General features: G+C 38.5%; 1 protein-coding gene across 1 annotated transcript; it reads right to left on the bottom strand.

Annotated features, from left to right (window-relative positions):
- Nucleotides 1-30,115: 30,115 nt before the first annotated feature.
- COL1A2 (collagen type I alpha 2 chain) lies at nucleotides 30,116-66,776 on the bottom strand. The gene is made up of 52 exons (XM_010587258.3): nucleotides 66,546-66,776; nucleotides 63,986-63,996; nucleotides 63,410-63,424; nucleotides 62,704-62,739; nucleotides 61,254-61,346; nucleotides 59,947-60,000; nucleotides 56,759-56,803; nucleotides 56,600-56,653; nucleotides 56,432-56,485; nucleotides 56,071-56,124; nucleotides 55,586-55,639; nucleotides 55,008-55,061; nucleotides 53,284-53,328; nucleotides 52,940-52,993; nucleotides 52,804-52,848; nucleotides 52,341-52,394; nucleotides 51,724-51,822; nucleotides 51,552-51,596; nucleotides 51,343-51,441; nucleotides 50,855-50,908; nucleotides 50,615-50,722; nucleotides 50,187-50,240; nucleotides 49,992-50,090; nucleotides 49,022-49,075; nucleotides 48,463-48,561; nucleotides 47,816-47,869; nucleotides 47,277-47,330; nucleotides 47,073-47,126; nucleotides 46,767-46,820; nucleotides 45,765-45,809; nucleotides 44,292-44,390; nucleotides 42,969-43,076; nucleotides 42,262-42,315; nucleotides 41,272-41,325; nucleotides 40,481-40,534; nucleotides 40,328-40,381; nucleotides 40,124-40,231; nucleotides 39,706-39,759; nucleotides 38,812-38,865; nucleotides 37,643-37,804; nucleotides 36,843-36,950; nucleotides 36,066-36,173; nucleotides 35,628-35,681; nucleotides 35,435-35,542; nucleotides 35,235-35,288; nucleotides 34,741-34,848; nucleotides 34,204-34,257; nucleotides 33,970-34,077; nucleotides 33,382-33,640; nucleotides 32,755-32,939; nucleotides 31,815-32,057; nucleotides 30,116-31,097 (listed from the first exon to the last, which is right to left on the bottom strand). The coding sequence occupies exons 1-52, from the start codon at nucleotides 66,613-66,615 to the stop codon at nucleotides 30,951-30,953; spliced, it is 4,101 nt and encodes a 1,366-aa protein (XP_010585560.1). The 5' UTR covers nucleotides 66,616-66,776; the 3' UTR covers nucleotides 30,116-30,950.
- Nucleotides 66,777-72,089: the final 5,313 nt, after the last annotated feature.

Raw genomic sequence — 72,089 nt, 5'->3', positions numbered from 1 at the left:
CATGGTCCCACTACCTCTTCAGCTCCTGGGCCCATTACTGTGCCCTTGACCATGCTGCCACCTTAAAAAAAAAGAAGTGAAATAAAGGAAACCAACTAGACATAGGAAGTAGAAGAAGATAAGCATTTTCTCATTCTTCTTAATGTTCTGAACTTTTACTCTGACACTTCTAGATTTGGACTTTTTTTTCCAATTGAATTTCTCTTTCTGGCAGCACTTGGCGAACCCTTTTCACTAAGGAATCCTGTCAGTTTTCAGTTCTTAGAAATTCTTTGCCTTAATTTCATAGCTATTCCTTTTGTCTTTCTTTAGAAATTTTTTACGTCAGATGTTAAAACTTCTCGATCTATTTTCTATATCTCAAAATTTTTCCATAGTTTACATCTCATTGCCTTTATGTTCTTGGAGAGTTCCTCATGAATATATTAACTCACCTGTTTACAGTTAATTCAATATGAAATTCAGTCTATTTATTAAGTTAGTGTATTTTTACAAGTATTTTTTCTTTTCGAAAACCTTTAACTGATCACTTATATTACTGCCTCATCTTGTTTCATATCCACTTGTTCCTGTTTTATGTATTGATTCAATTCCCTGATTTATTTCTCTTATAGTGTTAAATATGCTTTGAAGTCTTTTCTATTAACTGTTTCTTTGGGTGTAAGTTCTTTCTTGTGTGTTGGCACACTGAATTTATTGACATCCTTCATGATATTATCACGGATTTAGTAAATCCTATTTAGACAGTTATCTTCTGTGACAGAATTCTCTTGCATATGTGCTGGGTTGTGCCTGCCATTCTTCTACTTGCGATCCACATTGTCTTCCTGAAAGAATGATATAGTTCTCCTTTTATACAAAGCATGTTATGACTATAGCAAAGACAGTATTTTCTTTCAAGATGGCTGTCTTGAAAGAGGCCACAAAGGTCCCAAGGATTTCCTGCAACTTTGTGGGTTCCCACACTAAGCAATGCCTTGTAAGTATAAGGCTGTGATTTTGGTTTACTGCTATGGTAGTTGATCTCCCTTTCAGAGACACCTCATGGTTTCAGGCCCTCCAAGAGTTTCCATTCTTATTTTAAGGAAGACCATTTTAATTAATTAATTTCCAGTACTCAGCTCGTGGTACTGTGGTGGCTTGAGTGTTGTTGTAATGCTGGAAGCTATGCCACCGGTATTTCAAATAGCAGCAGGGCTGCCCGTGGTGGACAAGTTTGAGCAGAGCTTCCAGACTAAGACAGACTGGAAAGAAGGACCTGGTGATCTACTTCTGAAAAAATAGGCCAGTGAAAATCTTGTGGATAGGAGTAAAATGTTATCTAATACAGTGCTGGAAGATGAACCCCTTGGGTTGCAAGGCACTCAAAATATGACTGGGGAAGAGCTGCTTCCTCAAAGTAGAGTTTGCCTGAATGATGTGGATGGAATTGTTTTCAAAGCCTTCATTTGCTGGTGTGGCATGACTCAAAATGAGAAGAAACAGCTGCAAACATCCATGAGTAATCGGAATGTGGAATGCACAAAATATGAATGAAGGAAAATTGGAAGTTGTCAAAAAATGAAATGAAACACTTGAAGATTAATACCCTAGGCATTAATGAGCTGAAATGGACTGGTACTGGCCATTTTGAATTGGACAATCATATGGTCTATTGTATCGGAAATGACAAATTGAAGAAAAATGACATCACATTCATCATCACAAAGAGCATTTCAAGATCTATCCTGGTGGCATAGTGGTTAAGAACTAAGGCTGCTAATCAAGGGTTGGCAGTTTGAATCTACCAGGTGCTCCTTCGAAACTCTATGGGGCAGTTCTACTCTTTCCTATAGGGTCACTATGAGTTGGAATCAACTCAACAGCAATGTATTTGGTTTGTTTTTTTGGTTATTGTGAAATAAAATGCTGTCAGTGATAGGATAATATTCATAGGCCTGCAAGGAAGACCAGTAAATATGACTATTATTCAAATTTATGTGCCAACCACTAATGCCAAAGATGAAAAAATTGAAGATTTTTACCAACTTTTGCAGTTTGAAATTGATCAAACATGCAATAAAGGTGCATTGATAATTATTGGTGATTGGAATGTAAAAGCTGGGAAAAAAGGCGAAGGATCAGTACTTGGAAAATATGCCCTTGATGATTGAAAATATGTTGGGAGATCACAAGACAGAATTTTGCAAGACTAACAGCTTATTCATTGGAAATACCTTTTTTCAACAACAAAAATGGTGACTATACACACGGACCTTGCCAGATGGAAAACACAGGAATCAAATTGACTACATCAGAGGAAAGAGACAATGGAGAAGCTCAATATGATCAGTCAGAGCAAGGCCGGGGCCAACTGTGGAAAAGACCATCAATTGCTCATATACAAGTTCAAGTTGAAGCTGAAAAAAATTCAAACATGTCCACAACAGCCAAAGTATGACCTTGAATATGTTGTTGCTGTTAGGTGCCGTTGAGTTGGTTCCAACTTATAGCAACCCCAAGTACAACTTTGAGTATATCCTAGCTGAATTTAGAGACTATCTCAAGAATAGATTTGGTGCATTGAACACTAATGATCAAAGAAAAGATGAATTGTGGGATGACATCAAGGACATCATACATGAAGAAAGCAAAAGGCCATTAAAAAGGCAGAAAAGAAGAAGAAGAAGAAGAAAAGACCAAAATGAATGTCAGAAGAGACTCTGAAACTTGTTCTTGAACATAGAGTAGCTACAGCGAATGGAAGAAATGAAGTAAAAGAGCTGAACAGAAAATTTCAAAGGGTGTCTTGAAAAGATAAAGTATTGTAATGAAATGTGAAAAGACCTGGAGTTAGAAAACCAAAAGGCATTTCTCAAGCTGAAAGACTGAAGAAAAAATTCAAGCCTGGGATTGCAATATTAGAGCATTCTATGGGGAAAAATTGAACGATACAGGAAGCATCAAAAGAAGATGGAAGGAATACAGAGAGTCAGTGTACTAAAAAGAATTGGTCGTTGTTCAACCATTTCGAGAGGTAACATATGATCAAGAACTGATGGTATTAAAGAAGGAAGTCCAAGCTGCACTGAATGCATTGGCAAAAAAACAAGGCCCCGGGAATTGACAGAATACCAACTGAGGTTTTTCAACTAACAGATGCAACACTAAAAGTACTCACTTATCTATGCCAAGAAATTTGGAAGACAGCTACCTGGTCAACCAACTGGAAGAGATCCATATTTGTGCCCATTGCAAACAAAGGAATCCAGTGGAATGCAGAAATTATCTAACAATGTCGTTAATATAGCATGCAAGTAAAATTATGCTAAAAATAATTAAAAAATGACTGCAGGAATACATCCACAGGGAACTAACAGAAATTCAAACAAGTTTCAGAAGAGGACATGGAAAGAAGGATATCATTGTTGATTCAGACAGATCTTGCCAGAAAGTCGAGAATACCAGAAGGATGTTTAACTGAGTCTTATTGACTATGTAAATACATTCGACTGTGCAGATTATAACGAATTATGGATAATGTTGTGAAGGATGGAAATCCCAGAACACTTAATTGTGCTCATGTGGAACCTGTATGTAGATCTAAAGGCAGTCATTTGAACAGAACAAGAGGATACTGCAATATTTAAAATCAGGAAAGGTTGTATGTCAGGGTTATATCCTTTCACCGTACTTATTCAATCTGTATGTTGAGCAAATAGTCTGAGAAGCTGGACCATATGAAGACGAATGAAGCATTAGGATTGGAGGAAGACTCATTAAAAACCTGCGCTATGCAGTTGACCCAACCTTGCTTGCTGAAAGTGAAGAGGACTTGGAGCACTTACTGATAAAGATGAAAAACCACAGCGTTCAGTATAGATTAAACCTCACCATAAAGAAGAGAAAAGTCCTCACAACTGGACCAATAAGCAACATCACGATAAATGAAGAAAAGATTGAAGTTGTCAAGGGTTTGATTTTACTTGGGTCTGCAATCGACACACATGGAAGCAGCAGTCAAGAAATCAAACAAAGAATTGCCTTGGGCAAATCTGCTGCAATAGACCACTTTAAAGAGTTAAAAAGCAAAGATGTCACCTTGAGGACTAAAGTAGGCCTGACCAAAGCCATGGTATTTTCAGTCACCTCATATGCATGTGAAAGCTGGACATTGAATAAGGAAGACTAAAGAAGAATTGATTCATTTGTATTATGGTGTTGAGGAAGAGTATTGAATAGATCATGTACTACCAGAAGAATGAACAAATTGTTCTTGGATAAAGTACAGCCAGAATGCTCCTTCGAAGCAAGGATGGTGGGACTTTATCTCACATACTTTGGACATGTTATCAGGGAGTACTTGTTCCTGGAGAAGGACATCATGCTTGGTAAAGCAAAGGGTCAGCAGAAAAAAGGAAGACCCTCAATGAGATGGATTGATGCAGTGGCAGAAATCTTTCTTGGACAAGTTACAGCCAGAATGCTCCTTAGAAGCAAGAATGTGAGCAAGAACATGACACTTTATCTCACGTATTTTGGATATGTTATCAGGAAGGACTTGTTCCCACAGAAGGACATCATGCTTGGTAAAGCAGAGGGTCACTGAAAAAGAGGAAGACACTTAATGAGATGGATTGACACAGTGACTGTAGCAATGGGCTCAGACGTAGTAACAATTGTGAGGATGGCACAGGACCAGGCAGTGTTTTTTCTGTTGTACATAGGGTTGCTCCGAGTTGGAAGTGACTTGATGGCAACTAACAACAAGATTTATTTACCTACTCTCTTACTTGCTTTTTATAGAGTCAGAATCTATAAGTATATTTCAGTATTATACGTTAATTAACTTATGTAAATAATAGCATTTTATGTCTTTATCATTATAAGGATTCAATCTCGCTCTGCATAGTTAGAGTCTAAAGTTTCTTCTGAATCATTCTCATCTATGGGCAGTCATTTATAGCATCATAGAATTGCTAGGTGACTAACCTCGTGAACATGTTTAGAATTGATACTATAACATGAGGAGCACTGGGATTTTGTCTGCATCTCCTGTTTGATTAAACTTCTACTTTCTTTTTTATCTTTAATTGTATTAGGTATTTCTGGAAGTTAAATAGCTTCTCTTGAAAGTTAGCCGAGTATTTTTGACAGATAACTACTGGGGGGCCTGATGGATGGTCCTACATAAGCGTGAATTCGTTTACCCACCACCACTCCTAGCTTTGAAAATTTGATGATCTTTAAAAAAAGATTTGGCAATTTCTATTGCCTTTAATTCCATTGCCTGACTTGTGCCAGGTAATCTTTATCTTCTGCTATCACAGTAACACTCCATTCAATAATGTAATCACTTTGAAAACATTTTAAATGAAAATTTGGAATATGAAATTAAGTCCATGTGCAACTGTATAGTGTGATACTAATGCAAACAATCCAAATGAAAACTCCTCCTTTACTTGGAGAAGTTTGACTATCTGTAGGCCATACCAACTACATCATAACTTACTCCTCAAAGTTTCCATTGACACAATTTCTTAAAAAAAAAGTGTCCTTAAGAATCAAGGAGATAATGTATTTTATTAAATATCCAATAGACTGAATTAGAGACTAGATATAAACAGGATATAGTAGTCATGGGGTAAGAAGAAAAAACCAGACTGCTGTCCTCTGGTTGCATGTGAAAGGGAACTTAACTCTAAATAGCTTAAGAATTAGAATATATTAGTTTATGTTACACAACATTCTAGGGGTTTGATGCAGGACTCAAGTAATATCATCAGGGCCATGTCTTTCTATTCTGCTATCCACTGTGTTGGCGTCATTCCTGGGCTCAGCTACAGGCCTAAATTCTCCAAAGTTCAAGTCTTGATGAAAAAGGGAGAAAGTTTCTTCTCTGGGAGTTTCCACACAAATCCTGGGAGCTATTGTTACGAGACCAACTTGGGTCATGTGGTCTCTGACCCATTCTGGGGGGCAGGTGTTAGAGGTTATGCCTGGTTGAACTGAGAATTGGGGGGAGAGAAGAATAGAGAATAGTTCCCCAAAGATATTTGTACAATTAATTTAAAGAAGCAGGAAATGGATACTGGGCAGTCAAGAACAACAACAAAATGTCTTACAGATGTAATCGAATATCGAAGACACAGGGAGAATAGGCTAAAAGGCTGAGTCTGATATTAGAATCTAATGGTGACTGAGTTTCTGTGTTATTAACAGAAATAATCAAATAAAGATTGTTAAGAGTATTACTTTTCTATCATTAATCTTAATTAATATTTCTGTTTCTTTACGTACAGACTAAAGAAAATTCATGAAGGATCAAACTAAAGAAACAAACACAAACAAACAACAAACAAGCAAAACAACAACAAAAAAACCCAAGAAACAAGTAAGTGTAAGAAACAGAGAAAATAAATGTTCCCTTAATTGATCCAAGCGCACTTCAGACTCGTTATTATAATGACCCAGGAACTTTAATATATTTATTGCTCCACTTGCCTCTGGTGAGTAGGGAAATAGTATGTAGTAAAATATTGTGTTTCTAGGAAACTAGGGGTAAACCAAACTGCAGTATTTGCTGTTTCTATAAATCCCAGATACAGTGCTCTGCTTCTTGTCAGAACTCAATTATTCTTGTTTACTAACCCAATATCGTAAGTATATGTAAAATATGAGTGTAGTATCGTATTCTAGCCCCCAAACTGATCTAGAACAGCTTTCTGCTGAGGTCTTAGCACAGATACAAATAGAAAAATGGAACAATAGTAAGAAAATAAGCAGCTACTCGCTTTCTTCATCAACACTCACCTTTCCCTGTCACTCGGCCCCCACACCTATCCTATATGACTAGAAAAACACTCAAAACTGAATTGTTCTTGAGATGGATCATAACTATGCTAGAGTGTTACAGGGCTTTCAGCTTCACTAAGCTTTCTGCAGTGATAAATTGAAGGTGTGGTTTCTTTTAGAGATGTTTGCATTATAAAAGAAAATTCTTGAAGACTGTAAATAAACCCTAGGGGCAGTAGCTGCCTTGTGGGAAGAAAGGTTCTTTGGGGGGATGCCCTACTCCCACATTTTCTGTGGAAACGTAACGTGGGTGCTTTTCCACAGTGTTTCTGCTTATAGATTTAACCTAGCTGCCTTAATGTGCATCAGCTTCTGAGTGTGTGTGTGTGACTTAAAGATACTCGTATTCCTCCTCTTCCAGTTCAGTGATAGGGTGAATAAATAGAGACTTGGCGGCCTTCTCACATAGGCTGCTGACACCTGCTTGGGACAAATCCCAGGGCAATGTGCTTTCTGTCTTCATTGCATGTTCTGCACGAAGGCTAAACTTTGTTTATCCTCCATCCAGCTAAAAAGATTATATTTCATGGCCAGCTGGTTCCCTTTGAGGCAGAAGTTGGATCCTTAAATATAGTACTTGTCTAGATAAATGTTTAAATTGTTTAACAAAGGACAGAAGATCATTTTTTCTTGCTAGCTTTCTCCATCGTTTATTAGTCTAATGGGAATTATTTGTATGTTTGTTGACAAAATTGTGTTTTGTTTCCCTCCCCAAATAACAGTATAAAAACACCAAATATTTTCTTTCTGTAAAAAGAATTCTTCTACTTCATTTTTATTCATAACATCCTCCTCCAGAGGTAGTGAATATTGTCACACTAGGTCTAGAGCTACTGGCTTTCTCTTATTATAAATCTTTTTAACTATTTTTTAAAATCTTTTTTCCTTTTGGTGCTATGTAGTATTTTCCGTACTACCTCTCCCACTATAGCCTTGTCTGCTTAGAATTCAAAATTTAAGTGACAAAAATCTTAAGACATATATCTGCTCCAAAAGAAACACAAACATCTCCCAGTGCCCCGCAGTGAACAGCCATAGTATCTATTGGACTGCTTTGCACACAATATGCTTGCTGCCTTGCTTGTTATTTGCATGAAAAAGATGTATGTAAATAGTTTGAATTATCTGTGTTACAATCCCCAAATCAAAAATGTGTTGTAATTGTAACTCTTTTCATAAATCTCCTATTATGGATGATTTTGATGTTTATGCTGCTCATTTTACCAAGCCCTAACCTGCCACTGTGGGCTGGATTCCATAGATGCAGTAGACTCAGATGTGACAAAGCTTCAGTCTGCTTTATTATGGCCGGTTTGGCTGGTTTCACATAAAAAGGGGAGCCCAGAAGTGCTGGTTCTTGCAGATCAGAGAGCAGCCACCCTGAACCAAGTTAAATGTAACACCTCTAATTTTGGGGGGCATAATTGGGACTGCCGGTTTCACCATTGTGAAGGGAGAAGGAATAGCAGAGTGGTGCACGGTCTTCTCTGAAGTCAGGATCTCTAGGTTCAAAACTAACATCTTACCAGTTACCTACTAGCTGTGTATACTTGGACAAGTTATTTAACTCACTTGTAAAACGGAGATAATAATAGTGTCTAACTCACAGAGTTGATGTGAGGATTAAATGAGATCATTCTACTGAAGTCCATGGGACAGGATCTGGCACCCAGTAAACACTCAGTGCATGTTAGCTGTTAAGTCCTATCTGCCGAAACTACTTCTTGACTCTGAACTACTAGATGTCTTGGAATCTGAAATACCCATTTTGGCTCTTGATTTATTTATTCATTCAACATCTATTGACATTATTTTAATCTCTTTTAAATTGCTGAATGTAATTGAAATAGTCTGTAAGAAAGTGAAATGTCTATTTTAGTGCCTTTCACATTAAACTGACCTTTAATAAGCATTTACTCAAAGCTCTAGGTCAATACTAAAAAGCTAAGGGAATATTGCGCTCTATTAATGGAGAAAAAATACCTAGTTTACACAGCCTTACCTTATTCCACATTGCTCGTATCATAGGTAGAATATTGAGTTTAATTATGGGAATCTTTATGTTAATGACAAGAGGCAAGCGAGGAGGGTAAATAGAATGAGAGGGTCTAGAAACCTTAGGTTATGTGAGAAATGGTTGAAAGAACTGGATTGTGCAGTGGAGGAGAGTGTCTCTCTTTAGTGTTAGGTGCTGTTGGAGAGGTCCTGGTGTTTGCACTTTTTAACTTTTTATTTATAGACAAATTTTTAACATGTCTCCCTGAATCTGGATTGGGGGTAGTTACTATGAAAAGTCACCACACTTTCCTTAGAAACCCATTCTCTTTCAGCTACTATGGCTTTGTTTCTTGGTCAGCTTTCTTGTCTTTGTACTTTTATTTGCCTAAGAAGTTATCCTAGAGGGAGTATTCACTCTGATGAGCTTCCTGTGGGACTGTCTCTGCATTGCTGAACCCTGAGTCAAGCTCACCTTACATTGCCCTCCCCCATGTTCAGTAGCCTCTAGCACAGTGGAAAAGAAATGGTGGGAAATGGGAAATAACAAACTGTAGGTAGCCAAGGGGTCAGGAATTCATGGTCAGCAAGAGGCAGCTGGATTGGACGGGGTGGATTCAAAGCCTTGCAGTGTCTAGGAGAGTGCATGTGGTTTGCACGTGAACAAACTATAACTTTGCTGCTAACCATACTGTTTAATATTTTAAATTTCCCTGCACTTTGAAGGTTCTTCTTCTCAGGTGACTTCGCTATTTAGTTTATTTTAAATTAACAGTACTGGAAACAGCATGGTTTACACCATCAAAAACGCCACATTTATACCATACTTGCTTTGGGGACTGAGTACGGAATGAGATCAAAACTTAATTATTAGTGAAAGCACCAAAAGCTGCTTTCATGATCAGATGAAATCACACCGAGTTTTGTGCTTAAAAAACCAATTACTTTGATTTTTATTATGTTCATATTTACTTCTAAAACAGGAGATAAGGGCAGTGTCAGAGTGTTGTTTACAAACACTTCCCCAAATGGAGTCTCCTGCCCTTATACCCAGCCTTCTACTACACTGGCTGCCTTTAACTGTAACAGCTCAGCTGTGTGTTGTGGAGGCTTCACTAACACTTCAAATCTGCTGTTTTCCAGTCACAACTACATTCCCTGGTACTTACTGTTTTGCTTTTTAGCAATAGTCATAATTCATGTAATTATAGGAAATTTGTTTGTAGAAAAATTTTAGTCCTATCTGGAAATATTTAAAACACTGTTCAGGGGTGGGTGGCGGGGCGGGGGGCACATATGAGGAATATGTTTTAACTTGTAGCTTTTATTTTCACCAAATCCACACTGAGGCTAGCTAGTACTGTTCCACATAAAATGTTGTGTGGCATTCTCATTTGTGATTATTATTGCAGCTTTCTTTTTCCTTTGTAACGACAGAACTAAAGCAGCAGCTGCTGGAGTTACGGTTGTCAGACATTTTAGGTAGTTTTCTCCTTTGCGTGAAACAGTTCTGTTGACAATACCAAGATGTGTATATGTGGAGGTTGCCACCCGCTGGTGACTATAGAACATTTCCATTTTAATGAGGACGAAAACGTATTTGTTTTCAGAGTATATAATTTATACAGTTAGGTTCTTTAAAAAATATATTTCAAGTCCTACTAGAAGAATAAAAAAACTCACTATTTTGAAACAATGTAAAGCTCCACAAGAAGGCTAAAAAACATCATTATGAAAACATTCAAAAATCTTTATTTACATCTCTTGTAGCCTCTACAAAAGAGGAAAAAAAAAAACCAGACTTGGAATTAAATATGCCACAGTGTTATTGCTGGTTGCTGCTGAGTACAAGATTAAGAGCAAGTAAAATAATTTTTGTTGCTTCTTCACACTTTTATTTAGTTCCTTTTTTTTCTACAAATAGCTTGTCTTGCTCAAAAAAGAATATAAATATGAAGAGGAAAAATAAATATATACATGTATATGTCTACAAATCAGTTGAAATATAGGTCTTCAATAATGGCAATTTATGGAGTGTTAAAAAAAAACCAAAACCCAAAAAACCCTAAATCACTGACAGATTTAACTAAACAAATACAAAAGGAACAAAAGCCGGAAGATTGAACTGCAGCTTTCATCACTCTGCTAGCACAAATTTTAAATTCAAATGTATACAGAGGAATGTATTCTGTGATAAAGATGCCATTTCAAATCCACGTGTAAGGATGCTTGGTTACCTCACATCGTATACTAAACACATTCCAAATGTGACAAACTAAAACTATAAAATAAAATCAAATTTAAAATATAGAAATGAGTATTTAACCTAAGCAAAAATGCAAGAAAAAAAAAAAAAACAAAGGAAAATGTTGAAAACTTCCATGTATCAAAAACCACTCCAAAAGCAAATGATAAATTGGGAAAAAATATTTATAACACTTAGAACAGACAAAATAAATAACACGATGTTTTAAAGGGCCTATAAGCATTTAAAAAAAAATTTAACCTCATGACTCCTCAAAGGATTGCAAAATTTAAAAACAATGGAAATTTTAGCTATAGAATGGGCCAAAACCTTGAAAAAATTATTATATTCAATGTTGTCAAGGGTACCCATATTATAGGCCTATTCTGCTGTTTGGAATTATTCCTTAAGGTATTTAATAACACAGAAAAATGCTAATATCAAATACAGATTAAAGATAGGATCTCAATAATAACGCAATTTTATCTATATCTATCCAGAAGGGTATTATTCCAAAGTTTTAATAGTGTTTATCTGCATTACTAAGGTTATAGGTGATAATTTGTTTCTTTATTTATTTCTGTATTTTTTAACTTTTTGAAAATAAAAAATTGCAAATGTATAGAATGCTCATTACAAATCCCTTTAAAATAGTGTACAAAATAATAATGCGGTTTGATTACTATTTTAATAAAAGTAAAAGCATGTGTGTATACACATTTATCTATATATTTTAATTCATATCTGTAGATTAAAATATGTTTTAGAGTTTTAATAGCGATTATTTGCAGTACTATGATTATAGGCAGTTTTCATTTGTGTAATTATTTTACTATCGATAAGAAAAAACGTGCCTGATATATATGTATATATTCAGATCATCTTTAGGCACATATTTAATGACTTGGAAAAGTGTTCATGAAAAATTTAATTGAAAAGAGGAAAAAGTACAATGTAACATGTGCAGTTTGTTCACAATTTAACAGAAATAAAAATGCACATCTATTTCATTCACATATGTATAAAATTGATTAAAAAGCTTGGAAGGCACGTCCTAAAGTTTTAATTGTGATTATCTCTAGTACTATGCATATTTGTTGTTGTTGTTGTTAGGTGCCATTGAGTCAATTCTAACTCATAGCAACCCAGTCATGATAGAAAACACTGCCTGGTCCTGTGCAATCCTCACAATTGTTGCTATGTTTGAGTCCATTGTTGCAGCCCCTGTGTCAATCCATCTCGTTGAGGGTCTCTCTCTTTTTCGCTGACCCTCTACCAAGCATGATGTCCTTCTCAAGGATGGGTCCCTCCTGATAACATGTCCAAAGTACATGAGACAAAGTCTCACCATCCTGGCTTCTAAGGAGCATTCTAGCTGTACTTCTTCCAAGACAGATTTGTTCATTCTTCTGGCAGTCTATGGTATATTCACTATTCTTTGCCAACACTATAATTCAAAGTTATCGGTTCTTCTTCAGTCTTCCTTATTTGTTGTCCAGCTTTCAAATGCATATGAGGTGATTGAAAATACCAGGGCTTGGGTCAGGTACATCTTAGATATAGTTGATAATTTTCTTCTTTTATTCAGTTCTAACTTTTAAACTTGGTATATAAGTGGTTTTTTCTTTTTTTTTCTCTCTTTTCTACTTCTATATTTTAAAAACTCATAGAATATTTCTCAGTCTATGAAATTTTTTAATGGAGTAAGATACAAAATTATAAAAAAAGAAACAAAACCAAAAAGAATATACAAAACAAAATCAGTTTATTTTGGTTGTAGTGGTAGTTTCATAATGTCAAAACTTATCAAGTTGTATACTTTAAATATGTGCACCTTATTGTGTGTCCTTATACATCAATAAAGTGGTTAAAAATATATATATAGTCTAAAACTGTTGCCCAATAAAAAAAAAACTCTTATCTTTTCTTTCTAAAAGAGAAAAATGTATACTTAAAAAATAGTTGTTCACTTTTTTGCTAGCTCAGTGCTCATTTCATTTAAAATATTATAAAACTTTTCTTTGTTGGCATCTGGCCTGGTAATGAATCTACATTTTAAACCAGTTTACACAAATTCTCTGCAGGAGTGGGGAAGTGGAATGGTGGGATAGAATATTTCTACTTGTCAAGATATGTTATTCTGTAAAAGGAAATGGATATCATGCCCAAGGAGCTAACTGCGTTTGGAAACATTCAACTACTTTTTTTTTTAATCAAAAGAAGATGACTTCTTATGATTAACAGATTTAAGCAAGCAAGCATGCATAATGTAAGTTTTCAAAAGGAAACCACTTACTCAGATATTAGAGTCTCTTATTAACACATTCTGTACTTCAGCAGTAACTTTATTGATTATGTGAACTGTTAAATAGTCTATCTGCAATGCAAATGTAACTTTAAAGTAAAAAACCTGACATCAATTTATTTTCCTCAAGGAATTTCAGAACTAGATGAAGTAAAACCCTTGATTTGAGGCAGCCAGTCTTTTCTGACAAAGCTTTCAAATATCCGGCATGTTAAAAAATGTGTCACTAAGTACATGAAAGATGATACTAGACAAAGAATGACACTGTCTCAATCATTTTTTAATAAAGGAAAATATACAGCTCTCCTGTGTAGCTGCACACTGCCTGACTGGCAGACAATACTAATATGTGCTCAGAGATATAATGATGTATCTGCTAGTCTGGGCTGTGTGGAGACCTCTTGCACAGAGGCTCGCATATGACAGCTGGCTGTGTAGTCTGTTCTGCCTCACTTGCAAGGCTCACACTCTAAAATCCAAGCAGCTCATTTTTAAATAATAATGCATGGCACAGGCCTAAAGGGTGAATAAAAATGATCATCCCCGAGGCAGGTGATGAGTTGATTATAATAAAAAGTGCTTAATTATTTATTGGCAGTTGCTTTAAAAATTACTCAATCTGGTTTTGCTGGGGAGTGGGGGTATAAACTGTGAGATGGGAGAGAAAAGCTAGAAAGGTGAAATAGTCAGGGGACACTGGGGTTGAGGGTTTCATATACCACACAGATACCTTTTGCCCTTACCCTGTAACCGCTGTGGAAACACAGAAATCTTTGAACAGGAGATTGAACGGTCAGGTTTGTGTTTTAGAAGGGTGATTGGTTATGGTGTGCAAGACAGATTTGAGGGGAACAGGAAAGGAGGCAGGTAGTATTTAAGACGAAAGACTATGAAGGCCTGACAAGTGAAAGCACAGGGAGAAAAGAGGGAAGGAAGTCCCAAAATATTTAGAAGGTAAAGCATATAGGAAAAACATTGAGGAGAATTTGATAATTGATTGGTTATGGGGGGCAGAAGTAAAGAATTGTGTTTTCTGCTTTGTATAACTAGGTCGATAGTCATGCCCTTAACTGATAGAGAAATCTCAGGTGCTGATGCAGATTAGAAGGGAGGCACAGGTGGCTGACCGACCTACTTTCCTAGTGGATATATGCAGTCACAGAAATTTTACAAGAGACATTGTATGGACAACCATACAATAAACAATGGCAGTAAAATTACAAACAAAGCTCTCTAACTAAATCACAAAAGGCCAGGAAAACATGAAAACTTTTCTATGAAGCTGAGGTCAGGGATGTGGACAAAGACGGAACAATTAGAATGCATGAATTGCATTTGTTATGTTGCAAGGAGAATGGTTTTACTTGCTGTAATAATGAGCTCTGCTACAATGGGCATTCTCCTTGTACCTCACCTATTCATTGATTAGAATGAGGTTCTGTTTTTTCCTCTTCCAAAGTAAATACACAATAAGATCAAATAAATTTTGATGGTAGCCAACAGATGGTGAGGGGCTCAATCTCAGGACCATCTGATCTTTTGCTTTTCAGTCCTTTCCCGCTGCTCTTTCTACTTAATTACCTTCCCCTCACTTCCTAATCCCTTCCATGTAATTCTACACCAAGATTGGGTCTAGCACTCTCTATTAATTTTCCACAGCCTACACTGCTTTCTGATAAGACAGTCTGTCTTTGTAGCTGTGCTGCTAATGGATCTAAACAGTCTGTTTTTAGCAGAACATTTCCATTCTACTTGAACCAGGTCTTTGCTCAATTTACTAATTCAGTTTAATGCTGAGAATTTAAAACTCACTCTTACAATTTAATCTCATTTCACATTTGACACAATGAATCAACCAGCAGTGATTTTACATAACCAAAGAACGGTTTTAACTGACCTGTGTTTTAAATTCTTCTCATACGAGGCATTTATATTTTCCCATCATTAAAACAGACTTAATAGAGTAATATATGTTTCACTAAGAAATTTCCTTTATTGCATGAATGAATGTACACATTTTTACGAATAAAGTAGAGAAAGTATTGCTTACTGAGGTGGACTAATAGAATTTTGTTGATTGAAAAATCCCAAGTTACGGATGTGTTCTCATGTTTCTATTGTGTTTAGCAGTAGCTTGTTTAACCAAGCAATTGTTCTTTTGATCCAGAAATTGCACACCAACAACTTTATATTTAATCTTAAAAATAAATACCACCTACGTTGTGTGAGTGCCACTTAAAAATAACCACTATATGGGCATCTTCTTACACTGACGTGTTTCTAATGGCAAAAATACATTATTTTCTTTTTCTTACAACATGATCTAAACTTCAGCCAACTACGAAGGTGCTCAATCATGGAAACAGCTACCTATTCTAATGCTGAAAGAAAAACTGTGTTGAAATTGGGATATTTGGTCTCTAACCTGAAGATTTTCAAGGGAACATGGACTATAGGAGATTTTTGCGTCATGTGCTGATTTAAAAACCTAACTCTGTGTGAGATGCAACTCCACTGTAATCCTTTTCTTTATTTTAGTATATAGTGATCATTTTTCCCCGTAAGATTAAGTATTCCTTGAGAATATGGTTTTTAACGATTGAGTTGCAATCTTTCCTATAATGTGCCATATCTGTTGTAACCAACCTAGTATTATTAGACATTTGGTTAATTTCTAATGTTTTGTTATAAATAAGGCAAGGGATGACAGTCGTTGGACCTGAGCTATGATGTGAGGGTCAGGTGGCGTTATTTTTGCACATGTATTTACTGCTGCTGTGGTTTCTCCTTCACAGGCTTTACCATTCTCGTGCTTATACGGTAGAGGAAGGAGAGGGAAGTTAACTTTATATTAAGTACTTAGGGATTGCCTTCAGTGGAAGAGAAGGCAGGAAAGCATGCATTTTTAAAACAACCTTTTTGTGTTTTGGCAGACTGCTTTCTGTGGCGTCTCCTGTTCAGAGGGTTGGGTTGGTGCTCAGTCGTGTGAGACAATTTAAAGAGTGTATTTGCTGTGGCTGTTTTCAGAGCTGTGGTGTCCTGGTTCCTTCTGGCAGCATCCTGCTGCAAATAGCTGTGGAATTTTCCGAAGTTAGAAGACTTCTGTGATCCATGTGTTTGTCCTTCAGACCTGCATAGCTCTCCCTCCAAGCTTAGGTTGCCCTGGACAGCTGCACTGAAGGGCAAATATGCGCTTGGACTAGGACTTGAGCAGTGGAAGGAAAACCAGGGCCACACAGCTTTCTGAGAAACTAAACTTGGTTCCTCCTTGTTCAGAAGTCTTTAGAAAAATCAATGGTTCATTTCCTAGGATACATTTCTACATGTGGAATAATAACTTGTCAAAAGGGTAAACATTTTAAGGCCTTTGATATTACTAATAAATTGCTCTCCAGAAACGTTGTACCAATTTATACTCCTATCAACTGTATAGAAGCCCTGATGGTGCAGTGCTTAAGCGCTCAGCTTCCAACTCAAAGGTTGGCAGTTCTAATCCACCAGCTGCTCCTTAGAAACCCTGTGGGGCAGTTCTACTCTGTCCTATAGGGTCTCTATGGGTCAGAATCCACTCCATGGCAACAGGTTTCTTTGGTTTATCGACTGCATATGAGCGAACTTTTCACTAAACCCTCACTGACACTATATACTATTATATTTAAAGAAGCACAGCCATAGATGAGTCGAAGTTTTACCTTGTATTTCTTTAGTTACTAGTGGAGTTAGACATATTTTGGATGCTTAATGGTTTTTTGTCTTTTAATTTTTATTTGTATTTTTACCTCTCCAGCCCACCCCTTCTTTGGTACAAGCATCTTATTTATTTTGGTGTTTAAAAGGGCTCTTTGTATTTTATATTCTATGTCCTTATTTGTAGACAAAATGCTCAAACCATATAAAGTATGTATTTTTCAGGAGAAAAAAGTGATGGGAAGAGGGTGAGAAGGGTAAATAGGTAGAAGACATACAAGATATTTGGGTTAAATTAAGTTTCCATTTTATTCAGAAGGTTATGACTTTTGGGGTATAGGTTGTAAGGGATATGCTACTTACTGCCTTTCATGCCCGTGCCCCCTTTTAAAGTTGCCCCACTTATAGCTTCTGGTGCCTAGGAGGCCACGTTTTATACCCCACAGCTCCGGTGACCACAGTTGATGGGACACCCTCTTTAAGGTCACCTGTTAATAGGCTGCCCAGGGATTTGTGAATTGCCCCAGCACCTATCTCAGGAACCAGAACAGCAAGAAAAGGAAACAATATTGCCAATTAATAGCAGAAATGAAAGAACAAACATGCAGAATGTGAATAACCCAAACTCCTACTCCTGATACCCTTGTCGCCACCTTAACGAGAGTGCCACATTCCTGCTTTAGCAAGGCTTCACCTGTTTCCCTCATGCTTGTTATTCCTCTCTGTACGCCCCAGCCTCTTGAGCTTGCTTGAGTGTATCCGTTATTTGCAACTAAAAGAAACAAGGTGGTTCTAATGAAAAGTACCTCTAATACAGATTTTAAAGTATTTTAGTTAATACGACTCTATACATCTCCCAGCAGAGCCATTTTTATAGTTAGTTCTTCCACTCGACCATTTGTTCAACATAAAATCACTGAGCATACAGTACCGGAATAAGTGGCGAAGGGGATGCAGAGATGAATCAGATTATCATCTAGAAGAATATAGCTCAATCACACTTTTCTACATAGCTTGTCTTTCATTATTGCAGATTGCCAGATCAATGATGACCAACTAGTTGCTAGGCAACATGAAAGACAGGCATATAGAGCTGGCGCAGCTTCATTCTGACAGGAATTCTTCTTTGAAATGTTTGTCAAGAACTGTGAAGGATCTCATTTTTTTTCTACTTGGAAGTTCAGATGGTAACCTGCCACAGTTTCACAGATGCTGGCAGAAGACAGGCTACTCCCAGGTCAGTGAAAAAGGACTTTTTTCCTCATGGGACAGCAGCAGCATGAGCTTCAGGTTTCATTCAGTTCTCTCTGCCCCCAAATCCCATGGGGCAGCGCAGAGTGACCCAGGTGGATATGTCACAGGTGAGGAACACCAAGCATAGGGAACTCAGGTCCTTTTAAATGGGCTGCAAGCAAACCTGCCTTGGAAGGAGACATTACCTTTAAAATACCAGGCAAACTTGATGCTGTGGAGTAGATTCCGACTCGTAGCGACCCTATAGGAAAGAGTAGAACTGCCCCATAGGGTTTCCAAGGAGCAGTCACTGGATTTGAACTGCCAACCTTTTGGTTTGCAGCTGAACTCTTAACTGCTATGACACGGGGCAGTAAAAAAAAAAAAATCTGCTCTCTGCTTTGGAGGGCAACGCTATCTTTCTCTTCCAAGGCTGTTCACTATCACTATACAAACATCCTTGAAAAGATAGCCCAGAACAAAGGCAACAGTGCCTCTGCTTTCAACACAGGCAGAAACACCAGAAACCCAACAATCTCCTTTCTTGAAGTACTTTTTTAAAAACTGTCAAATTTTTGGCTCTTATTTCTATTTACTAAGTATCACTGATTGTCTGGTATCTTTTCTGTCATATCTGGTTTGCTAGGTGTATTAAGTAAAAAAAAAAAAAAAAAAGGTAAAATTTGTTTTTGTTTTACGTGAAAGAAACCAACTTTTTCTACCTTTAGCAAAAAAGAAAGTTATTGGAAGGATAATAGATTATTTCATAAATTCAAGAACAATCAAAAGTCTAGTACCACCTAGGACCTCTTCTACAGAAGTTCATGGCTGTCTCTAGAGTGCTGTTATTAGCATGTCTCAACTTCAGTGGCTCCCAATCATCTGTTTCTCTCCACTCTGAGTTTCCAATTCTCAAAAGAGAGGAGTTGAATGGCCCAGCTTGGCTAAAACACTTACTCCAAGATTTTCAGTTATTCCCAGGAGGGAAGGACCATGAAAAAACAGACCTAGAAAATCTCAGCTATTCCCAAAGAAATGGAGGGATAATTTCTTGGGAGGCTTACCTTCCCAATTGCTTTCGACTATACCCACGTTTGTTTAGATTGATATTTCATTGCTCATAAGAAAAATACAGTTATTCTTTTAAAAACTATTTCATTTTAGCTTTTTTGTTATCAGTTAGGTACAGTTCTGCTTTATGTGCCATTTTCTTGGCCATTTCTACTCATTACCCACATGTTGTGGAATCATTTTGTGAACTTATCTAAGCTAATTTGGTGATTGAACAGTTTTTGGTATAAGTAGGCTTTGGTGGTTGAAGACAGATGGGTTTATTCTTTTCATGTCAATCTTGCAACTAAGTGGTATGATACAAGTAGGGCAAGGCTTAGACCAAACTTTGTTAATGTTAAATATTTATTAGCTAGCCGTATGTCTTCAAGGCCACCATTTAAACAGCGAGAAAATTATTTTTAACCTCTTTTATGCTAATTAACACATTCTCTGATGTAGATTGCAATAATGCCATTTGAAATGCCCAAGTAGTTACCTCTAAAGCTGTGGGTTTAGCTGATTAGGGTGTTTCCAAGGTTGCTTAATCAGCCCTGAAGTATGGACTAAAGTTAACTTATTTCTCACATACACATACATACAGGAGCTCTCCTGTGGAAGTATTTTTAGAGTAAATTACCAGAGACAATATAATAGGTCAGAGTTTAGGCATTTAGTCATGCGCTCATGCTAATTCCCATACTTCTTTGTAATTAATATTCCTCCTGACTAGATTAATTGGGTTTGCAATAAGTAATCACATTTATAATACTGCAACTGTTCCCAAATTAATTGCTTGCATGTTCAATGAGCCATTACATGTTCTTTTTTAAAGCAGTTTAGAGAACCCACGATTTTAAAGCAGTAGTCCTAAACATTTTGATTACATGGGCACAGACTCCTCCAAAAATATGTCAAGAATATGATGAAAGCAATAAACCAGTGGTCCCACACCTTGAAAATACATTAGCATTACCTCAAGTACTAATTAAAAATGCAGATTTCAATTAGCAGTTTTGATCAGTAAGTACTGTGTAGGGTCTGGAAAAACTTGGAGAAGTACTGCACACCCTCTCCCTAGAAAAATGTGCATGCCCATGTATTCCCCACTTGGCCAATGATTTAGGGAAGGGTTTAGGAACCCTGTGGCTTTAGTCTAGCACAAGTTTCTCAAGACTGGCTGTATATTAGAATCACCAGGGGAGTTTTTAAACAATATTTTAAATCAATTAAATTGTAATATAAGTGGCATAGGGTGGCTAAACTATTTGTGGGTTTTTTCCAACCCAAAATGGAGACTAGAGATTTTCCTCATCGTATCAAGCTGTTTTACTGAATTAGGCTCACTAGACAGATACCTAGGAAAAGTGATAATAAAAAGAAGTCCAGCAACCCTATAAATTCTACAAAATACACAGATTCATTTGACTCTGTTGAGAAGGCACATCATTTTTGGCATTGACTGGTCTTTCTTCAAAGGTTCAAAGGATTTAGTGGACTTTGTACTTTGTTTGATAGATAGCCCTTCCAAGTTTGAAAGAAGGAACGCAAGGCTCTTTTTATAATTCATGGCGGCAAGGTGACTGTGTATTGTGATAAGAAAGTCTAAGAAAACATGTGAAGCTTAAAACTATCCATAGTACATTATATTTTAATAGCGAGCCCAGCAGTAACTAAAAGTGGCTATTCATTATGAATAACCCAGAGAAACGGTTAAAGGGACAATTTTCTAAGTGTTATCTGATGCAGCTCCTTTTGATTAGGAACAAATTTTATCATGCTGCACAGAGGCGGTAGATAGAAACTTTAATTTAGCTGCATTGATAAAGTTTTAGAAATGATTTTATATTTCTGCATTATAAAGGAAAGCAGACCTATAATCAATGATAGAAGAACCATTTTGGAAATAACTGTAATCAAAGCTTCTCCTACGTTTCTTTGAAGTGGATCCACTTATAATATTACTCATATAGACATTCAAAGAGCTGGCAATAATAGGTGATTTCATGATGTTTAATTTAAAACCCTTGAGTAAATTCATATAGACCAAGGAATTTCCACAAGGACATGAATTTAATAATTATGATCATTTCTTGTGCTGATAACTCTTGAGTTAGGATTTCTACTGCTACAGACAAAGTTTTAGAAAATCGAACTTTAAAAATTAAGCATCGAGCTTTGGCTGATTCAACATGTATGAGCTATAGTGGATTCCTGAAAAAGAACTGTCTTCCAAGAAAGCAAAATGGTCATTTCTAAGCTCAGAAAGCTTTCCCTCCAAATTAGAATACACTTAAGAGCATAGGGTTGCTATGAGTTGGAATTGACTCCATGGCAATGGGCTTGGTTGTTTGTTTGTTTGTTTGTTTTTAATAGCATAAGGGAGAGACCAGCTAAATGCAAATTTGTTCTTTTTGTCAGCCGTTTTACTTTGTTATACAGTTAAGATGTAATTGTTAGTTTTCTTTTGTAAAAAGTTGAAAGTATTTTTGGACTTTTGATAAAAGCTGGATACTTTTTTATGGGGTCGTGGAGAAAGAGGCAAATTAGAGGGCTTGGAAGTTTGCTGGAATCTATCTGTGGTAGTCAATAAAACACAGGTAAACATCCTTCTGGTATTCTCTGCTTTCAGCCAGGATCCATCTGACATCAGCAATGATATCCCTGGTTCCACGTCCTCTTCTGAAACCAGCCTGAATTTCTGGCAGTTTCCTGTTGATATACTGCTGCAGCCGTTTTTGAATGATCTTCAGCAAAATTTTGCTTGCGTGTGATATTAATGATATTGTTCTATAATTTCCACATTCAGTTGGATCACCTTTCTTGGGAATAGGCATAAGTATGGATCTTTTCCAGTCAGTTGGCCAGGAAGCTGTCTTCCAAATTTCTTGACATAGACGAGTGAGCACCTCTGGTGCTACATCCATTTGTTGAAACATCTCAGTTGATATTGCATCAATTCCTGGAGCCTTGTTTTTCACCAATGCCTTCAGAGCAGCTTGGACTTCTTCCTTCAGTACCGTCGGTTCCTGATCATATGCTATCTCTTGAAATGGTTGAACATCGACTAATTCTTTTTGGTATAGTGACTCTGTGTATTCTTTCCATCTTTTTTTTGCATCTTGCATCATTTAATATTTTCCCCCATTGAATCCTTCACTATTGCAACTCAAGGCTTGAATTTCTTTCAGCTTGAGAAACGCCGAGTGTGTTCTTCCCTTTTGGTTTTCTATCTCCAGCTCTTTGCACACGTCACTATAATACTTTGTCTTTTCGAGCCATCCTTTGAAATTTTCTGTTCAGTTCTTTTACTTCATTGTTTCTTGCTTTTGCTTTAGCTGCTGTATGTTCATGAGCAAGTTTAAGAGTCTCCTCTGGCATCCGTCTTGGTTTTTTTCTTTCTTTCCTGTCTTTTCAATGGCCTCTTGCTTTCTTCATGTGTGATGTCCTTGATGTCATTCCACAACTCGTCTGGTCTTCAATCACTAGTGTTCAGTGCATCCAACCCATTCTTGAGATGGTCTCTAAATTCAGGCATTCGACTGTGTGGATCATAACAAATTATGGATAACATTGTGAAGAAAGGGAATTCCAGAACACTTAATTGTGCTTATGAGGAACCTGTACGTAGATCAAGAGGCAATTGTTCGGAGAGAACAAGGGGATATTGATTGGTTTAAAGTCAAGAAAGGTGTGCGTCAGGGTTGTATCCTTCCACCATACCTATTCAATCTGTATGCGGAGCAAATAATCTGAGAAGCTGGATTATATGAAGAAGAACCATGCATCACAATTGAAGGAGGATTCATTGACAGCCTGCATTATGCAGATGACACAGCCTTGCTTGTTGAAACTGAAAAGGACTTGAAGCACTTACTAATGAAGATCAAAGACCACAGACTGCAGTATGGCTTGCACCTCAACATAAAGAAAACAAAAATCCTCATGAATGGACCGATAAGCAACATCATGAGAAACAGAGAAAAGATTGAAGTTGTCAAGGATTTCATTTTACTTGGATCCACAATCAACAGCCATAGAAGCAGCAGTCAAGAAATCAAATGACGCATTGCATTGGGTAAATCTTCTGCAAAGGACCTTTTTAAAGTGTTGAAAAGCAGGGATGTCACCTGGAAGACTAAGGTGCGCCTGACCCAAGCCATGGTATTTGCAATCGTATCATATGCATGTGAAAGCTGGGCAGTGAATAAGGAAGACCGAAGAAGAAATGAAGCCTTGGAATTGTGGTATTGGTGAAGAATATTGAATATACATACCATGGACTGCCAAAAGAATGAACAAATCTCTTTTGGAAGAAGTACAACCAGAATGCTCCCTAGAAGCGAAGATAGCGAGACTGCGTCTTCCACACTTTGGACATGTTGTTAGGAGGGATCAGTCCCTGGAGAAGGACATCATGCTTGGCAAAGTACAGGGTCAGAGGAAAAGAGGAAGACCCTCAATGAGGTGGATTGACACAGTGGCTACAACAATGAGCTCAAGCATAGCAACGATTCTAAGGATGGTGCAGGACTGGGCAGTGTTTCATTCTGTTGTGCATAGGGTTGCTATGAGTTGGGACCTACTCGATGGCGCCTAACAACAACAACAACAATCTGTGGTAGGAGAAATTGGAAGCGTAATTGAATTGTAGATGTTCTCTCATTCCAGGCCACTGAGAGTGGGAGAGCTAGAACTTGTAAGAAGGTGGTTGGTTCCCTTGGCAATGGAGTAGTAAAGGAGTTAAAAGGTTTTTAGGGAAGATCTAGGAAGTCCTGGTGGTGCAAAGGTTACCGCTTGACTGTTGACTGAAAGTTGGCAATTCCAACCCACCCAGCAGCTCCTTGGGAGAAAGAAGTGGCAATTTGCTCCTGTAAAGATTACAGCCTAGAAAACCCTATGGGACCATTCTGTTCTGTCACCTGAGGTCATTATGAGTCAGAATCTATTCCATGGCACACCACAACTGGGAGTATCGAGCCTTTGGGGGATAAGGATCATGACGGTTTTCATTTCCTGAGTGCCTACTCCCCACCAACCTTATAAGTTGCTATACATTCCTATCCTTGATCCTAATAAGAGTCCTTCGGGTAGTGTTATTATTATCCCCATTTTACAGATGAGGAAATGGTGGAGATAGGATTCAAACCCAGAAAGCTCAGCTCCTGTCCTTTCTGTCACATCCTATTGTTTCTCTTCCATATATTCCTGCAAAGTGGCCACCCACTCTTTGCTTAAGTCCTGAAAGGTTGCTCACTGCATTTTGGGACAACATTTGTAGTGTTGGAATGCTCTAGTCATCCAAAAGGCCATTCTTCTTTTGAGCTTATGTTTGCTTCCTTTGATGTCCATTTACCAACTCCATGGGAGACATATTAAGGATAGATCAGAGAGGCTAAATAAAAAAGGAAGCACTAAGAACATGAAGGTAGACCTCTGTGGAAGCTGATGAAAAGTCTACAGGTCGTAGACAGAGAATAAGGAGGAGAAGCTGTTCTATTTTCTAAATTTGAGTTTTTATTCTCTGAGAGTGTGCTTGTGGTAGAGGTCTGGGGTGTTCCATTATCCAGCCAGTAGGGGGAGCACTGAGCTTGAAGTGCTGCCCTCTAGGGATAGAAAGGGTATTCGCTCGGCACAATGGTTAATGAGTAGGTGTTCTTGTCCTGCCTGGCGTTAAGGAATTTCATATTTGTTTTGTTGTTTCTGATTTTGTTCACCCTGTTTATAGTCAATTAAGCCATGGAATACCAAAAACAGTGCTGCGCTAGGGAAAAAAAACCACTTTGGTGGTAAAATGCATCTGTGTTTAGAATTTCTTTAAGTATGCTGTCAATTTTAGTCCTCCGAATGCCTTATTAGATTCCAACTAAAAAAAAGGATTGTTAATTCTGTCCAAAATTACTCTTATACTTTGCACTTAGAATAACAGCTGCTTGAGCAGCCGGATGAAGTGATAGTTGGTTCTGTGAGGTGATCGAAGGGTCTCTGGAAGACATGTTCAAAAGACATGTCCTGACAACTGTTATGATTCCAAGACTTGCAATCCCTTTTAGGTTAAAGCTTCTTTTTAAAATAACTGAATTACGCATATTTTACCTAAAAGGAATAACTCATTAATGCCAACCAATCACCACTGAGTCGATTCTGACTCATGGAGACCCCATGTTTGTCAGAGTAAAACTGTGCTCCATAGGGCTTTCACTGGCTGATTTTTTGGAAGTAGGTTGCCAGGTCTTTCTTTTGAGGTGCCTCTGAGTGAACTCAAACTGCCAACCTATTGGTTAGCAGCCGAGCATGTTAACCATTTGTGCCACCCAGGGACTCTAGCTCATTAGTAGATCTCCATTATTGAGGTCTATTAACCTGAAAAGGTTCTGCGGACAGGTGCATTTCAATGGTGCAAAATACAGGGCTGGGTCATAAGGTGACTTGACGAGCCTTGCTAAATCATAGGGCAGATGGTCCAAAACCAGGAAGAGGAAGAATCAAAAACATATCTTTGTCCATCACTTTCTTTCATCTCGGTTGGTGCTGATTAGTTCCTTTAAATCTTAGGATAGCAGAAATGTTGTGTTCTGAGGCCCAAGATGAGCTATGAAAGTCATAGTTTAGAAAAATCCAGGGATTACTGGAGCAAATAATATTTCTTTTATGCAGTGGTTCATACATCAGTTTTGGTCATGAATCCTTTGGAATATCTGAAGAAGGTTGTGAACCCTCTTCCAAGAAATAGACACACAAAACTGACACACACACACAAAATTTAACATGCTATTTCTGGAGTTCATTGATTTTCTGCTTCCTCGAAACACATCTTGAACCCTTGCTGAGAGCAGTAATCTCTAAAATGGAGGTGCATCTACCTCAGGGGGCTGTTCAAAATGATCCACTGGCATATGAGAGCTTCTATTTATGCTTATTTTCTGTCTTTTTAATTTTTTATTTCTACGTATGTTTCATATTACACAAAATATGTTAGTAGTATAGTATAGGCATAATGTTTATACATAAAATTAGTTGTAAGAGCTCACATTTTTACTGATAGGGAGGCACAACTGAAAAATTAATAGACTACCAATTAGAGAGTGGTGCTTATCACATTTAAATTCTAGGCTTGCCTCTTCCTAAGCTGCAGAGCCAGTCACAGGAAATTAAATCAAGAGGTAACTGTCAGTGGTTGGAAATTTTGGGCCTAATAATGATGACAAGTAACATTTGTCCACACTTTTCTAAGTACTTCCATACGTGCTTCATTTGGTCCTCCCAGCAGTTCTGTGAGATCGGTAGAGCAGGTATGTGGATGGAAATTGGTAGGTACATTAGGTATGAGAATGGGAATTGATAGGTACAGTAGGTATTGGAACGGAAATTGATAGGTACAGTGGATATACAAATGGAAGTTTCTGAAAGAGGATAATGTTAACCAAATTCGCAGATAACTTATGAGACTTTCCCAGGGGCCCTTAGCTAGTCAGTGGTAGAGCTGGTGCTCATAACCTTGGCTGCTGACCACAAATTATGTGCTCATTTCACTGGACTGCAGGGACAAGTCAATAATTATGGGCTGTCTATGGCCCCATTGCAGCAGTTACTGATGCTCCCCCAGGATTCTGAGTTGTAGAATCCCTGGCTGATCCAAGTACAGGGATAGAAAACATATTTTAGCCTCTTGATCAGAGGGCCAGGGAGCTGAGCTAACAATTCAGCATTAGCTCTCTCCTGTTGGTACTGCAATACCAACATATTTCAAAACAGATAGAGGGCTCTGGAAGGATTTAGATACATCTATGTACAAAAAAGATTTACAATAGGTTATTAAATGGGAGTTCTGAGGCTGGCTTCTCGGGAAGTGCCAACCACTCTTTCTCCCAAATTTCCCCTGGTGCCACTGTCAAAGGCAAAGTACTCATCTAGATAGATTGTTGTTCTGATCCAAAATGACATTTCCAACTTTTCTTGTATATAATCCAATTTCTGGACTTCCTTTTCAGTAATATTAAGTGGAATAGCATAAAAAAGTCTTTTGACAGTAAAGATAATAAATGTGTTCAGCATTGCTCAGGTGTCTGTGCTCTTGGCCAGTGCATTAGCTTTATTGATTTTAGAATTTTAAATGACCCTTTTTACCAGACTTGATTAATATCTCCGCCCCAGACCTTGGCTACCTGCTCCTTCCCTCTCACAGTGCAACCTTCTTCTCTTTTACACTTGCACAAGTAAGAGGCGGCTGACCTTCACACGACCATGGGTCAGGAAATGTTGGCAGGAGTGCCCCCTTGGGCCTGGTGATTAGCCTCCAAAAAGGGGGCTGGTCCTGAAAGGGTCAAGCCTAGGTACATTGCTCTTTGTCCACTTCTCTGGCGCCGGTCCTGGGAATACACACGGTGGAACCTCCGAGTTCGGTAAGTACCAGATGGTTCTGATATGTGGCTTTCAGAGGAGAAGCTTTTAGCTAAGTAGAGGGTTTGTAGGGTTTGTAGAAGTGAGATCTCTGCTAAGACACGGCCAGCTTAACCCAAAAAAGCACTGTTACTGCATGAGACTAAGGTTAATTTTTGTGATATTTCCTCTAATTAATCGATGTTGTCCTTGCTATCCTCAGAGAAGACTTCGTTGAAAATTCTGTTCAGACATTATTGTACGCTGTCTCTGCAAAGGAAATGTGAGATCCTTGAGGATTATGTCTGCTTAGCAGCTTTGTACACCCCTCCCCAGTGTCCAGTAGAGTGGCTGGCACATGTGGGTGATGACCCTTTGCCTGGGCTTGTCCTCTTTCAAGAAATGGGTAGGTAGGAGGATGACCATCCTTTCCCTGGAGATGACCACTCCTCAGTGAGGATTGTTTTCACTTGTTGACAGCTTATTTCTTTTCATATTTTAAAAGTAAATTTGTTGTAAATATAAAAGTAATATAGCTACATCACTACAAATTTGGAAAATTTATGTATAAAAATCATTCCTACCTGACCATCTCATCACTATACTAATGTACTAATGTAACTATCCGGGGCATTTAAAAAAAAAAAAAAGTATTTCCCTAGTGTTTTCTTATATGCATGTTTAATACAGTTATAATGATTGAATAGTATATTTTAAATATAATGTAATATTCCATCCTAAGCATTTTTTTCCTTTTGTTCAATTATCCTTATAAATGTTATTGGAATTCCATAATTTATTTCATTAGTTTTCTGTTGTTATCTATTAGCTATACCATAATTTGTTTCCTCATTTTTATCAATTAGCTGTACTGTAACTTATTTCCTCATTGTTATCTATTGGGTATATCATTATTTATTTAACTATGTCTCTGTTATCACGCAGCATTGATTAAGTGACTATTAAGTGACTATTAGCTTAGGAAGTACTATGGGGCAGTTCTACTCTGTCCTATAGGGTCACTATGAGTCGGAATCGATTTGACGGCACTGGGTGACCGGGTTAGCTTAGGAAATCTGTCGACTTGGATTCAATCTGACAACGGGCATTATTATTCTCTGGCATAATGTTTGGCCCATCATTGGTACTCCATAAATGGTGGTTTTCTTCTTTCTTCTTTTTTTCCCTTCTTTATACCAACCTATGGTTGAGTCTTGTACTGTGAGCCTGGAAGCAGAGTTTATATTTAACCCAGAGATTTTGAACTGCTTATCATGAAATTAACCCTGGCCATTACAGTTACTAATTGTAGGGACCACAGTACTAGAGTTATGATCCCTGAAGTTAGTTTTCTTTATACCGTTTGTTTTTTTCTTGTCAGACACAGAATGTTAGAGCTACAGAGACCTTTGGGAATTGCCCTATCCAGTGGTCTCCCAATTGGTGCACATTAGCATTTCTCAGGGTGCTTAAAAATACTGATTCTTACTAAATCCAAGTCTTTTGGTGGAGAACTGGGCATCTTTAGGTATCCCAATGTTCTGATTCAGGTGGTAAAAGGACTGTAACTTGTGGCTACTACTGGGTTAGTAGACCTGGGTAATTTTTTAGAGTTAATGTTAGATTTTCATCATGTTCATTTTTTTGCTTTCAAAACTAATTGAATCTTGAGATGACTTATAACAGGAGACAAATATTACAATCACAGTTATGTTCTGCAGCAGGAAATAAATGCTAAATGAATATGAACATTTTACTTGACACATTGCTATGTGTAAGTGTATTAAAGATGTCATTGAAAGTTGCAGGGGAGGAAAACGAACTTGATTTGGCAGGTGGGTGTTCATGGTACTATTATCCCCAACTGTCTGCTCTGATTGACAGCACACACATTACCTCTTAACAGGCAGTGTACTCAGCTGCATCAGATTCAAGCGTATGGCATTTTTACTGAATATTTGAAACTGTTTTAGTTAATAGTATTAATTGTACATAGACCAACTTTCATCGACTATTTCAAAGTACTTCACGGATAACAAACCAAAATGTTGCTTAAGTATTATATATATTTGAGTAGGGCAAGTATTTAATAGTGTAGAGAAGGAATTGTCCCCATGTTATAGATATGGGTACTGACGTTCCGAAAGGGGAAGTGCTCAAGGTCACTGAGCTGTAAGGAGCAGGGTCAGAATTGGAGCTCAGATCTCCTGGGTCCTTGCTCCCTCTGCTCTTTCTACTCTACCAAACTGCCCTTTTTACATGGTTAATGTCTAAGAAGAAGCACTGGGACTAAAGGCTGGTAGAGCTGCTATAATGCATATCTATATGCATAGAGCATTTAAACAAGGAATTTTACTCAATATTTTCTTTTGGAAAACCAGACATGCTTTATTTCATTTTTTTCCACAATTTATTTAAACATCTCACATATACAAAATAGGTACAATTTTTTTTCTGCTTGTTCGAGAAACAAGGCTTCTTGGGAACCATGAGAGAGGATGGAAATGAGACTGGCAAAGAACAAATGCTGAATTTAAAGGAGAGGACAACATTGGGCAAATGATCCACATACTTTTAACTGGGGATAAGATGGAAAATACTGATGTTAAACCAAATGGGGGAAAAAACACAACTACAATACAACTCAATACAGAGAAGTATTTCTTCTCAAATTCTTCTAGCACCATCGACATTCTTCAAGTATCTGAAATACTATTAATTAGCACCTTTGTATCATGAACAAAACAAAACAAGTACCTCAGTTCATCTCTGTGTAGGTCAGCACCTAGTGACGTGGATCACACTCGCAGGAAAATGTTTTGAGGTAGTTTAAACCTTTGGAGGTTTGGGTTTTAAACTTCCCTCTGTGGAAGATATTCAAAAGCCACAAGTGGTGCAAATGTTCATGGTTTTTATTTAATTTTTAAAATTTTCACTTTGGTTTTCTTACAAAGGTTGACATTTTCCACAACAGGTGCAAGAGTGTTGAAAAATTTTCAGATCTTTTGGGGAGAGGGCAAAGGGGAGGGAGTTTATTAAATCGTATTGCACAATGCTCTTATCAACCCTTCTTCTCTTTTTGCCCACAATTTAAGCAAGTAGATGTGCAGGAGAAATGGAAGGATTCAGTTTTCAGGTAAAAGAGAGGCAGAAATGGCAAAGAGAGAAAGTTTTTTTTTTTTTTTCAGATTTCTTTTTTTGTTTAATTTAGTTTGAGTTCATTTATTTGAAACAGACTGGGCCAATGTCCAAACCGAATTCTTGGTCAGCGCCACCGATGTCCAAAGGTGCAATATCAAGGATGGGCAGGCGAGATGGCTTATTTGTTTTGTATTCGATGATTGTCTTTCCCCATTCATTTGTCTTTCTCTGTTTAAAAGAGAAGAAAAGCAATACATAAAGCAACACCATTTCTAAAGCTAATAACAGCTGAGGCTTAAATTTTAAAAGCACCACTTTTGGCCTGTCAGTGTCGTTCTGAAAATGTGTGTTCCAGAGTAACATGTTCATCTTTGAAACTGCAGCACCAAGGGCATCTTTTGAGGGAGGACTTTCCAACTAGCCTAATAGTTTTTAAATGTTTCAACACACATTCCAAGTGATTTATTTCTAAAATATCCTTTTCAGGATTTGTGTGTGTGAGAGAGAGTTATGTGAGCATGCAATACTGCTATTAGTGAATTTTAATTTTTTTTCAATCTAAAGCATATTACGAGAAAGCAATGTTAAAATGTTAGCTATGATGATAAGTGAAGGAAAACATACAGGACTATAAGTTATAGCTTGGACCCTTTTAACCTAATTTTAAATTTTAAGTTATGAGTATACATCATTATTTAGTAGCTCATGTTAAACATAAACAACTAATGCATGGACATGGTATATATGAAAAAGTATTTCAGAAAGCAAGGTCTAATGAGAATACTCTGGATTTACTGCTAAAGTTTAAATAAATACGTACCTGAAAAAAAAGATTGAGTAAGTTAGACTCCCATTCATTTGTTCACTTAACAGTCAAGCTGTAACTGCCACCTCCCCACACACTTTCCAAAATAAATGCTTTTCCCATATTTCAGTAATACTTACAGAGCAGCCATCTACAAGAACAGTGTAAGTGAACCTGCTGTTGCCCTCAGCAACAAGTTCAACGTCATTGGAGCCTTGCAGAATGACAGCCTTTTTAAGGTTGCCAGTCTCCTCATCCATGTATGCAATGCTGTTCTTGCAGTGGTAGGTGATGTTTTGAGAGGCATGGTTGGCCAGCAGGCGCATGAAGGCAAGTTGGGTAGCCATGTCTTTGGTGGTCACTCCTTCTTCATTATATTCAATCTACAGAGAACAAGATGGGAATTCCAGTTGATTAAAGGACTGGGGCATTGATCAGATACTAGGAGTCAAACCAAAAAAAAAAAAAAAAAACACCTCAGCACAACACTTATAGTCTGATGTAGGAGGGAATAATAGACTCAGATCTGAACCTTAGGAAAATGAGTTTTTTTAAGGAAATGCAATTCACTTGTCTTTGAAGCATCAGTTGCCTAGAATGGACATGAAATGATCAGGCTGAGCTGAGTCAAGGCCATCAGTGAAATAAACCTGCTTCAGTTAAGTCTTTATGTGTATGTTTCTTCTTTAGAATAAAAGAGCAAGGAGATAGAGATTCTGACATCTTTATTTTTCTGTAATTCAATAAAGCTGGTGACAAGGATTGATTAAAAAATTTAGAAAAGTTGCTCATGTTCAGAAAATGCATATGCATGTGTGTGGGGGCATTGGCTGGCCAGGGCTCCTTCACACCAAATGACATTAGCTTCTCCAATGATAATCAATTAAGTCAAATCTGAATAATAATTTTGAATTTTATGGATGTATCCAATCAATCCATCTTGTCCAATCCAGGACAGAACTGGAATCCAAGAAATGAGCAGGATTTTGTTTAACGAGCCCATTTTGGTAAACAAGAAAAATAAACAATCCTAAGAAAATATTAATTAGTAGAAGAAGAAGTGTTTGTAGGACTTCTCACCTGGGTACCACCATTGATAGTTTCTCCAAACCAGATGTGCTTCTTGGCCTTGGAGCTCCTGTACCAGTTCTTGGCTGGGATGTTTTCAGGTTGGGCTCGGATGCAGGTTTCGCCAGTAGAGAAATCACAGTACACTTTGATGGCATCCATAGTGCATCCTTGGTTGGGGTCAATCCAGTAGTAGCCTTTTAAGAAAATAAGACCCATATAATAAAAACTCTCACTGAGCATAGGGTGTGTTCTAGTAATTACTACCCAAAGGTTGACTCTAACAAGTAACATTTTTAATTGTACTGTTATACTGTCTACTCCACATTTAACAGGAAAAGGGTTGCTATTTTCAAGATTTGGCAGTTTTCTCCTCTCTTCTCCCCAAAAAATCAAATCAGGGTGCAGATTATTATGGAAAGGGCAAAACTATATATTAAGAGATGCTTGAGAATAGGGGCTGCTTGGGAGAAGACAATGATGCTTCATTAATTATGTATGATTTTGCATAACAAAATTTTTACCCAAATACAAATTTAACTCCAAAACTAAATGCTAATAAGTCTCCATCAGTGGGAACTGATTTTGAAAAGCCCAGCTTGTGAAGAGGGTCAGTCTGATTTGGACACCCCGACCTACCGCTGCTCCACTCTGGGTGGCTGAGTCTCAAGTCACGGCAAGTGCGAGCCGGGTTCTTCTTAGAGCCTTCAGGAGTAAGAAGGGTCTCAATCTGGTTGTTGAGAGATTTCAGAGTGGCATCAACTTCATAATCCTTGGGTCTGAGAGAAGGTGGTGAGCGAGGCTGGTCAGCCCTGTAGAAGTCTCCGTCATAACCAAAGTCATAACCACCACCGCTTGGGCCAGGAGGTCCAGGAGGACCAGGGGGACCAGGAGGACCCTGCAGCGATAAAAGTGAGAAAAGAGAGGCTTTTTATTTCTCACAATGAGAGACATCATTGACAGCTGGCTTTCAACTGAGCTTCATACAAAAGCATGCTCTAATAAGTAAAAAAGAATCAAATTCATGTAAGTAAGTAACTTGCTCCCAGGTACACTTGCAGGTATGGGCTTAAAAGTACCATTGCATATAGACCATTTTTACATATTTTAGAAAACATACTGAAGTTTGACTGGTTTAATGTGCTTTCACAATTGTCTAGCTTTAGTCTGAAGAAACTATTTTTCAGGTGAGTGATGCTCTTTATTATTTCCCAGAATCATACTTACACTAGGACCTTGGCTACCCTGAGAGCCACGGACGCCAGCAGGTCCAACCGCACCAGCATGTCCAGGGCGACCATCTTTGCCCACAGGGCCAGAGGGACCAGCAGGACCCTAGGGAAGAATGACACCAAGTCTGTGTGAGCCAGAAAAACATCTGCAACAGAGCAGAAGGCTGGGGTTCCCTGCCCACCTTAAAACCTCTATTTCAGAAATACACTATCTCTGAGGTTGACTTACCCTAGGACCAGCAGGACCCACAGAGCCAGGAGAACCTTGATCGCCATGTTGACCCTTTAAAGAGAGAATAGGAAAATCACATTTTCAGAACACATGTCAATACTAAGACTTTTTTGTTTTTTCAAATTTAATGGCAAAACTTTAGTTTCAATGGACTCTGGACTGAGAAAATTGAAAACGTAAAGTGGGGCTCTTTTCTCCCATTATATCTATTATATTCAATTATTTTTTTTCTACAAGCTATTTCAGCAGTGCAGATTTAGTAATTCTTCTAATTATACTTATTTAAAGTGGGGTTGAAGGACATTGTTGCCAGGAGATTTTAATATACGTATAGTTCCATCTCCCTTAACCTTTACCTTTTCGTGGTGGGATGAAAGAAAGAGTGTTATCCGAGAGATGAAATTAGCCAGAGAATGGAAAATGGATGTGATGTAGGATGTTTTAGAACAATAGCAGTGAAAGTTTGAGGGAGATAATTCTGAGTTGAAGGCCGTTAAGACTGGTATACATGTCGGATGGCCACATTTTACTTACAGCAAGACCAGGAAGACCCTGCAATCCATTGTGTCCCTTAAAGCCAGGAAGACCTCTGGGCCCCTTGTCACCAGCCTCTCCCTTATCACCTCGAGCACCTTGTGGACCCTATAAAGAAAGAGAAGGGCCAATAGGACATTTGCTTTTTTTGTTTTTAAGGGCACTCACTTCTCCATAGATGCTGCTTAATCAGTTTACAAACGTAACTCAAGACATGCAAAGAAATAAAAGCCATGTGGGTGCTACTCCCATCTCGAACGATCTTCCCTTAATCTGCTTTAGTTGAGCTATCTGTAAAGTGGGTAGGTGTTTGTGCTTACTGAATACAAATAAAGCGAAAAGACAAAATATATCATGCTTTTTGTAGCAATTCTCAACATAGACTAAAAACAACAAGTATAAAGTCTAGCCTACGTATTATTTATTTTATTAAGGGATGGTGCAAACTACTCTCTAAATGTTATTTTGTAAAGAAATCTTCACCATGTACGTACACTAGGACCTCTTGGACCAACAGCACCAACAGGACCAACAGAACCAGCAGGACCCTGTGAATTGGAAAAGAAAAGTACAAATACATCAGTCAAGCCCAAGATTCCCCACCATACCCCCACAAGTCCCCAAGAGTGGGGACGTGCAGGAAGTGATGCCAATGAAGATAAGAGTGCTAAGGGGCTCGGATTTACGAACTTACAGGTTCACCACGGTTTCCATGTTTGCCAGCAGGACCCAAGGGGCCCTGAGGACCAGGTGCACCTGCAGTGCCAACAGGACCAGCATTGCCAGGGTAACCACGCTCTCCCTACCAAAGACAGAATGAAGCTTAGCCTTGACCTGGGCTGTATTTTAATCACTTTTAAATTAAAGAGACAAAGAGTTATACTGACCTTGTGTCCAGGGAGGCCGTCACGGCCAGGGGGACCATCACTTCCAGGGTTGCCCTGTGAAGACACCATGCATGTTAAGGTATTTAGCGAGGTCTTGTTGTTCACTAGCTCCTGTGTTTTGGCTACTTTGCCTTCATCCCTTCCAGTGCTCATTAGTGAACCCCCTTTCAGACTGTTAAAAACTAGGAACGAAACTTGCTAATGTAGATTTTTTGAAGAGGTGTTTTTAATATTTTGGCCAAATTTTGAAGCATGCTAGTTAAAGTCCCTGTCCCCAGCCCAAGTAATTTTTTCATATTTTCAATACTAGGAGTGGTCAGTACATGTAGATATTGTGGAGAAACAGATCATTGGAATAAAAGAATGTCAGGACATAAAGTTACACACATATAAGAAATACTGCTCTGTTTTTTTTTACAGATCAAGTGTTGGACTCACATCACGACCAGCTTCACCGGGAGCACCATTGACGCCAGGGCTACCTACAGCACCAGGGGGACCACGGGCACCAGGAGGGCCTGCGATGCCGAGAGGACCAGGTTCACCCTAAAGAGAGAGAGAAGATAAAATATGTGTCTCATTGAAGTGAGTGCTAACCTCACCCTCCAAAAACAATCCCAGCCAGGAGATTCCAATTTGAAGTGAGAAGGTAAATCGAACATAAGTGGGCCACAAAATCAAAAGAAGTACATTAATGATCCAAGCTCCCCTCCCATATACTTAGGTGGTCAGCTTTATGTAGTTACAGAATATTACTCTGTATAAGTTGAGCCTAGTTTTGCTCAATATCTCAAGTGAAATGAATTCATAAAGTTGATGGAGTTTATGGAGATGAGATGGTTTCTAGTTGCTGTCACATATGAGGTTTAATGGAATGATTCAGAACTTCCAGAGTTTCCTTCTTCCTGCAGGATAAATGATGCTAGCATTTCATATTGCAGAGGAGTAAATGCAATTAGAGCTTATATCATTCTTAAGCATGTAAAAAGAACAAAATCATTCTGCATAATGTTAAGCTGTGTCTTTGTAGAGTGTGTCTAAGTAAGGTAGTATTAAAGCTTCTTAGATAAGTGACATGTGATCTGTATAAAGAAAATGTGATGAATAAAAAAATCTTAAGTGGAGTTATTCAGTGATCAATCTGTCACATCTGAAGTGGCAGCTTTTAAAATCTTTGTTATGTTAATAAGACAGAGAATGGTGTCAAACACTCACCACAGCTCCAGCAACACCTGGTAGACCACGTTCTCCTCTCGAGCCTGGGAGACCCAGAATACCAGGAGGACCAAGAATACCTTGAGGACCTGGGGTACCAGGAGGTCCCTGAACAAGAGGAAAAATAGTGAATATTTTTGGTAAAGAGTCTAGGTGATAACACAAGACTGACTTGAAGATTGTGAGACTGAGCTGTCCTCAGTACAGGAAATGGCTAGGGGCCTGATATTAGAAGGGCATATTCTTGGATATCTTTTCTCTAGTGATGACAATGAGCTTACATCTTGGCATGTATATTTTTTTTTACCTCATACAAAATTAAAAAATATGTAGTTAAAGATGAGGAAGTCATCTGGGGTGGGAGAGTAGAGTTTTCATACTATCTATTTTGACTTTGACCTCTAACCGAACCAGGTCTAATAAAGTTAAGTTTTAGAATACCAACAAAACTGGGTAATGCATGTTAGGGGAATTGCCAGCTTACTCAGACCAGTGGATTTACAGTAGAATGGCCACAATAGGATTCTGTTGTAATTCCAGTACCAGTAAGGTGCTGTGAACAGTTTACAGGCACATTTTGATAAAACAGTGAGTCCTCTCATTCATTGTCATCCTTGTCTAATGCCTTCAGATCATCTGAGAAAGCTATGACAGACACCTCAGTATCTGCTGGACAGATTTCCTGGCTCAACTGAGCTCTAATTGAGAGCCCAACAAATATATGCACCTGAAGAGGTGGGTAAAGGCTTTATTTTTCCTCAACATGAAGTATTAATAAAAAGGAGTTTGAAATCACTTACAGCAGTACCAGGCTCTCCAGAGGAACCCTTCTCACCAGCAAAGCCAGGGGGGCCAGATGCACCTGTTTCTCCAGTTCGGCCAACTGGACCTTGGTCACCACGAGGACCACGAAGGCCTTCTTTACCAGCAGCACCAGGGGGACCAGGAGGGCCAGTAATACCCTGTGAGCAAATGTACGAGGTTATTTAAACCACTGCTGTCGAGTCGATTCCGACTCATAGTGATCCTACACTTTTGCTAATCATCATGCACCTAGAAGAGAGCAGCAGAGGCTCTAGATACTGAGAGGCAAATAGTGTGATGCAACAAAATAATGTCCTGGCTATGTGGGGGAAATGTTTAGACTTTATAGCATTCTTTCCTATAGACCTATCTCCCTTCTCCTGAAGCTGTGAGAAGCAAATGATTGAAGCAGAGTCTGTGGCAAAATTCTGTGAGGAAAAGCAGTGTCTTCCCATTGGCACCCTGGTATACTGGAATCAGGACTCTATAGAGTTATAATGGTTAGTTGTAAATGAACGGAACTTTGGGTTTCAGAGGACTCTGCCCCAATTTCTTTTTGAAGAAAGTCAGTACTGGTATTTTGTTCATAACTGAAGAATCTCAACTAAGTTTAATTAAATGTCTACAGGGAACGAAGATTTTTCTCGTTTGAACCTGTAAAAGGATTCCAAGAAACCAACATCTTTGCTATTTTCTTTCCCTGAAACCTTAACTGGAAGACTTAATCCTTGGGAATTAATTAAATTCTCTTGAGTCCTGACAGGAGAGTTTGAATCAGAATTAAATTAGAGGCCAAACCACTTTTAAATTCAGAAACAATTATACCTTAACAATAGAGGCAGAATGTTGGCCATAAAGGGTAATTAGATATAGAAATATCTGATATATGACTAAAACTGTTCTGGATTTTTTACTTTTAACAAAGACCTTAAAAGGGGACTGGTGTTTGTATGAAAAAAAAAAAAAAGCCTCTTAAATTGATATTATAAAGCAAAATTTGTGATGGTTTTGTTTTAATGGTTCAAAAACACTGATTTCAGACCAGGAAAGTAATAGTAAACATCAGTAACATGTTTTCATAGAGACTTTCTTATCAGTTTTATACCAGATGCCAGGTCTTTTGGCTCTAATTAACGGACACATAGGTTTGAAGTCATTTACTTACAGCAGGTCCAGGAGGACCGGTCCGTCCAGCAGCACCAGGGAAACCAGTAGCACCCTAAGAATCAAGCACATTACAATTGCACAGTCAACACCAACTCCAAGGTTTAAGTAAGATGGGCATTTCTCTTTTGGAAAATCTCCCATACATGTGACCAGGAATGGACTAAGCAGTATATGATGTAGGCAGCTTCCTATAAGGTATTATTCAACCAGGACTTAAAGGCTCTTCTTTTTACATCTTCCCTACTAGCAAGCCACTGTTGCGATGCCCAGATTTTGCCTTTCAGCTTAGATGGTCCTTTTTAAATGCTAATACATTTGATGGTTATAAGGGTAAGAAGATGACACACTACCATTACTACACATTAATGTATATATATTAATAACTATCGTAGCTCAGTGCTAAGGGAATGGATAATGAACAGAGGAAGGCATACAAAAGACCTAGACATTAAATGCTGTCTAGTGAGAGAGCAACTCAAAGGAGATCAATCCAGGGGAGCTCTGGGCCTCTAGGGAGTCAGTGTGAGAGCACTGGAAGCCAGGGGGAAGGACTTGGTCAGGCAAAAGAAGAGGGGGCACCAACAAAAGGAAAAAGGGCCCCAAAGAGGTATTTTATTTATTTCACAATTTGACAAGCTGGGGTCAATCTTGGTTATTACGTCAAATGAGGTGGTAGCAACATACACTGCATTCAGACCCAGCTGGGATTAAATCAACATCCCATGTACCTGGCCTTTAACTTCAATATCAGAATTGCTCTGAGGAGAATGAACTTGAATCTCCAGAGTCTCCTTATCACAGTCCAGATTTACCAAAAATTTCAAAACTTTCATGTTGTCCCTGATGGATTTTGGAGAAAGGAAAGTGCTCAGAGTCCATTCTAAATACTCACAGGGGGGCCACCATCACCACGACTTCCAGCAGGACCAGGGGGACCATTTGGACCCTAAATGGAAACAAAATGACAGGGTCAAGTCACAAAACAGAAAATTCTTATAAATGCTACATTGATCTTCAAATTGATCATTCACCTATCTCTTAGAAGCAAATAAGCATATTCAGAAGTTAAAAATGATTTTCTGTACCATATAAAATAAATGTCAATTTCCTTATAGGGTTGCCAAAGAATTAAAATAAGACAGTATTTATAAAACCTAAATTAATTTTAAGTATTAATTCTTATTTTTTGTCATCTTGTATCTAGTATATTCTCTGGCATACAGTAGACACTTGACGGACTTATGTTGAATTTTAAGATCACATGAGTAACTAACTGTAGGCTATGTTGACCACCGGTGAATTCAACTTACAGCTGGACCAGCAGCTCCAACTGGGCCAGTGGGGCCAACAGGACCATTTTCGCCCTTAGGACCTTTGGTTCCTCTCTCTCCTTTAGCACCAGCTTGGCCAGCAGCACCCTGTTGGAAAGGAACAGTTATAGTTATGGTATTCTGAATCACCCTACTCCCCAAATTAGGATGTTTTCAGATTAACTTTCATTACATGATACTCACAGCAGGACCAGCAAATCCGTTGGGACCAGCAGGACCAACCTCACCACGTTCACCCTGGATGGGAGATGCAATTTAAAAATGTCTCAGTAATGCTTACTGATGTCTAAAAGTAGTGAGGTATGAATGTTGAAAATTACCCAAGTATCTACTTACAGGGCTACCACGAGGGCCAGCAGGACCAGCAGAACCAGCAGGACCAGCTTCACCCTATAAAGGGACCAGAGAAGAGTTTGTTAATGTGCTCTAGATGCTCAGAGGGGCAGGAGGGAGAGAGGCCAGTAGTTCACAGTGAGCTGTTGCCAGAGTTTGCAGTTGCCTCAGGAAAAAAAAAAAAAAAAATTTTTTTTTTTTTTTTTTTTTCAGGAAAGAAGAGTAATGCGCATCTCGCAGAGTAAAATGAAGTGGATTCTTACGCCTCTTAATGTTGTATTCATTTTGGGGGCTGAAGGTGTATTCCTCGTACACTTGCTAAAACACTACCCACAATACCAGGAGGAGGACATTTTAATTTTTAGATGGACACAGGGCTGATCTATTTGCTGCAATCTTTTCAATACAATAAATAAGGTCTATTTTAAGTGGACTGTTCAATGTGAAATGGGCACAATATGTATTTTATTGATTTTTTACAATTGAAAGCTTTGAGAAGGCTCAGTGCATTAGGATATTGTTAATGGGCAACAGAGAAAGACTTTAAAACAAATGATAGGGATTAAAGTATAGACCAGATAACTGGCACATCTATAGGAAGGGAAAGAGAACTTTAAACATGCAGTATTTGTTTCCTGTGGCCCCATCACAACAGCTAGGTTTTTTAAATAAGAGGGCTTTATACCAAGCCATAAAAATGAATTGCTGGGGCTCTTTGGAACTAGGGAAGGCAGGAAATTTTAGCTATGGCTATTGGCTCAGAGAGTTGCAACTTGGTCAAAATGGATGCTTACCCGGTCACCAGTGGCTCCAGCAGGACCCGGGGCACCTACAGCACCAGGAGCACCCTGGAACCAAAAAGGAAACACGTCTTACTAATCACACCTCCATACTACCATCAAAAGTAAACTTACTCATTCCCTTCCCTGAGCTTATACAGTGGCTGAGCACTTTTTCTGCACACTTTGGTTAGATATGAAGAAAACCTAGCTGGATTTTACCTCTAATTACCCAAACTATTAGAAGCTACCCTCAGGAGGAGGGTACCCCAATAAAAAGCTTATGGAAATGTGTAAGTCAAGGGCAGGTTAGAAATCTGGACGATCTGAACTCTCTGCTCTTATAAAATCCCCTGGAAAGCGGCAGAGAGGAGTTGTGTTTGGGATTGTTAGGGTTGTGAGATTCAGAGGAAGGACTATTAGGAACATGCCACAGTGAGTTATCGGGAATGGTCTGGATTGAGGCAGCCCTGGGGTAGAGGTGGGAAGAAAGAACCAGGGCAGTTTATGGCTTGGAAGAGCCATGACAACAACATTGTAGGTGGGATTATTACAGTTATGACATTATTTTTTGGCACCTACCATGGTGTTAAGAGCTAATATGTGGGGCTTCTCTTTGCAGCTCATCTTTGGGACTGCTCTTTGAGTGATAAATTTTCAGGGCATACATTTGAATAAGTAGGACCTTATTAGAGGTTATGGTTTCTTAAAATGTAAGAGATATGTATGTTTTTAAAACACTATTTGAACTTGTAGTTGGTATAGTTAACAATATGAAGAAAGAAAATTTAGGTGATGATTTTCCAAGGAATAACTTCTGTTGAGTTTTTATTTTGGAACATTTAAAATATTATTACTCATAGACCCAGAAAAGAATGGGCTATTATTTTCCCGTGCTTGAACCATTCTTTTGTCAGTTCCATTTTGAAAAACTTCTCAAATCAAATTGAGTGAAATGTAGGAAAGATAATCTAAGTACCAACCAACAAACAAAATTTTACTCACACGAGCACCATCTCTACCAGTGTTACCGGTATCACCTCTGAGACCAGTTTCACCCTGAAAGTATAAAGTAAGAGCAACTTTTTGTTTTCTGACCAAATTTTTGAATAAGAATTAATCTAAAGTGCTTTTATAGAAGATGCTGTAGTATCTTCAGTCATTTAAAATCTTTAGTAATGTCGCTATTCCCTACTAGAGGATGTTGAACGAGGAAAAAGAAAAAAATAATTACAGATTATTACTAAACATTTTTTTTTTTTAATTTCGATTCACTCCTCTGAAGCATAATCAAGCAAGGTATGAATTCGTGTGGACAGGACTATAAGGCAACATCACAATGGGCAGCAGTGCCTGATCACTCTTACGGCATAACTAATGCAGCAGCACGGTTGACAGCTGTTCAATATAGTTTCTTCCCATTAATTAGGGCAGGAAGAGGCATTATTGTTACTGGCATTAAAATGAGCCTCATGTATTACTCAACACCATCTGTTTGCGTGAAATTCCATGGTAGCAAGGAATTTTGCCAGCTTAGTGACTTTAGAAATGCGTTGGTGCTAGGTGGCGGAGGGAAATATATACAGATAAATCTCAAAATGTTGCCATGCCACCTGCCAAGAAATGTAAAAAAAAACTGGGGCACCCTTGTGCAGACTTCTTTGCTAGAGTTCATCGACACTATGTATTAGGGGCCAGCACTGAAAGGGTACCTTTTCTCCCTTGCCTCCAGGTATGCCAGCAGCACCCCTCTCTCCGGGGAGTCCACCAGGACCAGATGGACCAGCAGTGCCTGGAGCACCGACTACACCAGGTTCACCCTTGAATCAAAGACATGTGAAATCAATTATTTCAGTGGCGAAAGAAGAAAGTGGAGAATCAAACACTTCAAAGAATTCCAATTTAAGGATTTAATAGGCTGTATTCTTGCCTAGAGACACAAAGGAGGGCTTTGAATTGAGGGAGAATATAACAGAGGGAGATGCTATTAATGACACAGTGGGTCAAGAGAAGAGGTAGTGAGAGTGAGTGGCTGTGATTCCCCTATAACTTGCTCTCAGTCTTCTTAAGTAAGACAGGCATGGAAAAGGAGGGGATAGGACAATGGGAGGCAGAGAATGAAAAATGTTTACCCATAAATTTGTTCAAGGATAAGTGTCTTAGGCCAGACAGGAAACATGGAAAGAGGCCCCATCAATTGGGGAAATGTGTGTGTTTTAATCTCAAAGTGACTATAGCTTCCATTTTTATATAAAACCATACAATTTCAAGCGCTTAAAACCTGTTGACTAGCTTCTGAGCTAAATCCCTTTGAAAGTTCTTCTGCTGCCTCACAGAACCATGTTTCCCTTCCTATTTCCTCTCTCCCTCTTTTAATTTTTTTCCCAATAATATCCCTCTACATACGAAAATAGCTTTTTGCAGCTAATTTTTACATTCCTCAGACCCTGGAGGTAATAATCAGAAGTAATATGAGTTTGTTTGTTGTGGTAATCTCTTTTTCAGAAATGTAAAACTCCATTAAAATATAAAGCACAGATTCTGTTTTGGAACACAAGTTTTCAGGATTTTTTGGGTTGAATGTACTGTACAGTTAATTTTTATCATCATAAATTCTCTTATTATTAAAGTTATATAAAATTTTAAAACTAAAATTTAACATTTAAGTTTAAGACTACTTTATGAAACTCTATGGCGTGGGAGGTTGGAAGGTAATTTTGTGCTCTAAAATAATGTCCAAATGTATATGATGTTTTTAGACTATAACAAAAGTAAAAACTATGAAAAGAAACAGGAGAAAAAATACTAATTCATTTATGTTTATAGAACACTGTGATAACTTTCTCTTCCCTCCCCCACAGTTTTCCTCTGGAATAGTTCAAGTCCACTGGAATCAACTTGTCATTTACTGAAATGGAAATTATTATAGAATTGGAAATAAATACAAATCTGAAAAACAATTCTTCTACTGTAAAGAATATACTTATTCAAGGGTAGAATGGACCAAACCAGCAATATATAACAAAGTTTTTTACCTTATTTCCATCAGGCCCTGGGGGTCCAGAAGGACCACGGCTTCCAATAGGACCAGTAGGACCAGCAGCACCACTCTGACCTGGGGGACCACGTTCCCCCTGAAATAAAGGGGTTAGGAGGAACGTTACAAAATTCATCACTTTCAGGGATACTGTATTCCACACCAGAGTTCACACTTGTTAAGCTTTTGAGTCTGTTTCTGCCTGTAATTGTTTTTGTTTCTGATTTCATCACATAAAATGAAGGGATAGGATGAGATAATCTCTAAAGTCTCATTCAGCTTTAATGTTCTGTGACTATAACTATACAATTTTTGCGTGTAGAGTATAGTATTCAAACTTTGGATCCATTTCCTTTTTTTTGTCTTTTACTATGATAGATCTGTGGATAAAAATAGATGTCAGTTATGCATAGTATTCAAAGAGAAAGACTGTGTTATTTTAGCTGAATAGCAACGTCAGTTCTAGACAAGATTAGTATTCTTATATCTATGACCCCTTTTCATGATTACATGCAATAATGATGTAACAGACATAATATTCAAGAGTATATGTGAGTGTATATATATACATATATAAATATGTGTATGTGTGTGTATATATCTAGGCTCTCTATATGTATAATTCCAAATTTGCATCTAACTATCACTATGACATAGAATTTATGGCACAGAATACTTAACACATTGGTCTATATTGCAACTGTTTCAAAGGACCTTGCTATAACCTGGTTCTATGATATTGACACTAAATTTGTTTGGGCTTCCTAGATATTTGGAAACTAGTCACATACTTCAAGGGCAAACTAATCATTCCAGGTATTCTAATGACCATAGACAAAATAAATATATTTAATGTATTTTTCTTTATAAGATCAGACTCATGATTTCAGCTTTAGACTGTGAACATCAACACACATTGTAAAAACTGACTTTAGGTCTTAGTAAGATATTACTTTTCCTTGGCTTAGACTGAGCCACTGTCATAAATATGTCATAAAAAACCAACCAAACCCGTTGATATCGAGTTGTTTCCGACTCATAGAGACCCTATAGGACAGGGCAGAACTGCCGCATAGGGTTTCCAAGGCTGTAAATCTTTACAGAAACAGACTGCTACATCTTTCTCCGACGGAGCCCTCCAACCTTTCGGTTAGCAGCCAACAGCTTTAAGCACTGCACAACCAGGGCTCCTTAAATATATCATACCTGTCTATAGCAATCACCGAATATAATACACATATTAGTTCATCTAAATTTCTTATATCCACGTGGTTTTTTTAATAGGAAATATGAGCAATTAAACAAAGAAGTCTTCTATCTATTTAGAAATCTAACACTCTCTACAGATTACATTTTGACTACAGAGGAGTACCAGCAACTTACTGCAAGATCATTAGTGGCTTTAAGGAGAAAGAGCTGCTTCTTTTAAAAACACACAGCCAGAAGTTTATGAAAGTTAAATACCACTTACTCTTGGGCCAGCAGGACCAGGGAGACCAAATTCACCAGGGATACCCTAGGCAAAACAGGAGAAGAAATAAAATGCAAGCTCACGTAGATTATGATATTTAAAAAGGTTCTGAAAGAGTGAAATAGAGTTGGATAGGTTTTGTCTACATGGTAACACAAATACACTGGCTCTTAAGAATGAGAGAACTTTCAGTTGTATATGGAAGATACAAACAGTGAGAATTCCACTGATACCAGAGATATACCTATTCCAGGCCTGGTATCAGCAAATATAAATTTCCCATTATTCAGTTTAGTGCTTTTAAAAAAGTGACAAAATGGACTATGTCCTTTGATAATACAATAATTAATAATGAACAATATCAGACATTGCATACTTTGTAGCTATATAACAGACTGCCTTCTTAATAGAAATTATCATATTCTGCACATTACCTAGTTAATTGTATACCCAAGTGTATCTCCTTTATCACTGACCAGCTGTCCTCTTAATGTGCCCCATTGTTGACAAAGGAGACCAGGCCACAGAATGTAACTGAATTGAGGCACATTCATCACAATTACAGAGAAAATGACTCAGAGCTCATGCTCTGATTATGGGATAGCGTGTCATGTCTGAATGCCAAGAAAAACATTAAAAGCAATTTTTCAGTCTCTAGTTTGATGGAAAATTAGTGCATTTATTTTTTCTGTATGGGGAAGGAAATAATTTGTATTTTAATATTACCAAGAATAATACAAAAAGTAAGGCCATTAAATGAAATATTCACTGATAGGTTTTTCTTTCATAATGTGTGTTTCATTCAGTCCTTAAAACATGAAACAAGTAACTCGGCACATTCTTTCCATTAGCTCCAACATATGTAGAGCACTATCATTAACATAAGAAATACGAAATTTCCTTTTGCATGTTATAATTGCACTCTAATAGTGTATAACTTTTAAAGTAAACAAGGGGAAGTTACTAAGTTTAGGTGAACTTACTATCACTTGTTTTACTCACCCTTTCTCCTGGTTTGCCAGCTTCACCAGCTGTACCTGAGGGGCCAGGCAGACCCTAGATGAAAGAAATACAAATCTCAATTTTATGGCTCTATTCATAGGATTTGCTAATAACTGGGCTTTGGGGAGAGCTATCTAATATGAACATGATCACTGTTTTGTGTAATTAAAGCATTACACAAAAGTTTGCACTGAAAAAATATATCCTTTATTGTTTTAGTTCTGAGATCATGTTCTGCCTGGTGAGGGTAGAGTGGAATTGTGATTTGCAGCTGAATAATCTGACCAAAGGTAGTATTTGACTTACCTGGAAGCCTGGAGGACCAGCAGGACCCTGTTCACCCTTTCCACCTTGGACACCCTGAAAGTGACAGGAAAGTATAAATAGAGATGTATATACCACTATTGCCATCTACTTACATAAATTGTGGACTGGAAAAAGGAGATGGTCATTTTGAGGAACTTGATACATTTTAGCGCAGGAAAGAACAAGAGTGGGAGATATACTCACTTGTAGTCCAGGAGGTCCCTGAGCACCATTGTTTCCATCAGGACCTGGAGCACCCTAAAAATATTTAACAGAGAGGCTCATGGTTACCGGGGAGCCAGGCAGTGTAAGATGCGTCAAAGCCTCATGCATTACTTCCTTAAAACAAGCTTGTCATTTTAGCATCGCTTTAACTCATTGCGGGTTCCTTGCCAAGGCCCAAATATTGTCCGCTAGCTTTTGATATGGCTCAAGGGAAGTCAATGGATGGAGGGCAGTTTCTAAAACCCAGAGAACAATACTAACACATCCATACTCTTTTAATCACAAGATGAATAACACTTCTGAAAATATTTTTGATTTAACACATATTCTGACTTGTTATAGCTCACTGCCTTATAAATGTGGTTTTAAAAAATAAAAGGGATTTCGTGATGGTAAAAAGACACTTGGGGGTGCCGTCCTGGAAAGAAAGTGACGGAATGATATCAGATGGCCTCAATTTCTGTGTGTTTTTTAGATGAATACTATGTGAGTAGACGTGTACAAAAGTTAGCACCTACCCGAGGGCCAGCAAGACCAGCATGACCTTTATCACCATTTTTGCCAGGATCGCCCTATAATAAAGAAGCAAAAAATAATAATAACCTTGCACACTTAACGTTAAATTAACCGTGACAAGTTTGAACCAAAATTTCTTTCTTGCTTTTTGTTTTTTTCTAATTCCTAGTCCTTCAGTTGTGTTTTCTAAGGCATGGCCCGTTATTTGAGCAGCCCCCAGATACGACAAGGAAGATATAGCAATTACACCTGTGCCTGCAGAAGCATACTATTCAGGAGATGGATTTTTAGCAGGTATAAAATGGTATGTTGTTGTGTTGTGTCGTGGTATACTGTCAAGTCGATTCCAACTCATACTGAGCTATAGAACAGAGCAGAACTGCCCCACAGGGTTTCCAAGGAGCAGCTGGTGGATTCGAACTGTCAACCTTTTGGTTAGCAGTCAAGTTCTTAACCACTGTGCCACCAGGGCTCCTATAAAATGGTATATTAGAGGTAAACTTTTAACGTGGTATGTAGACTACGGTTTCCCTGTGTTAAAAGAAACCCACCTCGAGGTACACGGGACTGAGGCAGGAGGGAAATATTAGAGTGTTGGTGAAATGAGGTAACAAAGTGCTGAGGGAGAGGAGGTTGTGGTGGTCCTTACAGCGGGGCCTTTGGGTCCGGGGAATCCAATGTTACCAGGCTCTCCTCTTGCTCCAGCAGGGCCAATTGGGCCAGGCCTACCGTCAATACCAGGGAGACCCTGAAACCAGAGTTTAAAGATAGTCAACATCAACACAGCCTCACAAACTCAGGCTCATGGTGCTGCCATGTGATGAAACAGAACAGTTTTCTGAATGCACACAGCTTCTTGTATAAAGCATTAATAAACTGTGGATCCCTTTGGTTTTTCTAAATAGGATGTCAGTGCACACACAGCCAGTTCAGTCTCATAAGTACCCAATTTCCCTCTTTCTTCTCTCTTTCCATGCCCTTGTCACCAGCTTCAATTTTCTCTGCCATGTTTTTCTTTTTCCTTCTTTCCTTTCAGCCCTGCATTCATTTGTACTACATAATTACAATCTATTACTTTGCATTCCCAGATGATGTATGTGGCTGATATTTATTTTCAATGTATTCATGTATCAATCAGCCACAAAACAGACTTGATAAGGGTGCAATAAGTGTCCTTGAAAATATAATGGAAAATGAGAAATACTTACCGCAGGACCTTCTTTACCAGCTGGGCCAACATTTCCAGGGGAACCAGGAAGACCCTATAAGACAAATGAGGATGTTTTCATATTGGCATTTTAATTCATATACTCGAGGCTGAAATTAATTGAAATCTCAGAAGAGCACCTTTTTCCCCGTTTTTGTTTGTTGTCGAGGATAAATCAGTAGGATATTAGACAGTAGCTGGGAGGTGTGAAAAAAGCTCTAAAATATTTCTTATTTCTATTTTTTTGTGCCTTTTAATGAATTTTAGTGCAAGATCTGTTTATAGTTATCTCAAAAAACTTGTAAGCAACATATTCTATGGGCCAAATGTACCAAGTTATTTACCTCACAACAGAAAAACTAATACTTCTAGTAAAATTTTCAAAGTGAATTTTTTTATTGCTATATTTTGGTGTCTATATTACTTGTTTATGATACAATTACAGTTGATATTCATCCATAAGAAATAACGGAGACAAAAAAATTACTCTATTGCTGTGGATTAGACTGTCTACAGATCTAAAGGTCATTTCTCCATAGCTAGTGTGATGCTGAATACATTATAGCATTTTCTGATCGCTGGAAAAATGATTTCACTTATGAGTCTAATAAACTAATAATGTATAGTCGTAATACATTTCCTGAACACCTTATATAAACTCACAAATTAAGATAAAAGATTCATGCTGCTAGAAGAGCCAACATAATTTGGAAATATTAAAATAGACCTATTCTGAAAATCTCATAGCCACTGCATCGTTAGTAACAAACAGAAAATTTATGAACTAGCCAAATACGTAAATATATCCACCAAGCTTTGATAAAGTTAAATAAAAAATGTAGCCATCAGCAAGTCTACTAACAAATTTACTTTGATATTTTTTATTATCTTCAAATATTAACCAACCCTTAAAAAAAAAAAAAAGGAAACAGTGCCAGGTGTGAGGTGCTCAGAATCAATCTGAAACTTACTCGGGGTCCCATGACACCAGGCTCTCCGGGGCGACCAGAATCTCCGCTGGGGCCTCGGACACCAGCAGGGCCAGATGCACCACGACTACCAGGAGGGCCCTATTAAAAAAAGGAGTGAAGGTGCTAAAGCTAATAACATACCCACCGCCAGAAGCATCAAGTCCCTTTCTGTGAAGCGAGTGATAGACAATTTACCATGACACCAGCTCTGCCATCAGCTCCAGGAAGACCACGAGAACCAGGACCACCCTGCAAGAAAGGACATGAAACGGATGAGAATTAGAGACAGCCGTTGAATCAGATAAGGTAGAGTTGATTAAAATATGACATGCATGTCAGAAATCTTGATCCCCCTAAGGAATCCCCCTAAGAAATAAGCCAAAACACTTCACCCAAATACCAAAGGAATGTGTGGATGAGCATTCTATAAAAGTAGGTCAACACTGTTTCCAGACTAATTTTATAACATACCAAACAGACAGTTACTGATTTAATACAGCAGATGGGAAACAGATGGTTCCTTAGTCTAGAAAAGGCACTCAGTAATTTTGACCAATTCTAAATGAAGGGGTTCCATCATCTGCTTCTGCTGTATCTGGGTGTTAGGAGCATTTGGAACTTACTCTCAGCCCAGGAGGTCCTGCAGGGCCAGCAGATCCGGCTTCACCACTGGAGCCTCTCTTTCCTTCTTCACCACTGGGACCAGGAGGACCTTGGGGGCCAGCAGAGCCCTGTTTAATGAAAAAATAAAAATAAAATAAACACAGAGAGGAAGTAGAAAGAATTAATTTTAATATCATATCTAGCTAAACAAACTGGATTAAAAAATAACTCCATAAAACTGTGGTTATAGAATTACTTACAGGTTCACCCTTGCTACCGCTCTCTCCTTTGGAACCAGCTGGACCAGGCTCACCCTAGGATCCAATACAAAACAGTGGTCAAATGACAAACATTTGTCAAAACTCTCTGGCAAACAAATCTCTTGGAGATATTGATAGATCAAGCAAGGAGAAACTCAGGGCCTCTAAGACATATGCCTAGATTACATTTAAATGACCTGCTAGGGGATGGTTTTGGTTGAAAGCACAAGACTGATATTGTGGAACTTTGCATCATTTACCTTTGGATAATGTTCTCAGATAGCAGGGGGTATATGTCCTTGTGTGTGTATGGGGGGGTGGGTGGAATGCACCCACATATACATGCATTTATGTAAGAAACACAAAAAGAAAATGCTGAAGGAGGAAAAATAGCAATAATAAAACTACAAGAGGAAGACTAGATGGTGGTGAGATGACGGCAGAGCCGGTATTTCAGGATGATGAAAATCACAGCTGCGACCACTTACAACAAGTCCTCTGGCACCAGTAGCACCGGCAGCACCAACAGGGCCAGGAATACCACGGGGTCCAGGGAGGCCAGGAGCGCCAGCAACACCGGGAAGGCCCTATGAAGAAAAACATAGCATCCATCATGAGGCAACTGGTTGTCAAGGCAACTGTCATTTAAATGCCTTTAAAACCACATCAGAACATTTCAGCCACCCCATATACTCACAGCAGCACCCTTAGCACCAGCAAGGCCATTGGCTCCAGGGTTACCCTATGAGGAAAAGAAAAGGAGGAAGGATATTAGTTGATAGAAATATTTCTGTTCTCTGATTCCACCTTCGTCTTTCTGTTTTTGCTTTCTTCCACTTCATGAGGTTAAAGAATTAACAGCTACTTACAGGAGGTCCAACGGGGCCAGAAACACCTGGAAGACCAGCTTCGCCACGAGGGCCGGCAGGACCAGAAGGACCAGGGTTACCAACAGGTCCAATTTCACCCTAAAAGAGAAAACGACACTGAGAAATTACCCAGTAGTAATGAAACAGCTTATCTCTGTTTTTAGAATACCAGGTCTTATGAAATTTCTTCGGGATTGCAATCGTCTCCCTCATCTGGTTTGGTGCCACATGATCTGGGTTTGATTTCCTATTTTCCTAGCCTGTTTCTACCCTCGTGGGTACCGTTGCCATGTTTTACCCTACCTCTGTTTCTGGGGTACATATGAGACAGGAAGAGACTCTGAGTCTCAGGCAGCCAGTCCCAATTAGTTTGGTAGTACATTCCAGAAGGCGCCCTTGGAATGAATTTCATGGAGCTCACAGTGCTCAGTGCAGAGAGATGGCCTACAACAAGCTGAGGGTGTAAAAACTAGTCACTCTATATCCACTTTGAAGAGAGGGGCTAGTTAAGGTAACTCTTCTGTAATTACTTCTCTATCCACAAACACAATTACAATATTTCACATCATAATAAAACAGCTACCAAAGGCAGTGACAATGATCAGCAGTGTCTTTACCTTGGGACCAGGGGCACCAGGGAAGCCTGGAGGGCCAGCAGAACCAATGGGACCCTGAAATCAATGCAGAAACCCAAAGGTGGTAAGAAATTTCCTCTCCATAAATTAACAACACAACAACAACAACAACAATGACAATAATAACAACAATGGCAGGGGACTGAAGTGACTTAAAGTGGCTTGGTCATATTAAATATTGGCAAAGGGAAAAATGACAGATAGTCTTGTTACTAGGACCTTATCAAAAGCAACATGCTCGGGGCACCCATGGTAGGGTAGATTTTACTTTGTACATCAGTCAGAAGGCCGGGGGATAGGACTTATAAATGGAATCCTTCAGAAGACCTCACAGAACACTTCGTTAGTGTCTGAAATGATGTATTTTGTAGGAAATAGATAAAGAGGATAGTTCTCATTCCATGCTCTCTCAATTCCTCCCAAATTCTCCAGTGTCAAAACTTACAGCAGGACCCACAGGACCCACACTTCCATCACTTCCACGGGCACCCTATGTAACAAACAAAGAGGAAGAGTCAGATGAAGAGTTAAATGGCAGCTACTAGAACATTTTTAAAAGGAATAAAAATGGAAGTACTTACAGCTGGACCAGGGCCACCGACACGTCCTCTCTCACCAGGAAGCCCACGGGCTCCCTAGAAGCAGAAACATTTTCAATAAAATCCAGAATGCCAGTTTTGAAAAAGTTACAGACATCATTTGGTTTGTCCAATTTCCAATATGTGCTAGCGTCCACTAGAAATAAATAGGTCTCATTCTGATTCCAACTAAAAGGTAATGGATTTCAATTAAGTATGCAGAAGACTATTCAAAAAATATTAAAGAATGTAATGCCAAGGGAAATGGTAATTAGCAAAAACTTTAAAAAAGTTCCAGCTTGCAGAGTGTACATATTCTGTTTTTCAATAAAATAATCAACACTTACTATTTGACCTGGAGTTCCATTTTCACCAGGAGCACCAGGTTCGCCCTACACAGAAAAGAAGGATTGAGGTTCTTGTTCATTATATATATTGATTTTTTTCTCACTGCATCATTTTTTACCCTATTATTACAATTTGAACTATTCATATATTTTCTAACATCTCTTCAATGTATAAACTGTTTGTCAACTATGCCAAATGCATACATAAAAAAAAAAAACAGCTAAAATACGGATTATTATTTAGATAATACCAAATATCTAGGTACTAGGGAGATGTGGAGGAAACCCTGGTGGCATAGTGGTTAAGTGCTACAGCTGCTAACCAAAGGGTCAGCAGTTCGAATCCACCAGGTGCTCCTTGGAAACTCTATGGGGCAGTTCTACTCTGTCCTATAGGGTCGCTATGAGTTGGAATCGACTCGAAGGCACTGGGGTTTGGGGAGGGGGATGTGGTGATTTCATTGTTACTACGTCCTCCCCAGTTTTCCCTCAGATTTGGCAAATCATTTAGAATGAGGCTTATGTATTAGAAATGATATAAAAGTAGATGGCAAAGGATAAATTGCATTCAGTAGTACCATATTTGCCCTCTTTAAAGTGATGTTGAACCCTCAACATTTTTATTTTTATAAAACATGCATAAAAATATTTTTCAGAGCTGTCATATTTACTGTCTCTACACTGTTTTCTTGAAGGAAAAAACTGGTGTTGGGGGGTAGTATACACTGTGGCACATGTAAAAGAACTTCCCTTCAAGATGATCTGATTTTGATACAGAAGAGACATGGTTTGAGAGACCATTGGAGGGCCCTTTGTTTCTAGTATTCTTTGGAATGAGCACCGGAACAAGAGCCAGGGATTTTAGCCTATGCCCTTCTAACTACTAGATGTGTGGTGTCAGGCAGGTCACTAGTCTTCTCTAAGCCTCGGTCTTCCTCATCTGCAAAATGAGGGAGTCTCCAAGGCCCCTTGCAGCTCTAACATTTTATGGTGCCGTGATTAGTAGTCTGAGCTGTTATATTAAGCTCCTGGGAGAACGACTTTGACCTTATCCATTTGCGTGGCAGCTGGAAAGTTAGAACAGATATTCCATATTCATGTTCATTTCTGGTCCCGCTAGTATTCGTTACTCATTAATTTGTAATTACGTTGGTATTCACTTTAATATCACATTATCTCCTTAATAGGAAAGAGAACATTTTATAGTTGGAAATGCTGTCATAGAAGAGCCTAGCCAAGAGATAACACACTTCTGAGACTTTAATTACCTAATTAAAATTTTTTTGAGTGTGCACAGATAAATCACGGGAAAGAGGTTGAAAAGAGTATTGTGACATGAATGTACCCACCTAATTAATGCATGGCAGAGGAGAATCTACAGTTTAAAATAACACATCATGTTCTAATATGTGACTATGTGTTTATTTACTTTTATTTTGGCTGCAGAGATCGAATAAAATTACAGAAGGAGGAAAGGAAATGGAGGGAGAAACTATTGGTATTATTTTGAACGTCAGTTGTTTACCAGATATTGAATTAAACAAATAGTAATTGGCCTTTTGCCACAGAATCTTGTTGTCCTCACTACTGAGAGATTTGTAATGTAGAAGAGGAAATAAGATACGTTTTAGAATATGGGTAGTCCTCAGCAAACATATACTTTTTGGTGGTGTGGTGTGTGGGCATCTCAATTAATTGTTTTAAAAACAATGTTCCTAATTTACCTTCACACCTGGAGCACCAGGCTGTCCCTTCAATCCATCCAGACCATTGTGTCCCTGAAAGGCAAATCCTTATTATTAACATGCTATTCCACTATACGTTGGGTCAAATCAAACATTTTATAGCTTTGCAATTAATCTCTTCTGTGGTGGAGCTCATGACTGCCTCAGTGTAATGGACTCACAGCATTCCAGCTCCAGGTGAACTAGCTCGGTTGCCCTAGGTAAGTTCTTAACCTCTCTGCCCTTGGGAAGGTAAGGATATAAGACGAGATGTTCTTTCGCGTTTCATCCATCTTTAATAATTTTACAGTTTTAAGGTGGTTGTAAATACCGATTAAGTCCTATGCGTTCTATACAGGTTCCTCAGTAGGGATTACTCATTTCGAGGTAGCTCTGAACAGACTGGAAAATGGCTCCCACTTTACTTTAAAAAGATTGTACTATTTCACCCTCTCCCCACTCTAGCAAACTCCAGGAATTTGCAGGCAAGTATGTATCACCTAGAAGTTTAAATACAGTTGAGTTTTTCCCTAAAAATAATTAGCATTTTCTCTTATCTGGGTAAAGAATGTGCTCACCCGAATGCCCTTGAAGCCAGGCAGTCCAGGGGTTCCAGGGAAACCACGAGCACCCTTAGAAAGAAACACAGAAGAAGATGAATACCACTTTCATTATAAATGAAAAGACAATGATTGCTCCTCTCCAAAGCTTTTCTTCTCATCAGTTTAACCTTGGAATAGAAACGTAGTATGTCTTTAAGCACAGAGGAGCAAGTTAATATGTCCTCAGGTGAGTAACTGAACTATGGTATTGTGGAAAACGTAATTTATTTGCTTCTAGTATGCATGCTGTCATTAATATTGCATTATTTTCATTAATAAAAACTGTATGCATTCTCTACTAGGCTCCTTTTATCTATCAAACACCTTCAATTAGTGTTCTAACATGCATGACGTCTATGTTGCTACATAGACTGATTCTAGGTTTAGCAACTATCTTATACCTTTGAGCCCTCTAATGTTTGGACCATATAAAGTGTCTTTGGACTTGATAAAAGCCTCACCTGTGGTCCAACAACTCCTCTCTCACCAGGTCGTCCAGGTTTTCCAGGGTGACCCTAAAACATGAAGGCATCATAGGATAAACCTTTTCTTGATAAGCTATCAGATAAAAGTGGGGCATCTTGAATTTTTACAATAAGAGAAAAGGCATCACATAAAAACCGGGATCCAAATATACATTTAATTAACAATAATATTTCCTTAAAAACAACTAAGCTAGTTAATATTTCATTACAACAATGTTTTCCATATGGGGAGAGTTACGTCCGGCTTATTCAGCTTATTAATTTGAATCTAGAAATTCTCGTTTGAGGCAAGAATATTTAAATGATGTTTTGGAAGGGCTTAGGAATAAATACTTACATCCTCACCAGCCTTGCCAGGAGGGCCAGCTGGACCACGAGAACCTGCAGGACCCTAAGAAATGGAAGACCTATCATTTAGTTAAGACTATATTTAAAAAAAAAAAAAATTTTATATTAATATACATCTTTAAAAATATTTATCACAAATGGAAAACAATGTACTCACAGTTTGACCAGGTTCACCAGGCTCACCAGGAGGTCCTTGGAAACCTGGAGAACCCTAAGAGGGGGAAAAAAAAAAAGTATATATATATAAAATGCCACACTCCAAGGCTTTACTTAATTCTCTTTTTACATAGGAGAGACACAAGCTTTTGGTACTTACAGGTGGTCCAGTTGCACCTGGAGGGCCTCTAGGTCCCATTAAACCCTGTAAAGAAGATAGGCATAGTTAGCACTGATACGTTGTCATGGCTTTGGTTAGGGTTAGCAGGACTAGCTTAGCAGGGCCATAGACATCCTGTGATAGACAGATGAACAGACCTGCCCTGGTTTTATTTCATAGTTTTTGTTCCTCCCAAGGAAGCATTCAAGGACCCAACTTCCCTCCACTCTTTCTTTTCTTTTGCTTCTCCTTCTCTGCTAACCCAAATCAGTAGAGCTCAAGGAGAACTGGATGGGGGCAGCTAGAGGTTCCCTAAAGTTGTGCCCAACTGAGCATACTGAGAGTGTTCTACTGTGATGAAGTGAATCTGTCTTCACACAAGTACAGAATATACAACTGCCTTCCATGCAGCTGATGAAGCATTTCCATTCTCCTGATCATATGTCATTTCCCCATGCCATACTTAGCTAAGAAATTGATACTTTTATTGCCACAAGGGGCATAAATTGAAAAGATCAAAAGTCTTTCTTAATGCTTAGAGGGAGGTCTCTTATAACCTTATAGCTCTTCTAAGGGCTGTTGGTGACTGATGAAAATGTCAAAGAAAAGTGGTGAAGGGAAAAGAAAATATTATTGAAACAGCACTCTAGAAGAGTCTGTTACATGATATTTTGAAAACCTAGCCTAATGGCAACAGATTCTTTTCCCTTTCGTTCTTCATTCCGTAGCATGCAAGTAAAGTAAGACAGAATAGTTACTAGTTTGTGAGCTAAATATACATTCTTGATTCCCCTTTGTAGTAACCAATGTCTGCGTCAATTCCTCTGTGGCAGCCTGTCTTCACAATGCTGAAAATGGTTCACACCTAAGTCTAGAGTCACTTGTTCATGACACACCAACCATGGGGACTCTGGAGTCAGGCTTGTCCCACTGTATTAATGTCTATATTAAAATTATATGGATTTTATTTATAAAGCACATCATCTTAATTATAAATTTTACTTATTCGGTTTTAGAAATTGTCTCAGCCTTAAAAGAAACTGTTACTTTTCAATCAAAATAAACTTTTAGGTATACGTTAATAATAATTTTCTTTGACTCCATGAATTTTAAACTGTATTTATTCATTTTTCCATTTACTTGCAACAATTTCATTTATATAAAAGGTAGTTTATTTTGTGGAGGCTGTGAGACAGAAGATGATTACTCATTAATTCAGAGAAGAACCCTGTGGGGTTTTAGATTATTGATTTTCCAACGTAGAAAATTATTTTAATACTTTCCTGCAGCCTATCTTTCTTGTTTGCAAAACACCTATGTGTTGACTATATATGTCTGTGCACGTGTGTGGATGTGCAAAGTTAAATTATATTTCACTGATACTTAATAGTAAAATACTCTGCTTTATACTCCCCAGAGAGATGTACCAAAGTCAGGGGAATCTAAAATCCATATTAATTTTCCGAGCTTATGTGGGCTTTTTTAAAAAAACCATTTGCCAGTGTTTTACTCTTTTCCCCTTAGCTTTGTCTTAAGATATAGGTACTGCTTTAAAGCTGACTAATGTCCAGCATCAGCTGAAACGGCTAATTTTAAACGTTCAATATAAACAAAGCCGAAACAACAACAACAAACCCTAAAAACCCCAAAACTCTACTACTTTACTTCAGATATAAATGTTTTAAATTACCAGGAAAAATCAGGGATCGAAAGTTGTCAATTAAAGGTACATGATTTCTCAAGTGATAGTTTTAATTTACAGAAAATATTATCTCATCCTTGTAAGCATATTGGCTTACTGTGGACCAGTAGAACATCTTCTTTTGAAGACAGAGCACTGAATACATTGTGCAGGTAAAATTTATATTTTAAAGACTGTCTTAGCTTTGGGTAGATAAATACCTTTGCTTAGGGAAAACGTTGTTAAAACCACTGCGCATGTGCGTGTGCATTTTGTCTATCTATAGTGTTTAGGGGGTGGTGTAGTGGTTAAGTGCTTTGGCTGCTAACCAAAGGGTCAGCAGTTTGAATCCGCCAGGCGCTCCTTGGAAACTCTATGGGGCAGTTCTACTCTGTCCTACAGGGTCGCTATGAGTCGGAATTGACTCGATGGCTCTGGGTTTAGGTTATTTTTTTTGGTTATAGTGTTTAATCAACCTAATATTTTTCCCTCCAGCAATTTTTCCCTCTATTCAAAAAAAAAAAAAAAATTTTTTTCATATATATCAGTATACATTTTGCATGCTCATATCAGCTTTTTTCTAACATATCAACCAATGCTTAGTATAAGATTTACTTCCTAAAGATTGGCCATCATCATCATAATCATATTGGGAACTTTTAAAAATGTTATTCAGATTACAGGATGTATTGCTTAATATTTATGCTGAATGACATAAATGCAAAGTTTTACTCCCGTTCTGTTCTGTACTTATTTATAATTAATAGGCTAAAAAAAGAATTTTTATCAAAACAGATAAAAAAAATCTCCTATATTGTTGAGGGTGGGTCAGAATCTATAATATTCACGGCTGTATCCCAATCCATAATACAGTTCAGAGCCCATCAAAGGCACTGATACGTATTTGTTTAATAAATGAATGTTTTACTCAAGGACTAGATATATGAACCATGAAGTCTAATATTCAGACATCTTGCCTGATTGCTGGTCCCAGCTTTGTCATCAACCACCTGCATACCCTTGGGAAAAGGGGCTAATCTCAGGTTATACAATGAACAGGCTAAAGTGGATAGAACTTGTTGATCCTTTCCAATAAGTTCACGGAATTTAATAGCTATGTGTCTCTAAAAGTCGTTTAAAATTCTAAGCAATGTTAAAGGATGTAAAAAATTAATTAGAGTGGTTACTCTTTTGACTTAAATGGACTTGCCTAAGTTACGGTTACTAGAGGCTATGTCATAGGCTATTTCTTGGACATAAATATATGCTTTAGATGTAATATCTTATTTGAATAAAAACATTTTATGAGGAAAGTTTGTTTTAAAAAAAAAAAAAAAGAACCCCCTAACTGTTAAAAGTTTTTGAATTAAAAAAAAAAAATGCTGCTTTTATTTGATCTCAGTATTGAGGGTTAGCCTATGCAATTAATAAATGGCAATATAAAATTTAACATAATAGAATTGTTTATTTAATGCATTCTTTGGCTAAGATAAAGAGATTAGCATACCATGGGTCCAGGGCCAAGTCCAATACCTTTTGCATCATACTGAGCAGCAAAGTTCTAGAGGGAGGAAAACACAAAACAATTTATATAGTTACCAGCCCTGTAGTTTGTTTTCTCATTCTATTTGTAGAGATACTTTGTTGTTGTTAAAAGAGGACAATGTTTTTGATATAAAGGTTTATAATTATTATTTTGGAATTATATATTGAGCTAAATTCCTACAAAGAGAAATATAAGTTCAAAGTTTACACCATAGCCGCCCTGAAGTAGGGGAGCTTCCCTACCTTATTTTTCAAAGCCTTCTTCTCTCCTACTACCCTGTGCCTCTGCACCTCACTCTCTCCCTCCACAATGAGGAAGGGGAGCTTCCTAAACTTTCATAGTCAATAAATTAAGCTGCAATCAAGAGGATGATCTTACATTTCCACGAGTTCCCCTCTCTTCCAGGACAAAGCAAAATGACTAGGCAAACTTTTTTTTCTGGAGTTTCCAAAAGAATAGAGTTTCAAGTTTGGATAAAAATGTCCCTTGGAAGATTAAAATTAAAAAAAAAAATAGTTCACAGTAATAACTTTACTGTTAAAGATCTCTCTTATAGTGGCAGATCTATTAAAGAAGGTGCTTTTTAATGCACTCAGTAGATAAGCAATCATAATAAGACCTTTGAAGGAGAAAGGTCTTTTTTTACTGACATACAGTTGAGTATTAGAATCAGGCTTCTGATTCATAGTGCTAACCAATTAAGCAAATATGTTTTCCTTCCTGCAGTGAGGCCATTTGGCACTCATACCATTGTTAAAGACATAAAGCTAAAAGAAGATATTAATGAAAAAGGGAAATGTACTTTTCTCAAATTAGTTTCAAGAAAATTAAACCTAAAACTGCTTTGAATGTTGGTTCAGCAGACTTCAAGCCAAGGAGAATAAAAAGGGTTGGATGTTTGCAAAATTGCTTAAGATCAGGGATTTTACTTATTCAATCTAATCAAACTCTTTAACAATGCAACACCTCTTATTTGTGCCACACTGATAAAAAGTATTAAACCTCCAAATTAAATAATGATTGTCAAGGCTGCTGCTATCTTCAGTGAACACAAATACCAGTCCTATAATTGACAAGGGCTCACAAAGAAAACAGGCAAACCAGGCTCTTGAATGGAGAAACCAAAGAAATGAAATAAAAGATACTAATTTCCAAATAGCAGATTTCTTCCTTAACTGTTAAAAATAAGTTCCAAAATGAGCCTTCTTCCAATGGAGGTAAAAGAAACTAAAGTTAGCTAAAAGTTAACAATACTTAAGACACCTTACCCCGCCGAGACCAGGGGGGCCAGGAGGACCAGGTGGACCAGGAGGGCCTGGAATACCATCTTCACCATCTCTGCCTGGTGGGCCTGTTGGTCCCTGTTACATAAAAAATGAATAATTAAGTCAGGGCTAAACAGGCCCCATAAAAACATGTACAAGGAAAAGGAGACCTAAGAATGTAAATGGTAATATCAGTTGTTCAGAACTTTCAATGAGGCAAGGGGGTGAAACATGGTTAAGATTAAATTATGACATGGGTCTATTTTAGGAGGATTAGTAACTGATGTGGGGAGAAGACAGAGGACAGGACAGTTCTCTTTGAGGAGTTTCTCACCCATTGAATATTAATTCATAATGGAGCTCCAGTATTCAAATAAAAATTAAAATTATAGCTAACATTTATGATTCTATGAACTTCATATGTTTAACTATGCAGTGTGATGTACTATGTACATTGATTGGCAGTTTCTGACAGTGATGAGCTTATTCAACTGGTGTGTTTTGCATGAATAGCAGACTAATTGATACGATAATTAATAATATCATTTTATCACAAGGATAGAAAACCGTGCAGATTTCCTACCATTAAGATGATTTATGTTGTTAAAAGAATTCATCAACATAATCCTACCTCTAATAACTTATTTCAGTGGAATAAATTTAAGGAATAAATGCAAAACCTGTCTGTACTTCCCAACAGATATGCTGTTGTTGTCGTTGTGTGCCGTCATAAACCTATAGGACAGAGTAGAACTACCCCTTAGGGTTTCCAAGGCTGTAATCTTTATGGAAGCAGATTGCTACATCTCTCTCCCTTGGAGCAGCTGGTGGGTTTGAACTGATGACCTTTCAGTTAGCAGCTGAGGGCTTAACCACAGTGCCACCAGGACACCTCCCAATCAATATAGATGTAGGCAAAAGTGTTATATAATGCAAAACTGTATACTTACAGATGTCAAGTAATCATAACAAGGAGATAAAAGAATACCATAAATAAAACATAAGTCTGATTTGTACATTTATGAATTTAGGCAGATAAACATGTTATTGACTATTATTTTACTATTATTCCCAAGCTGAAAAAAAAATTTTTTTTATATAAGAGATCTTACTTCAAATGCAAACAAAGCATGTTAAAATAAGAACTACGTAGTGATAACTGGGTACATTTCCATTATGTATGTGTGTATGTGTTGGGCAGGTCAAGTAAAACCAAAGACCACGCAACAAATGTGGTTGTTTTGTAACAGTTTTTCTTTTTTAAAGAATAAACTTGTCCTAAGAAGAATATTGATTATGTACAACAATGCTCATTCACATTTTCTGTATGGCATTATCTGCTTAAAAGGTGGTGCAATTATCTGGATACAAAATATTCTTATAAAATTGTGAGTTTCCTATAGTTTCTAGTATGTAGTTATTAAAGTTTAGGCCAAAGCCCTTTAATACATACCCTGTCTCCACGTGGTCCTCTGTCTCCAGGTGGGCCCTACAAGGAGGATGCAGATAGCACAATAAGAAATGTCTAAGGAATTTCCAGTGAACAAACAAACCATTCTTGATAATAATCTGTGGGTAAGAGTGATCTAGCCACAATGTTATTAGTATAGTACCTATAAAAATGGCACACTGCACTAGAAAAAACTATATTGCTTTTATTATAATTACAAGTATTTCTTAAAAGGGGCAGTCGGGAGGCTGCTATAGTCTCTAGCCATTAGTCCTATACTATAAATAGTATTTTCAGTACGATGATTACCGTAGATAGAATGACAATTTTGTTACATCTTTTTTCTTTTTTATGACAGTGTATTTAGTCAAAACCCTTTAAAATAAACTTCCTTTTACTACCTTTTATTAGCATAATACTCAGTCCATTACCAGAGTAAAAACAAAATCTTTTTTTCCCCTTTAGTATGTAAATCAGCAGTTTATGCAATACAGATGTAATTACAGATGACTCTGGAACATAATAAAACTTGGTTATCTTAAACATCAAAACTACTTTTCATTATGGTTTAGCTATTGCTGTATTAGTTTGAGCATAATATTGACAAATATTTTCCTGTTATAATCGCTTATAAATTTAGTTAAGTTGAAAATCATCTCTGATAATTTCATATTACTCAGATATTTATGAAGAAGTGTTGGACCCTTACCTTTCTCGTAGTTGCCTAGAAAAGAATAAGCAAAATGTTATTATGAGGAAAATTATATAGATATACATAAATGTCCCCCGTTTCTGTGTAGTATATTGTGCATTTACTATCATCTGAATTTAATATTCCAAAATAAAAATTTAAATGTAATAAAATGTTATATACAGAACCAAACTTATATACTTAACTGTTTATCATGCCTCAAATTTAATTCATGAGCTAAGAACTTGATCATGATACCCTTCCAAATGATTCCAAAGAAATGACAAGATCCTCTAGCTTAGTGAGGTCTTCTGCTTTGTAGTGGCTGATGCTAAAACTCAAACTCCTGCTGGAATTATTTACTCTCTATTTCTGTGCGTTCTTATGAAGGTAGTCTTACTCAGTAGCCCCACCCATTTTGGAAATTAGGGTGGGTACTTTCTAAGGCTGCCAAAAGGGTTTTGATTATCACAACTCTTCGTGATTTTCTTCTGACTCCAGGTTGGTCAATACCAATGCATCACTCATTCTCCCCAGAGAAGACATTACCACGGCTAAAGAGATTAAAATAATAATAATAATAATTTTACTCACCTCTTGTAAAGCTGTAAAGAAAAGTGGAAAGTGGAAAATAATCATTAAAGACTGCAATAATATTACATTGACCAATAGCAGTAATTGGCAAATAGACACACTAGTTCATAAATTGACTTACCTAATTAAAGGGCCAATTATATTTTTTTATTAAGACTATTCTAATGATTCGGAAGTTATGCAGGTCAAAAGTATGACAGGGAACAGCAGGGAGATTTGTTTGCAATATTAATATGTAAATATATTTTGAATTAAATTGTTAATTATTTACTATTTTATAAATGCTTTTAAATATTTATGTGTCTGAAGGATATTGCTAATGCTTAGTAATTAAGTTGGTAAATTGCACAGATGAATTGCTGAGAGTAAGGCAAGACTAGCAGATTGATGAGGAAATAATTTTTAATGTACAGTTTAGATCATTTTTAGTACTTAAAAATCTAAAAAGGAGAAAATTGAGGCAAGATGGTACCTAAATATGACACTGAAATTACTTAGTACTTCACTGAGTTTGTACTATGCTTACCGTCCTTTTTCAAAAGGTTTAATTTGTAAATCATTAAGTATGAAAATGGATTAATTCAGACACGTGAATTTTTGCTTTAAATTCGTACATTTAGATTAGGTAAGGTCATTTTGTCAATATGTACCACTTTTGTTCCTGAGAATGGATTTGCTCTGTATAAATAGAAAAACTGTGTATGAAAGAATTTGAAAAATGGTAAAAAGAAACTAAAGTAAATGTATCTCCCCTTTGCCATAATTGCTGTCTTTAAAGATTGAATATCTCTCCTACTGTATAAAAATTATAGGTTAACATGGATACAAGTGTTGCCAATCTTGCAATAAGATGAATCACCCCTAAAAATTGCTTTAATTAGGTGGCCAAGAAGTATGTCATTTGGAGTGAAAAAAATCTGTTGCAACAGTCACAATCAGGAAAGTGGACCATATCCAGCACTGACATTTAAGGGCAATTAATGAGAATCACTTTTAAATAAGAAAAATTATGTTTACTTCATTGGGTACATCAGTAGGAAGCATAATTATGCTTGAACTTGATTAACAGAAGTCCTTATGACTTTGGAAATTTGCCTTTTAATTACTCAGAAATGAGCCATTTTGAAGAACGTGTGTTTGGTAACATTTATTCCAGACTTTGGTTGGCTGCTGATCAAAAGGTGAGGTTGCCCTTCGTACCTCCAAACTTCCTAGGTTTGTTTTCTTTTTTCCTCTCTGAGCCAACCCTTTCCTCCTACCCTCAGATCTCACAAAAAGTGAACGTTTTAAGGTAAATGTGTTAGATGTAATTACCCTATACAATAGCCCAATGGTGTGGATACTAAAAGTGCATGGGCCAGAGTGGGGGTAGGGGTGAGGGGAAACACAAAAAATGCAACAGTAATGATGTAATGATAGCTACTGTGGCATTGGGTGGAGCAAATTTTTTGGAGTGTTGGGTGTGGCCATGTCCCATCAAATCAGTGCCTCTGCCTAGTAATTAGGCAGCCATTTTTCAAGACAAAAACAGAATCATTTCCTTTGTTCTTCCTTGAGAATAAATGTATGGTCATAACGCTTTGAGCTGAAAAGTGAAGTCAGTCTAATCCCCTTTCAGAAAAGGCCCAGTTGGGTTTGCCCAAGATTACATGGTAAATTAGTGGCAGTCTTGAAAAAATCACAGGTCTCTTGAGACTCAGACCAGTGTTGATATTTCTCAACTTGCTGGGTTCAGAGGGTCTGATTATCACTGGGGAGGTGTTGAGGGGATAACTCTCAGGCTCAACAAAGGCAGAGTAGATTTTAGTTAAGTAATGTTACCATTTCCATTACCAGGTAATGAGTTGAGAAGCTAATTTTACTTTTCAGAATGTATCAATTCCAAGCAGCACCCATTTTCCTTCCTAGGATACACTGACTAGCCATTGGGAAAGGCTCCAGTCAGAAATGCAGAGACTCTCTGGACAAACTCATAGAGTTTTTAATGGAGACTCCATTGGCAAAAGACCTAGTCCCTTGTGCTTTCATTTTCCTCCCTGCAGAGGGCGCCTTACAATATCATCATCATTATCCAGACAAGCCTTACAACGCCTAGAAGATAAAGACTCTTAGGAGTTGGGTTTTATATTAATAAATCAAAGGACTTTCTAAAGCAGGCCTCAAATTGACAAAGTGGGAATCAGTGAGATTATGGGGCCGGTTGGGCGGAGGCCCTGGACTTCCCTCATCCCATCAGTTGTTAATATCTCATCTTTAGGGAAAAGACTTCTGCTTTTGGCTCCCTCTCAACTTCACTAACTCGAGGATCAGATCAAGTTACTCTCTCCCTTTGAGTTAAGAGAAAAAGCTCCCTAACTTTTGGCCGAGAGTTGAGCATTTTCTGTTTACATTTTTAAAGTAATGTCCGTGTTTCTCATCAATTCCTGTGTTTTTCCACATGCCAGAGCCTTCACTCCAAACTGTAGCTAGAACTTGGGTTTAGGTTTCCTGTCTCAGACCAGGGTGCCCACCCATCTAATCTCTCTCTCCCGTCTTCCCCAAATAAGCGGAAGGCACTTACATTGGCATGTTGCTAGGCACGAAGTTACTGCAAGCAGCAACAAAGTCCGCGTATCCACAAAGCTGAGCATGTCTACCACTTAGACATGCAGACTCCTTGTGTCGCAGAGCCCCTGGGTCACCGGCAGAGGTATCACCTGGCGGGCGCAGGCATGCAGTCGTGGCCAGTACCTCCAACTTAGCCGAAACCTCCTGCTGCCTTGGTGCTAAAATAATAAAGCCCGGATCTGCCCTATTTATACGGCAAACTTTTGCCTGGCCCGAGGGTGCCTCCAAAAGCGCCTCCACCAATGAGAGGGCTGGGGCTGGGGGCCCGGGCAGCCACAACTGGGAGGAGACTGCGGGGGCGCAGAGGAGGGAGAGAAGGGGGGAGGGACGTGGCCACGGGGCTGGCTTCTTAAATTGGTTCCATTCTTTTTGAGGACGTGGACACTTTTGAGGCTTTCGAGGGGAAACTCTGACTCGCTGTCTGCATACCTCCGCCCTCCCCTTCCACCCGCTCTCCCCCTCCCTTCCCAAGTTTGGAAACACTTTCGGACACGTCGAAGCCCTCTGCAGACACCGACGTGGGCTATCACCCCGCGACTATGCAGACCTCTAGGCCGCCGGGCAGCGCGGAGGGACCAAAGCCCGGGGATCAAAGGAGGAGCTGTCCAGCCGTGCCTCACCTGGTGCCCTGGGTGACCGCGGGCAGCGTGGAGGGGCCTGGCGGACGCCGAGGGGCAGGGGAGGAGGGAGGGGAGCCCTGACAGCGTGGCGCGGGCCTACGCCACCCTCCCCGCCCCCTCCACCCCGCCCCCTCCCCAGCCCAGCTTTTCTCCAGCTTTGGGGCGTGGTGCGCCCACTTTTTCAGCAGCAACGTTCTCTCTCTCTCTCTTCTGGCTCTGGGAGAGAGTGAGAGGGGATCCCGTCTGTGGAGAGTTGGTTTGGAGTCCGAGGACGCCTACTGTTGGGGGTGGGGAGAGGGGAGCAGGCTAGCAGTGGCGTGGCACCCTGCAGGAGGGGAGGATGTGATGGTTTGCACTAGCCTAGCCTAAGCCATCAGCGGAGTCTTTTGCCCTCTTCGCTGGCCTTTGCTGAGGCTGATTCTAAACCGAGGCTTTGGAGATTGGCTGGCTCAGCGAAATGATCGCAACTGACCTGGAAGCCAGGACCTCTCCTCCGTGGTCTCTTCTGAGAGTGCGGTGGAGAGTCTGCTGCTCTCCCTTCACTTCCTCAGTACCTCCGTCGTTTTCTCCACAGACTCCTTGTCTGGATTTACCAGCTACACCTGGAGCCTGGGCCAGGGTAATCCTCCAGTGAACCCCCTAATTACTCTTGACCTTACTGTCCACTCACAGACACCACTATTACAGCCAACGCCCGAGCACCTCCCGGCCTTGGTCTCAGCTTCTCTCCTCACCTGGGAGAAAACACCCAGTTCATCTACAGGGGCTTCTGTTTCTAGGCTGAGGTTTCCCGCAGTCTTTTCTGTTAACGTGGCAAGAAGTACCTCCACCCACGTGGATGTTAACCCTTTCCAAACACCCAGCCTTTCTTTGTCCTTGGGCCACCACCCCCACTCTCCATCAGGGAAGGAGGATTCAGGACCTTGACTGGAAAGTAGTGGAGGTGAGAGGCCAGGGGCCCTGAGAATTGTGAAATACTGAATGTAGTCAACTTCAGTGAATGGTCCGTTCCCAAACCTTCCTCTTGGAATGTCATTCCAGGCCTGGGGAAATGGCCAACCGTCCCTAGGCTGTGCCTTTGCTTCCCTAGTAACCCTTGAGGCAGTGGTGGGCAAGTCAAGTGCCATCCTATTCCCAAGGTAAACGCAAAAGGAGCATCTTTAGGTCAAGTCTGTCTCCCATGAAAGAGGACCTACAAGAAACTACAGTGGGCTGTACTTTCTTGCCTATTCTTTTCTCCTCTTTCCTCCACCCTCCTTTTTTGCTTTAAGGAAGAAAAATTTCTGCCTAAATGAACTCCATCAGCAGCTGCTATAAAACAAAGGGATTGAGTATTCTTAAACTGTTACCTCTGAGCATAAAATAAATAAATAAACAAAAAGACTAATGAGAGCAAAAAAGAATAACCAAAACTATAAGAAACTCATCTTTTTTTTTTTTTTCTAATTAAGGGCACCACCTTGGGAAATAACTTTGAAGACATTGAAATATCTGAGCATGAAAGAATTTTAAAGGGTGGTCAGTCCTAGGAGGGTGTTTAGCAGGAGGAATCCACAGTCAAGTTTGTTTCTGACTAGGCAAAAACATTTGAAATTTTATAGGTTCTGGCAACATCCCAAAAGACCTGAGGCTTAATTGTATAACCCAAGGCCATTTCTTCCCTCTTTCCGAAGCATCGCTGTTAAAGAATGATCCAAAAACTTTAAAAGTGAAAATCACTTTTATCAGGAGAGAAGAACTTTAAAATTACATAGCCAAATCCTTTTTCGGCATTAACCAGATGACTGAGCAATAATTTTTTTTTTAAATCGTTTTTACCACTCTGCTGAATTGCCTTAGCAGAGCATCGTTTCGTGCCTCTTTCCTATTTTTCTGAAAGAGATTAATTCTCAACAAAATGACTCAGGTATGTAAGGAAACAGATTTACGAAAGAGCCCCTCCAAATAACGGAGTGAGGTTATCTGATAATGCCTTCTGGTCAAAGCCTCCAAATAGTAGGACTTGCAATAGTTGCCCCAGATCTGGAAGGTTTAATTGTGGGTTTTGTCGTTGTCAAAATAGTTTAAAATGTAGAAGTTTTTTGGAAATGTGATTATAATTGTTCCTTTTAGCATAAAAAGAACCTCAGCTAAGTTTTTGAGAATTAAAGAAATAAAATCAAGCACCTGTTTAGAAACTTAAAGGAAAAGTATCTCTGCTAAAGGTAGCAGAGTGAGCTGATAACTTTAAAAGCATTCCTAGAAACTGATGCGATTACCAAATGCTGCTGGGCTCCCTCCCTGCTGATGTGGCATGTCTGGAAGTCAGCCTTTGGTGGGAGGCCCTGGATCTGGACTGAACAATGAAAATGGAGGAATCCAAAGGGGAGGTTTTTTTTTTTTTAAAGTGGGAGGCAGATTCTAACTCCAGAAGTTGTTAAAGATAATTTTGACCTTCCCTTTCTCTTACTGATCACTCACTGGGGAAAATAATGATTTAAGTGTTTGTTTTAAAGAAGGAATTCTTTTTTTTTTTTTCCTAAGGAGGAATGCTTTAACGCTGTCACTTAGATATCTGTTAAAGATTTTGTGCTTCTGAACAATGAGAAGTTTTTTGTGTGGATGGGGGTGGGGCTGGGAAGAGAGCTAACCCACAGCCAGAACTGAGTGTCTTGGTGAATGTTGATGGTCTGTGTAAATGTGTAGGACGTGTGGGAGTAGTGGCTAAGTAGGAGAGGAAAAGGGTAAGGGAGTAGGGTGGGGTGGAGGTTGAGAGTGGAGGGATGAAAGATGGGAGATCAAAGACTTCTACACTTAGCTGCCAGACAGTGAACACCTGGGGTCCTATTCCCAAGTCACTTTCTGATGAGAGAAAGAAAAAAAAAAAAAAAAGACTATCTCTTTAGCTCCCTTCAACCATTAGATTATTGAATGTGGCCATACCTTAAGGGAATGGTGGAGAGTATGAAAAAGGAATGCAGCACAGCTTTATAATGCCATGTTGTCTTAGACTCATTTCTTTCTGTTCTTTCATCAAAGTAAACTTCTGGCTAACATCTCTTTCAAACAATTATTGAGGATTCACTTTGTGGAAAGCACCAATACTACACCATCTCATTCTAGTTTTAGTTCTGAGTTGGTTGTCAAATAATTGCTAAGAAGGTGTTCCCTGACAATGAGTTGGTAGCTGAAAAGTTTTGAGGCCTGACTTCTCTCTGGGATATTTGTTTGGAAGACAAGGAGATTCCTGCCCTTCATCATACCAATTGAGATATTCAGTTTCCCTTGGTTATTTAACTAAGACCAGATGTATACTCACTCAAGTAATATTTAGTGTTTACTAGGCACTGTACTAGTTAGTAAGCATATAAATGTGCAAGAGAATGAGATGGGCATTGGCCTTAGGGGCTTATAGTCTGATGGGGTATAGAAGAGAGTGTGGCACGTGCTGCAATGTGGAAGTGGAGGGGTGGGAGAAAGGGAGTACAGGGTACGTATGAGTTTATGGAAGATTTAGGATAAATTCCTAATCTAGATTTAGACGGATGGAAGACTCCTTGGAGAATGGAAAATCCTTGTGCAAGCCTTAAGGAGGAAGAAGAGGAGAGGAATGATCTAGGCACAGAGGCATTAGAAAATTTGGCAACCTGGGGAATGGAAAGCAATTCAACATGGTGGGAGTGTGGAGGGCTAGGGAAGGGGGAAGAGAGAAGAAGAAGCTAGAGATGAGACTGGTGAATTTAACAGGAACAAGACCGAAAAGGACCTTTTCAACTGTTTTACGGTGTTTGTGTTTTATTAGCCGTGCTGTGGGGAGTGTTTAAATGATTTTAAACAGAGAAACTATTTTGTCAGAGAATGCTTCTGGAAGGGTGTCATTAGCTGCAGTGTGGAGAGATGATTACAAGGGGAACACGGTAGAGACAAACTAGTTAGGAGTTTATAGCAGTAATGCTGAGGGAAAATGGTGGTCACCTGAACTAGGGTGGTGGTGGTGAAGTTCAAGAGAAGTTGACGGGCTTTAGGAATATTTTGAAGGTAGGAGAAGAAGATTCTGATGTTTGGTTGTGGGGAGTGAAGGAGAGGGAGAACTTGAGGACTGCTACCAGGTTTCTGGCTTTGGCAACTGGCTGGATGGAGGTCTTATCCACTGAATTGGGGAATGTTTGAGGAGGAGAAGTTTTGAGTGGCAGAAGGGAAGATAAAGAGGTCAGTTCTGGGCATGCTCAGTTCTGGGTAGTTGTGGACCATCCAAGTTGATAGGTCTTGCCAAAAATTAGAAGTTAGAGTCACAAAAAGCCCAAAACATATATTTTGCCTAAGTTAGGGATAAAGGAGTAATCAGATTACTGATGTCGTGGGATTGGTTGAAATCCCCCAGGTTGTATGTGTGCATGGAAGTAGACAATTATAAAATGTAGGAGGAAACCCTAAAGAGCCCTAGGATTTAAGGAGTAGACAGAAGAGGAAACTATCAAGGTGAATGAGAAAGAACAACCACATTGAATGGAGGAGAAATCATATTCTGTTCATCATGAAGGCAAGGGACTAGATTGTTTGGAAGACAGGGCATAGGTTTTTGGGTGCTGAAAATTTAGATGCTTTTTCTGAGAGGTCAAATAAAGGCTCGAAAGATTACTTAAATTAGCAACTTGGAGATAATTGGTGACCTTGGTGAAAGAGGTTTGGATGGAATAGACTCCAGCTGACAGGGAGCTGAAGATTGGGAGGTAAGAAAATAAACAGATCTAGAGTAATTTTAGTCAGAACAGTAGTGGGGAGAGAGCTAGGGTATGGTTTAAGAATGACATTAGGGTTAGTATGGGGAGAATTATGCATATTTAAAATAAGACAGTCTGAAGCAGATGTTTAATTTTAACACCAAACCCCATTTAATT

Source organism: Loxodonta africana, chromosome 8 (genome assembly GCF_030014295.1).
Source record: "Loxodonta africana isolate mLoxAfr1 chromosome 8, mLoxAfr1.hap2, whole genome shotgun sequence".
Taxonomy (NCBI): Eukaryota; Metazoa; Chordata; class Mammalia; order Proboscidea; family Elephantidae; genus Loxodonta; species Loxodonta africana.
Note: the sequence above shows the minus strand (reverse complement) of the source record. Positions and strands in the feature narration are given on the sequence as shown.

Coding starts and splice junctions, on each gene's coding strand:
- COL1A2 (XM_010587258.3), bottom strand. CDS start 66,615: ATGCTCAGCTTTGTGGATACGCGGACTTTGTTGCTGCTTGCAGTAACT. Junction 52,994..53,283: donor ATGGAACTCCAGGTCAAATA/GTAAGTGTTGAT, acceptor TTCTGCTTCTAG/GGAGCCCGTGGGCTTCCTGG. Junction 43,077..44,291: donor CAGGGCCTGATGGAAATAAG/GTAAAAAACTTT, acceptor CTTTGATTCAAG/GGTGAACCTGGTGTAGTCGG.